Raw genomic sequence first — 69930 nt, 5'->3', positions numbered from 1 at the left:
TTGGCATATAACAGGGAATTTCAAGCAGTAATACCTCATTGCATACTCCAAAGCTTAGTCCTACAGGTGATGGGAGAAGGACAGACAGTCTTATTTTCTGGAGGCTGGTATTCCTCCTGCCTTCTCCTGGGGAGGCTTTCCTGAACCTGGTGTCACAGGGTCTCCCATCAGCAGCCTCTGCAATGATGCTGGTGACAGCTTCCTCTCTCATCTCCATTCCCACCTGGAAGGAGGCAAAGCAGGATGGGGTTCCCACAGGAGGACTTTGTGGTGTGAACGATCTACTGTGAAAACTGAAAACCTAAACTTTTAAATGCAAAGCTAAAAGGAGCTTGGTGCTTTCTCCACAAGGTGAGGAAGAAAAGCTTCCAAATTGTCATTGCATGTTTTCGCTCTGCCTTGTGTGAATAGAGTAGTCATATTGGTCTTGCTCAAAGGCTCCCAAGAGAGACCAAACTAAGTTACAACCAATTTTTACATTTCAGGAAGTCTGGTCTTTCAAGGAAAATAATAAACAGCACTGCTATTCACATCTTGAGCTGCTACTAGAGCAACATGGCAATGTCTTTTCATAAACCAGCCTCTCTACTTACTAAGGAGACCAGTGCAATCACAGGAAATAAGACAGCTTGTGCATTGGGTTCTGTGAAGCTTGCACAACTACCCCATCTTGTCACCTGCCAAAAGCACTCCACTGAATACGGTCATGGTTCCTCTGCACAGGGTCCTTTACTTTCTGCCAGTTCATGAAGCTTTTCATGCTATGCAGACAGAGATTTGAGGCAAAATCCCATATCACATTTTAGAAATTATTTGTTTGCCACTCCAGGGCCAGATGTCTGCTGCTACCTGAGCATTTTGAGTTACAAAATGTGGTGGATGTGGCTTAGAGGTCTTGTGTTCTTAAATAATTAGCAAAAATACTATTATGGTATTGAATTTTTTTTTCAATGCTTTCTGCTTTCCACTTGATTCTCATATGACCTGTCTCAGAAGGGTACAGAGCAATCTTCTAATCATGAGGTAAAATTCTAATAGTATGGTCAAATCTTCTAGTCCAAGCTCTGTCATAGTGGTGTACAATCAATTATAGCTATCAATCTGGATATCTGAGATAAGCCTTAGCATCTATTTGGGCATAATTTCTGAGAGGAAGAGGGAAGGGTCTGGGGAAATCCATCTCTGTGAATCCTCATTACTCCTAAATTTTCTGTTCTTCTTGTAAAACAGTATTGTGACCCAGACTTGACTACAATTTTCATTTTCAAATTTCCATTCCTAGTAGAATCCTTGGCTAGCAGCTTACTTCTCAGGAGTGGCTTGAAGCATTTAAAGCTGCTCCTGATGAAGGAACAGTGCTTGGCACCCATGTCAGCGGGCAGAACTGGCTGGGGGGTGCCAGCAGGGGTGCAGAGGAGGGACACAGGCCAGCCCCACTGCTCAGGTGCGCTGCTGAGCGCACTCGCACCAAGGCAGGAGAGGGCAGCAACAGACCCATGCTAGGAGTGTGCTGGCACACTGTCTTCCTGCCCAGCTGCTGGAAAGGTGAATGTGATGAAGCAAACTGTCCTGCCCATTAGACCCACTGGTACAACAATTGCAGAGTGAAGGTCAGCCTGAGCCACAAAGGTGGGACACTTGGATGTCATGGATTTGTTTACCTCGTCACGGGAGTGGAGCACAGTGTTAAAATTTGAAGTGTACTGGTCTCTGCAAACATTATGGTTCTTAGCTTGTGATTTCCATTAAAAATATCTTTCATCCTCCTATTGTTGGCTAATTGATTTGGGTGTTTTTAACAGATGGGAACACTTGTATACTGGCATTGGAAAGGACAGGGAATTATCCCGTAGCAAGAGCCAATAATGAATGAATTGATCAATTTTTCTTTTGGAGAGGAGGGAACAGAGGGTAGGGAGACACGGGAGGAAGCGCTATATGTTCAATTAATCAAATGAACTAGCATTCAACTTTGGGGAGTGTTTTATATTATATATTACCATTCAATTAAATGGCAGTAAGATGTGTTTCAGATTACATCAAATTCAATTTGATTTCCTGTAAGCAGTCGTGATGAAAATGAAGGCAAAAGCTGATTCTATTGATCTCTCTTGCTCTAACCTACTGGACAGCCCTTCAGTGGACAAATGACAGTTTTCCTTCGGATAGCTATATATGAACATCATCTAATCTTAAACACTGTGAGGTAATGACTTGCTCTGTAAATGGCTTCACTGCCTCCCTTTGGGACATGTTTAGGCTGAATTTTTGTTACTCTTTATTTTTGTTCTGATTTTCTTTCAGTATTGCCAAAATCCATGACGATCACTGATATTTTTCCAAATGCAGAAGTGAGTCACTTTTTAAAGTGGTTGAAAACTAAAGATGGGGTGGGGGTGTATGTGGGGGTGGGGGTGGGAGAAATTAGCACTGCAGCCTTAAACAGGTTCATTTTGCCACTTTGTATCAGTCTTCAGTCACTTACGCACCCTTCATCTAAGGACTGAATCTTACAATCACATTCCCCTAAAGCATAAACAATTAATATGATTGTGTGAATGAGGGGGCTTGAACGAACATAGGAATGCATTGCAAAGTAGGGATGTACCTAAGTATATTCTAAAATGCTCACAGATTTAATGAAATTCTTGATTTTTGGCCAGTTACGACAGCAATGAAGTATTATTATTTCATATTCCTCTCATTATAAGAAACTCAAGTGGGTTCACTTGCCTTAAATTACACAAAGTGAATAATTCTTCAGCTCTTGTAGTATCTGCAGTTTCTGCAGTGCACCACCCCTGTCAGTCTGGAAAGGAGCATAACCTGGAGAAGGGAAGGAGTGCAGCAAGTCAGGGCAGAGCTGAGAAGAGCTAGGACAAAAACTACTCGAGATACACGGAGAACGCATTAGCTCCTACTTGCTGACATTAATTTGTAATTTTCATGAGCACTATGATCAAATAAATTTACAAAAACATAATCCAGATTGCTGGGGCAGAGGAACACTGAACACAAGGCTGTTCAAACATCCTGTGTATTATTGGCCCGGAGCCATTGCCAGCTGCAACATTTTTCTGTTAGAGAGATGAAATTGCTGCTCCTGAATGCACACAAATATTTAAACAACCAACACAATATAAAGCAATGGATATAAAGATGTAAAGGTAAAACAGCCTTTTGGCAATATATCTTGACAGGAGAGCAACAACCTAGTAAATCCCATGTAACTTTTGGCAGAGCCTTAGTCCTAATGCTGGCCTCTGAAAATACATTTGTGTATAGATTTGATAGCAATCCTAACTTCTTGGGTCTTGGTTTTCCTTTCACCAAATTATTACTAACACAGCCCATTTGACATTACTGTTCCACTTCATCTGAGACCTGCAAAATAAATATTCTCTTTCATTTACATTGAATAATGCCTAGAAATAATTTGAATTTACAGCACCTTCTCTTGAAAACTGAAAGCACTTCATAAGTAGGAGGATCAGAGCCCTTTAATATTTCTGAGAGGCAGCGTATTATTTTCCCTATTCAAAACTACAGAAGCTATTGCAGAGAAAGTGTCACATTTGGTGTTACGCCTGAAAGAGAAAGGCAGATCCTTGAGGAGACGTTAAACCCCTTGAGTGCTTTTGCCACAAAACCACCCAGCAGTAGATGAGAAAACTGCACACACCATAAAAAGCATAGTCACTCTGAATGAAGACAGTAGCAGTACCTCTGAAATACTAAGCCATTTTAGAGCCAAAGGATTTTTATGAAACCTGTTCATTTGAAGTACTTCTCATGAGGCATTTTGAGTCAGATTCAGCCCACTAAATAGAGGGGAAAAGTGATAACTCACATTAAGGGAAAGGTCAAAACTGCACAGAGTAGCAAATGTGGGAAATAACCAGGCTCTCTACAGCTCAACCCAAGGAATGTTGATAACTGGAGACAGCAGTCCTCCCACCCCGAGCGCCTCAGCAGACTCCTGCTGACTTGATGCTCCTCACAGCGGCAAAGATCTTCTCTCACAAAGGCACTTTATGACCCCAAAGTGTTCACAAGGCTCCCTCTTCTGCCCCGTGAGGGTGGAGGGAGCTGGGCTGATACGAAGCTGGGTTTGTGCCGTCTCTGTGTCTTGTGACGGGAACCACAGCAATACGTTGCCTAGTAATGATCTTTCCAGGGACTCAAAAGGCTTTATAAATTTTTAATGCTCCAAATTTGTTTTCTGATAGCCTTAATACAGGTTTATGATTCCAGTCTGTGAAACAATAGCTGGTGCATGTTCCCAGTTATTAAGGTCCTACTTTTTTTGTTGTTGTTTAATTTTTCAGTAGTATCTCTATTTTGTGTGAATTTGCTTTTTGAGCAAGAGACTTGGCAAGTTTTGTCAATCTCAGCTCACTGTTCTGTGCTGGCCATAACACAGAGTGATTCAGGTCTCGTGCAAATGAATTTTAGAGTGGGTTTAACTTCTGAGCTCACTGTGGAGTGGCTCCTCCTTTACACCATGGTAAGTGCAGGATAAGGATCAGGCCATTGATATTTACAATTTATATTCCCTGGAACCGCGCACCAGAGTCTGCCTCTGTAGTGAACATATCCATTCTGCTCCGCTCATTCATTTCCTGTAATATCATTTTTGAGGTAGTTCAGTGAAAAGAGATTTTTTAATTTTCTTTTTGATCTCTCCTAAAGCCCTATTACTACTTTTAGTTACTGTTGTTTAATTTTTAAGGACAGAAGGCAGACTGGTTGAGCTGCTTAAGTCTCTTATTAATCACTCCAAGTTAGCACAGCTTGCGTCAGCTGAGAGCCTAACGCAGAAGAGGGCAGCAGAGGCAGGCACCAGGCATCTACCCACTTGTCTTCTTGTGGCATGCTTGTACCTGCTCTTCCCAGGATTTTTGTCATTTTAGCCCTGCTCCAATTGCATCATGGACTCACTGGCACCATAACATCTGCAAAATCAAGAGTCTTTGCCTCTGCCTGTGGCATGTCAAGTCTCCAGGCCCCCACCATGGCCAACATGGGTCAAGTGAGCAAAGTTAGATACAGTGCCAGAGAACAGAGTACACAGGAGCAACAGAGCACACGGGTGGGGAAAAAGGGCTTGTCTTCACCTGCCTGGCTGCAGCAAGCTGTGAAGTGGGTGAGAACACTGGGAGAATGTTGGTGCTGCAAGTCTGCAGCACAGCAGATTTGCTCCTGCCTCCTACATGAATCACGAATCACGTGTGGTGACAGTTTTCCCTCTGTCACAAACAGCCTCTGGTCATAATAGATGAAAACTCCTTCTATTCCCCAAGGAGGAGCAGTTTGGATACTCTGCCACGGGCAATAAAATGTTCATGGAGATTGTTGGTCTTCTCCTGTATGAAGGGCATACATTGAGGTGCCCTCTGCAGCTTTCCCTTTCCTTTACACTTCTTTCTTTACATCTTTTCCATTCTCCTCATAAGAACACAGAGGAAAATGTATGTGTTAGGCAACTGCTAATTTCCATTAGTGCTTTTGGAAGAGCTTGTGATTCCTTGTTATTTATCTGGTTTGTGCAAGTTAGAATGTGGCACTAGTGTTTGAATGGAGAGAACAAAATAAGTAATGGTATGATGTGTTAGGCAGTTTTTACTCTTGAAGACATAAAAAGGCTGTTTACTGCTGGGTCATTGTTTCTTCCTGCAAGCTCTGTTGTAAAACCTCTTGCTGCCACCATCAGGACATCAGAATATAAAATACTTCTTTTTTAATACATTTACAGCATCAAATAAGTCAGTAGAACCAATAAAAATGTCACTGAAATATAAATCTTTAAATGTACACAACAACATGTACTGGATTGTTGTCTCTCTGGGGAGACATCCATAAGGAAAAGTGTATGTGTCTCAGGGGTATGTCTATAATTTGTGCAATAGTTATCTGGTAAATATAAATATAATAAAATAACTTGCATTGCACATATTTATGAATATTAATTAAAGGGATATTTAATTACAACAGCGTAAAAATATTAAGAATATTTTTGCCTGTACTTCAGTACATCATTTATGACCCATTGAATACTGTCTTCTTTCCATGTTGATGCCTACAGCATTCATAAATTATCAGAGAGCTTTTGTCTATAACTCAGAAACCTAAATTCCTAAAACATTCTTTCTGCCACTTTGCAAATTCAGTCACCATTTCCTATGAAATATTCGACTATCTGACACCAAATATAGAAAGGAAGTACCATGTCTACATGGTATCACATGTCTATCATCAGGAAGCGTTGCTGAAGGCTGGACTGGGCAGGGTGTCAGGAGATGGAAATGGTCTTCTTCTAACATGATGCATTTAGCAGAGAATGTGGTATTCTCTGGATAGGCTTGCATAGTAGCTTTGTGTAGTCCACACAAAGAACCACTAATACAACAATAAATAGTAAAGGAATTTCTGAGAACATTGCAATGCAACACACCGGACAGCTTTTGCAGCCAAGCACGTGGAACAGCATGTGCTCTACTGCCCCATCTGCATTAAATTTTTGTTTACTCCTATTCACTAATAAATTATATCCCAATCCACGTGAATATGGTTTGGATGTTTTCAATTAAAATTATTATCAGCAGTAAATCAAACTGTCTTCCCTGAAGAAGTTAAGCTACCGTCCTTCAATGTCAGTAGCTTTCTACCTACCATGCAGTTGCTCCAGTCCACTGCTGTGCTCTTGCTGCTGTGGCTAAGGACTCCAGAACCCCCACGGGTGTAGAAGCAAAGCAAATACATAAAGAATTTATAGGCACACTAAAGGTAAGTAGATATTTACTGTCAGCAATTATGTGCATATCTGCATCCTTACTGTCTGATGACATCACAGATGTTCTAAGGAAAGCCCTCGTGACTTTACTGCTTTAATGCTTTAAGCAAGCATTGAAAAATTTGTAGGAGGAACCTTTGCTTTCCTGAATGAAGAGAGCCTAGTCTTAGATAGCAAGTTGTTTTGGGACAAGTTTGTTCTTTGATGGCTGTCTCAAAAAGAACTTTCTGTAATTCTCAGTAAATCCTTTAAAAGGAGAGGTGCATTAAAGCAGAAAGCAATGGGAGTGGAAGAGCCAGGAGAGTGAAGAGCCACTGGCAGAGGTCTTCCAGTCTAAGGAATGGAGCAGGAAGGTTCCCAGGTGGGGGACTCTTACAGCAGAATTCTAACTTTGGAAGAACATTATACCAAAGGAGCACAAAGCACAACAGCAACTTCCCATCCTGCTTAGGACAGCTGATTCAAACATGGAATCAAGGCATGATATCAGCTAGGTATGTGTTACTGCACACCAGCAAGGACCATCAGGCTGCTGGGAGGGTGGTGTTGCACAGCTGCAGTCATGCTGAAATTTACTCGTGTTCTGGATGAACATTTACAGACTTTCAGGAAAAATACTTCCAATTATCTGAGTTTCCATGGAGGTCTGTGGAGGAAGATGTGGTCCTTCAAGACCAGCCTCTAAACCATTTACCATCCATCCACTTTTATACAGTGTTAACAGCTCAGATTATATCCAGATGGGGACATGGTATGGTTTGCCATTCCTTCAGCCAGTTCTTCCCACTGTGGAAACATGTTCTGCTCATGCTCTGCTGCTGGAACAGGTGACTGGCTTTGCTGGATTGTCACTTACACTTGCACCAGACATGGTCTGTTCAGTAACTAAATGCAGGATGAGTAGTTTTGTGTGAGGTGGAACTGTGAAGGTCTGGTACTGTCTCATGTTTGAATTTTCTGGAATCTAAGGAGACATGAACTCTAGCAAATCATTTTCCTCTACTTGAGAAGAAACAGTTCATAATGTTTCTCCTCCATGATGCCTAAAGAGGCCAAATGTCACAGCCTTGCCCTCAATAGAGGCACTTACAGGATCTTTATTCCCTCCCCAGTTACTTATTTTCATTTAATTATGCTGAGCATCATTTTTTCAACTCACAGTAGCTGGGCTAGCTACTGTGGTTGTTGTTGGTTGTTACTCCCCTGCTTGTGAGTAGTCTCAGACACACTGAGAGTGGTTTCATCTTGTAGGCGCTCACCTCCAAAACAAGCAAATGAATCTGTCTGCCTGCACCAGCATAGCATCTGCTAGCCTTCCAGCAAAGAGAGAGCAGAAGTCAAAATTAGAAGAAAGCTGCATTCCTGATATAGCTGAGTAACAAGAGCTGGAAGCAGGTGCTTGTGACCCTCTAAGGTTGCTCTTTGCAGGAGAGATACCCAAGTAATCAGAGTACTGGGGGTCCTGCTCTCAGCTCTGGAGAATATGTTGAGGGCATACTGAGAGTAAGGCTGTGGAAAGCTGCTATTCTCTGCAGCAAGAGCAATACAGGACAGTCTGAAACAAAATTTTAGTGGGAACAACCACTCTTGTTTTGTACTTTCCAGAACCAGAGGCAAAAATGCCTCTTTCTTTTATTAATGCACTGGGTATGTGGACAGTTCCCTTTGCTCTATTTCCACACTTCAGGTATGTTTGCAGTTTGTATTACAATTACATGAAAATGGATTTGATAGGGACAGATTCCAGACCTGAATTTTTAAATAGTCAGACTGGATTGATGTAAATCTTTGTGCAAAGATGAGATTCTCTTTTTTTTTTTTTTTTTTTTTCATGCAAAGGCACAGAAGGGCAGAAGGGGAAAGCAAAGGGGAATGCGGGAAAGGCATGAAAAATGAGGAAAAAGGCACCTGGAAAGGGCAAAGGGAAATGGAAAATGCTCCACACACAAGCCTTCTTTGGCTCATGAATTTAACATGTGTGTAATGTTTCTTATGAGGAGTCATGTGAGCAATTTAAACTAGCCCCTAGGCAAGCCTAATCTGAACAAGCTGCTCTGAGCCAAGCTACAAATTGCAGGATTTAATAAAAAGGGTTAGCAGAACAGAGGATAACACAGGAAGGGAAAGGCTAGTATAATATCAGGACTAGAAATGAAGTCTCTATGAGCAGATCTTAAAAATGCATTACATTGAGGTAGCCAAGGGTGAAAAGGAGATATTGCATCAAAATTCTACACAGTTGGAGGCGTAAATTGCATAAAGTATCCTGTCATTGACTTCCTGTCCATGAAGAGTGACACAGTTCTTTTATCTCATTTTCATCCCTGCTGTGTCCTTGTCTTACAATGTGTCACTACCATTAGGGGTCACCACTCCACAGCAGCAGATTTCTGAGGTGGTAAACCAGAAACTCTCATGTAACATGACAGATGCAGTCTTTCTTTCTTAAGGGTTCCTCTACTCCTACAAAAGGATTTTCCTGGCTAACGAGCAAAATTACTGCAGCAGACAGCAAGAGTGGCACTGGATGAGACTGAGCAGATCCTGGAAGTCCCTGGCATTGTTGGAACAGTTTGGTTTCAGGCTCCTAATATTGAGGTTCACCTTCTGTGTAGGTTCAGCCTCAACACTGCAAAGCAAGGCTCCCACCTGGCCTTCACAATGCCTCACGTGCCTTGCTCGGGACTGGTTTGGCTGGAATGAGCTGGGTCTGAGCCTTTGCCACTGCACCTGCATGTGGTGCACCCGGGCTTCACATCGTCCGTGCTTGTCCTGCAGGCCAAGAGTCTGTCTGTGGGTTCACAGCAGCCAAAGTGGCAATGGGGCTAAAGTGGCTAATTGTGTTTCATGAGGAAAACAGAGCTGGAAATGTGTTCTTTCCTCTCTGTCTCATGTATCATAATGCCCTACACCTTGCCCATGAGAAAAGATTGTACAAAAGGGGATTGAACAGTGGTACAACACTACTTCTGGGACATACAAGTGTATTCTGTTTGGCAAAACAGATTTTGGAAATGCCAAAATTATTTGTTAACTGGTCACAATTACAGGGATAGCCAGTAAACCTCACTGAAGTTTTCATGGTGTTAACTCCTTAAGCAGAAGTTTTCATAATAAACTGTTAATAGTGGCTGAAATGTCTAGTTCAACCAGCTTAGGTATGTGCAAGCTTGGCTTCCAAGAAAATCCTCAAGCAAAGACAGTAAGTTTTTGGCTCCTAGAGCTGCTGCCTGAGCCCACTCCCTGAAGAGTGGGAAGACTCCAGACCCCCAAGCACAGTGGCCACGGTAGGGCATGAATTGCCAGACTGCAACCAGCAACATCTTGCCAATTAATTCAATACCTTCAAAAAACCAAGAATTGTTTTGGAAATTGAAGGTTCAATTTTTCTCCTGTAACTGATACTTACTTAGCAACATAAACAAGTGACTGAATGAGAGAACATGAGTCGCAACGTGAAATTAATACTGTTTGTAATTTTTGCTGACAGGTGAGTGCTCTGTTACACTTACTGCCACTGCCAAGTTTATTTTGGCTGGAGACTGTGCAGCCTCTTTTCTTGGATGTGACAACCTCTTCTGCTCTATTGGGAGAGTAACACCAACTGAGCCAGGTGTGAGGGCCCCATGGTAACAATCTTCTCTTCCTACCTTTCATCCTTCTCCCATAAGGGGAGAAAGGTAGAGGGGTTTCTTTCCTTTCCATGTTCTCTTGCTCCTTTATTAAGTTGCCTCCAAAGAGGTTACAGGGACTCCATGATGATAGGCCCTGCAACCATAAGCCTTCCCCAAAAAAGCTTGGTAGTCAAAATCAAGTGAGATCAAGGGCAAACTACTATCAAAACTTTTGAAATGAGTCACACAAAGAGCCTGTGGCAGAGTCCAGATGAGCATGATATGATGTTCTCTGAAATCCCAGTTGCGGGAGATGCCCTTGGCCCGCAGTAGGGAGCTTCCCTGGGCAGGTGCTGTCAGGGTGCCTGCTGCACCGAGAGCGTCTCCCCTTCGGTCTGCGGCGACAACTCCTCCAGCCCACCAGACGCCCGAGCCCGGATGTAGTAATAAAAAGGTCCATGAGAGGGATGATGAGAGGACTCTTCGCTTAGTAAATCCAACTGGGTTTATTGAAGGAAAGGCTAGGGATCCAGGAGGAGGGAGGGAACGCAGGAGCACCACAGCTGAAAGGGAACCAGAGGGAGGGAACCACAGCTGAAAGGGAACCAGAGACAAAGAGCAACCATTATGGGAGAGTCCAGGGTATATAACTGGGGAGGAGAAGGGGGGGGCCAGGGTACAAACAGGCCAATCGGGTGAGGGTCCAGGGGAGGAGTAAAAGTGGGGTGATGCAGGGGGAGCCAACCAGAGGGAGGGGAGGGAGTTGAATTTCAGGGTAAACCAATGGGGGAACGAAGAACACAGAACTTTCTGGAAATGGGGAGTACACTACAGGTGATGGGCAGAAATCATTTACATGGCGGTGGAGGGAATCCTGGGAGCTTGCTTCCCTTGATCACTCTGACTGACATAGCAGTGCTTTCCCAGGGCATCCCAGGCCCATCTCCCCCATTATCATCTCCCACACCCAGTCAGTGTCTGTGACAAAATCCATGCTGAGCAGTCAGACACTAGACTCCTGAATAGGCTTGCCAGGGACAAAAATCATATATCTAATTTGGAATACAATTGATTAAGAAAGTCCAGAAGCAGGCTGAACCAAGGGCTCACCCGACTCAGTGCCTTCATCTTGTTTAAGGAGAACAGCATAAGAGGCATGGAGCGATTTTTACCCCTGCTACAATCTTCCAGGTCATGGAAACCTGCATTTTATAGATTTCAGGAGTTGGAAGCTGCATCCACTCAGAAGTGTTTTAAAACACTGCTAGATCTAGACTTCACAACTGTTTAACTCTTTTGAATCTGTTCATAGTTCTAGTGCCCACAACATCCTGTGACAATGAGTTTCATAGTTTAAATGGCTGCATTTAAATGAACCACAGGGAAAATCTGAAAAACTGCTTTTTTTTTTACCTTACCTGCTTGCCAAAAATTTCATTGTATGCCTTCTATTTCTCCTTTTATGAGGAATAATAAATAACCATTCCCAGTTCATCTTCCCCAGACCACTTGTGATTTTATAGACATCTATTTTAAAAATGTTTAAAAATACATTCCCTGAGCTTTCATCAGTGTCTTCACAGAAATATAAAACCTGTTTCATATTACTTGGGTTGAAGCTTGCTGTGGCTATTGTCCAGCTACATATTTTAGCAACAAAAGTAAATATGTTCAGCTCAGGCTCTTGCATAATTTTGTGTATTTATCTGGCAATACTGCTTCCTCCCTTTTAGGGTTTGGTGGGAAGCATTATTTAAAAGCAAGACTGGATGAATACTTCCTTCAATGAACTCAGACACTCAAGGGTACTCCAAAGATCAGCTGAAGGAAAATCAGGGGGACGGGGGGAATTCCACAGCAGAAGGGCAAGCAGAACAAGAGCAAGCACTGCACTTCCCATGAGCTGGACTGATGGCTGAAAAATATTACCTGTCAGTGGGCACCCAGAGGGTGACTTACCTTCCAGCATCTCTTTGTGTGCATGGGGAGTCATCCCATGGTTTGAGGTTTGCTGTCAGCTGGGAATATGAATGTGGTGCAGTTATGAAATAAATGCCCGCAGAAGTCAAAAGCGAGTGTAGCTGCTTACTACTAATAAATTTTGGGAGAGAGGCTGGGGAGTGTGAAAGGTCATACACAGGATTTCCTTTCCTTTCCTTTCCTTTCCTTTCCTTTCCTTTCCTTTCCTTTCCTTTCCTTTCCTTTCCTTTCCTTTCCTTTCAGCATGTTACTGCCCTAGTGGAAAAAGACACTGCCCAGCACATCTGTCCTCACTTGTTTGTTCATTTCTTTGAGGTGCTTCACACACTTTTAGCCTCCTACTGGCAGCCCATACACTGGTGTAAAATTTACTCTGCCAGGAGATGCTGGTAAGTTAATGAGGGCAATCAGACAGGAAATAAAAGTTTAAAAAATAAAGAAATGCCCCATAACTGAAAAGAGAAATCTATTGATTCCTATTAGAAATGGTGCATCATATTCTGTGAGTGGGATGATGTTGAGAAGGCTTTATGCTGAGTTTTGTGAAAAGCAGGAGAGAAGGGATGTTGGGAAGATTTAAGCTGCTATACCTGCAGCAGACCACATGTGGTTTGTCTGCACTGCTTCTGAGAATCATGTTGGTGAGGATGGCCAAGACTCAGTGGGTCCATGGGCTCCTTGGAAAGTAGCTGGGTTATCCCATCAACCTTGCACAGGGCTGGGCTCCTTACAGCCCAGCCCTGGCTAATGGGGGGCAAGAGGGTGAAGGATGTCAGTCTGGGAAACTGGGATGCTGTGTTCCTCACAACATCACAAATCCTTCATCCCTGAGCGTTGGCTCTCCTGGCTCACAGAGGGCATGGCTGAAGGAAGGTCTTGCCACTGATCTTGGCAAATGCCTATTCCTAGAACTACAAAGGGGATGCAGCCCCCTTGGCCACCACCAAGTGCCTGAAAAGAGATCCCAGACAGCTAAATGTGCTCCCTGGGACTTCAGCCCGAAACCTGCAGAGGTCAGGCTCTTGCAAAATAAATGTATTTGAACATGTCTTCTGCCAAAGCCTTTCAGACTTATTATTTCCCCTTAATGAGATTGAGCCAAAATTACTTCAGTTTCTGCCAAAGAGAGCTACCTATGCTATTTCTTCAGTCCAGGCTGCACGGTGTTTGCCCAAGCACCCTGGCGTGTGTGTTCAGGATGAGAGGATCCCACCCCTCTGAGGAATCCTAATAGTTACAGGAAGTATATGCCTAAGGGACTGCCTGTATCTCAGTGCAACACTTGTTCAGGCAGACTTTTCAGCTCTTGGGCTCTCTTGAACCTTTGTTTCTGCTGAAGATGGCCTTGGACAACTCAGCAAAGACTTTCCTTGAGATCATGTGATGAGTAAAGTGGGAAAATCCACCCCTGGTTTTCTGAGCTCCTTAAGCTGGGGATATCCCCCACCTATTTCAGCAGGAAGGGGGAGAAGTGGAAAGGTCTGCAGTTCATGGCTGGAATGAAACCTGCACAGGACCTTTCCTCTTGGTCTGAGGCCTTTCCCACGAAGGTCCTGCTTCCCAGGTCTGGAGCTCTCTGTGCACAGAAAGGGCTGCAGGCATGGTGCTGTAGCAATGTCACATGGCTGAGGTTATGCACAGTGCACCAAAAAGAGTAGATCAATGCCTCCACTGAGAGCACCACGTGTGTGGAAACGTGGATCTATGGGATGCTTCACAAGTTTTTAGGGGAGCAACTTCCACCTGAATAGCGCATTTAATCAGTTCACGTATTATGTTCCATTTTATGCAATAAATTGTGGAAGAAGTAAGAAGACACTTCTGCCTTGTGAAATAACCATGGCAAAAAATAGCTATGCAAGAAGTATGGAAATTACTTCCTCTGTTGTGAACAGCTGGCTGTGCCTGTGGTAAGGGTCTCCAGTTGTTCTCAGACTTGGGGCATCCACATACAGACAAAGGGGGAAGTCTACTCGTACATCTATTTAGGGACACTTCACTTTATGGCCAGAACACTGGGGGCTTTGTGGGTGTTTCTGCAAAGGAGCTGAGATATCCGGAGCAAGGAAAAAGCAGAGACAACTAATGAAGAGCGTTGCAGGGAGCAGCTCATGCAGAGCAAACAGTGGTACTTATTGACCAGCAAATGAAATGAGGATAAGGAAAGGCTTGCCTGGGTTTGAGAAATGGAAGACAACAAACTGTGAACAAGCAGCTGCTGTTCACACCTTTACAGCACTTCACTGAGGAGTCATAAAGATTCCCATTAGCATTCAGTGATTTTGGAGAATGCATTTATCTTTGATTCTTTTGATAATTCTTTTGCTTCATTTCTCTCTTTTTTTTTCTTCTTTCTTCTCCTCTATAATATTGTTGATCAAACTTTTTCTACTGCTTATTGTGAAAAAACAGAGTTTGCTAAGTACTGGCATAGAATAACTTGATTTTTTCAGCTTTAACTCTACAAATTGAGGCCAGTGCTGCTGCCAGGCAAAACCTAACAGAAAAGTCACAGAGGGAAATTCAGGCTTAAAATTATTAAATTCTTATGTATCTGACACAGAGCTTTTGAAATTTGAAGAAACTGACAACATCACATAAGGCTGCATGGTAATGTAACTTGCTCTAATGAGTAGTCTTCAGCTCACACTCCAAGTCTATGCATAAGAAGAGGCAGAAATATAATATTAAATGGTTTGCAAAAATTTCCATTGGTTGGTGCTGGAGCAACAGCAGAATGCTGCAGATGGTGTGACTGTAGTAAACCACGAAGAAGAAATAAGCAATGCTTCTGCAACCTCAAAAGTTACAGAGATATTATTACTATATTAAGAGGAAAGACTGAACTTTTCTCACAAAATTGTAATAGAAGCTTTTGTTATTTAGTACATATTTCTTCTCTGCTCCTACTCTTGAATAAGGACATCTCTAATTGAGATGTGTAAGACTTCTGCTTTTTGATTAGGTCTTTGAGTAATGAAGTATTTTTCTGCACAATTCTTTTGTTTCTACTTGTGTTTTTGCTCTGGTTTGCATTCCTCCTCTGAATATGGATATGAGGGACAAATATCCAAATAATTACTTGCACTGTTTCCCTGAATAATCAAAAGAAGGTTCCAAGAAGTCAATCTAAAGGCAAAAAAATATCAAAGGTAGTTAAGAGAAGTCCAAGATACTGATCTACAGAAGTAGGCCTGACAATGAGCTCAAGAGCAGCCCAATTGCTGCATGTTACAGTGACCAGATAGCATGGCCTGGTGCAGAAGCAGGAGGTGATGGATGCCTTTCTGTGCATTTGCTGGTGAAAGTCAGCACCAGATCGAGGTGCAATTCCATAGCACTCGTTAAAAGAGAAGCCACTGCCTGAGCACTCTCACACCTTCCCAGGAGCTGCACACACCATCTGAGATTGTAACTCCTGGGACTGGAGTCCCATGACAGCGAGCAGTTCCATGGGCAATGGGTGTCCCTTTCAACTCGTTGGTCACACATCCCCCCACTCTCAGATGCACTTCCTCCTCCTTTGGGCTGGACCCTAGATTTCTCATGGAAGAGTCTCAGCCATCAGAATGTATAAAAATAAACAATTTCATAGAGTGGTATAGCAGCAGATCAGCTTGAGCTGGATGCCTTTAGAAAACCCCCCCTGCCCCCCCCATGCTCATCACATGCCTTTCTTGGTCCAATTGTAATTTTTGGTCTGGGGTCTTCTAACACTTTACTGGATTCTTTCTCTGTGCCCATGCAGGCAAGCCATTCACTGCTCTGATATTGTCAAGTTGTGGCTTCTGCTGAGAGGTGTAGCCTCCTTATCTTGTGGTTTACACTTGCGGGGCATCTGCTCACTACCAGAGCATGAGAAACAAAAAAGCCCTACACTTAGGATACACATTACTTAGCAACAACCAAAATATCAGTGTGTTATCAATATTCTTCTCATACTAAAGACAAAACACAGCACAGTACCAGCTACTAGCAAAATAACTAAAAAAATATGAACAATTAGTATCTTTCAATGCTCCCAACTCTAAAACAATGTCCCAGATTTATCCAGAGGCCAGTTTGTATTCATCTCCAGAGTAAAGGTCTCTCAAAGCTGAATCCTCAGTAAAGAAGCATAAAATCTCCTCTTGGAAAGCTTTAGATATTAAACAACAGAAAAAAAAACATCCTTTTTGTGATCGTTGAGTTTATTCTGCATGAAGATGAGCATCTGCAAACTACTCAAGGGAGTATGCTTTGTGTGAAACCTATATGCCATCTCTTTTGTTTCAGTGCTAGATCTTGGATGCTTAAAAGTTAGTATGAGCTTGTTTGTTTGGTACCTCATGGAACAGAAAGGACCCAGTCATCCAGAAGCAGAAGTTTTTAAAATTGATGACTGAGAAGATTGTGAAGATTGTAACAGCTGTAGAATAACATGTATGATTTATTCATATACCACAATTCTGTCTGTATAAAAACTTTTGTATGCACTAGAGTTTTCAGATAGAGAAGGATATTGTAACCCACTGCTGCTACATGCAAGTAACATGACCAGAAAGGGGAAGTGTTGGCATTCATGGTATTTCAAAATATTTAACAAAGGAAAAATATGCGACAAAGCAAAATCCTGACTAGGCAAAATAATGTAATAGACATTTAGCATCAACTTAGCAGAAGACTTAACTGTTCATCATCTAGATTTTTGGGTTTGGGGCAGGAATTGTCCTTTCCTGAGCCAGTCATGATGACATCCTGAGGCTGCCAGATCTCCATGCACAGTTAAATAACATCCTCTGGAGAAGAAAACACACTGCACATCCTGAAGTGGTAAAAAGGAATTGTGCCATAGCTGTGTAGAAATATAAATATAGTCAGTTCATGTAGCAATTTTTAAGTTAGTTACTTAATAGTGTATTTCAAAGTTGTAGGTTAATGTTATCAAATGAGTATTGATATTTGGATGCTTTCCTTTTGAAATAATATGGGTTAATCTGAACATCAGATCTCTCCAATAGTTTAAACATATCCTAAAAAAACATAGCCTAATAGCAGAGGCTAATTTTTCTGGTGATATAATCTGTGTGCATGTCTAGCAACATGGAAATTGTGTTTAACAGACCATCTGACAGGTAGAGATAGAACTGTATGGAGTGTTCCTTCACTTCTACAAAGAAGACAGCACTGAGGAACTGTCTTGCTCAGGAAAAATAAAAGAAATACAATCGACATTCTCAAGCAGTGTAAAAAAATAAATAAATGGAGAATAAACTACTACTAAGATATTGCTTTAAAATATTTTCCATCTATATGTCCCAGGAAACTGGATCCATAAATGGTCATTCATGTACAAAATGGAACAGCTCCTTGTGCATCATTATGCTCAAGTGTTAAGTGCTCAAGATGTTAAGAGCTACTGGAGAAAAAGTGGACATCTAATTTATCCTTCTTGTAAGCAAATGAAAAAATAGAAAAATGCCAGGGTAGCCTGGAGGAGCCATAAAACCCCAATGCATTGGGGTCAAATGCCTGATGGCAGCCTGGGTATACTTTAGTTGACAGGTAGGTCAGCATCCCATCCAGTTTATATTGCCATTGTTCCAGTGACCCAAGTGGAGCTGCAGGAACATGTAGCACCTGAATGCCAGACCTGTGAGCAGATGTTGGAAATTCTCAATGAGAGGACTGAACTGCCAGCTCCTTGGTGGCATTCTGTGTTCAGAGCCCCACATGCTGCTCTGTGATTGTTTGTGTGCCAGGGAGCTGCAGGAGTGGGCTGCTCCTTGGGGGCACTGGGGCAGGGCTGCCACCAGCAAGGGCACAGACCACAGCACCTGCACATGGTGAGGGGGGCAGGGATGGCAGCAGAGACTGGGGACAGCCATGGCCCAGCTGTCATCCTCACGCTGCTCTTTTCCCTGGAGCTGATCCAAGGCTGGCACCATCACAGAGCTGGCCAGGGCCGCTGGCAGCCAGACTCCTCAGGGGAGAGAGAAGACTGCAGAGCAAATTGGGGTTCTTGGGGCCAACGCTTTGTGGATACTAATGATGACAAGCCAAAACTTCTCCAATGAAGATCAAATTCTTTTACATTGCTTATCTTATTTATATGACCCCCTGGTTCACCCTGTGCAGGGATCAGAAGCAAACAGCAGCTACTGTTGCAAAGTGTTTCAGCACCTTCTGATGGGCCAAGTCCCCTCTTCTCCTAGCAGCCAAAAGGTTTAGCACTGGGAGTCTCTGTAGAAGAACCAAGGCAGAGTAAAGGGCTTATATCCTCCTAAATGGCCAGTTCATCATGTTTGCATTGGATGTCCTGACCTGCAAGAAAGCTTCCAAACAATTTGTCATTGTCTGTTCCTGCTATTACCCCTTGATAAGCATTTATAGTGACATTTTCTAATCTGTTCTTCCTTATCTCCCTATTTACCAATTAGTTTACTTCCAAGTGATATGCAATTAACATAAGTTATTAAGTTAAAGGGTCCTGTCTTCTTTTCCTTGTCCTTGGAGTAATCACCAAATTAAAACTTCCAAGATACTCAGTTCTGCTAAGTTTTTGTTTCATCATTACTAATGACATAAAGTGGTCTTTTAACATTTGCAAGCAATATTTTGCTTTTCAAAAATCACCCTGAAAAAGGTTAATTATTTGGCAGAGTTAAGGGTACATAAAATGGACTTAGTTAAATCCACCTATGAATAAAACCCTCAGAGGACAAAATGCTAGAAATTACACAGTCCCCAGGCCTTGAACACACTTAAAACAGATGCTTTAGCAAGGTGCCATTAACATGCTTATGCTGACACTCCAGCCCACACCTCCCCACAGTGTTGCTTTGCTACCAGCCTATGAATTCAGCAAGACTGGAACTGGTAATTAGCTCTCCAACTTGCTGTTCTGCTGCTGATTTGGCCACTGACCAGCCATAATACTGGCTCTCCACGAGCTTTAGATAAATTGAGGGTTTAAATCACACACACATGATGGCAAGGTAAGTGTGAGGATTAGAAGCATCAAAAGAGATGAAGGTTAAAGCTGTGTGTGGATAATTAAAGAGGCATTGGGAAAAGAATTCTACTATCAATACTGAATTGTTTGCTCCTCCAGATTTCATTAGTGCTCATTCAAAGTGTGCTTCTGCAAACAACTGCAGCAGTCCTCCAGCCAAGCGATCCCTCACCTTGCGCCTCCTGTGGACATAGCCCCTGAGGAAGCCATCCTGAAGTGCACTAGCATTCTCAGGAAGGTCTGAAACCTGTGGGGAGCTGTGTCTGGGCTTGCTGGCATTTCAGCTGTCCTGGCTCCACACTGCCAGCTGGGGAACAACAGCACTGTGGGGTGCGTGGGATTTGGTAGTGCAGGAGAAGGGAAAGAGGCTGAGCTGACCTGGATGACTTAGGTGAGAACAAAGTACCCTGCAGGTGGAGATAGGCTGACCTTGTAAAACCCTCTTCTGTGCCCGAGCTCCTTGTTCCTTTTCCTTTCACCTTTGCCCATGCACCAATGAGAATGCCTTTCTGGGACTTTAGAAGCTGGGGGTTTACAGCAAAACTTTGCCTCTTGGGTAGTGGCTTGAGCACTGTGAAAGCTAAATCTGGAAACAAGAACCACGACTAAGCAGGTATGAAATTGCTTACAAGACTATTTTTTTTATGACTACTGTCATAAAACACTGTCAGCAGAGTTCTGCTTTGAATTAATTGCTTTTCTTATCCTTATTGTTTTATGACAGCTGAAATTGCCTGACTGGATGCCAACACACATGAACAACTAAATGGTTCTTGCATATTATTTTAGTTTATGGTCTGACCTCTGTTTTTTGCCTACTAAACAAATAAAGTTCCCTTGATTTTCTGATGACATATATTTGTGGATTTTGAGAACGAGAAGTGAGCGTGGCAGGAAGTTCAGAAATCACGAAAGGGAAAATGTTATGGTTATTTTTTCTCCCTTCTATAATACAGACCTACTGAAACTCCTTCCTAGTCCTGCCCTAGTTTGTCTGGGCATGTGGCTGTAGTCTAGGAGCTTATACAAAGCTCCGAGGTATCGCTGAGGATGGTGCTCACATTTCCTCTTCTTCCTGTACTTCTCACATTGCCATCTCAGATTCACATCCAGGTGGGACAGCTGGGCTGGTGGGATGCTCTTGAGGGGCCTATGGGCTTTGCCATCAGCTATGAGCACACAGAAACCATCTCTTGGTCTTGCACAGTACATCAAGCCTCACGTTCCTGCTGTGCCCTCAGCTCCCCGCAGCTCTTGGTGTGCTGCTCCCATGGCTGTGCACACTTGGGCTGAAGGCGTGGAAACCAATTTCTGAGGGTGACTGGGTTAGATTCTGCATCTGACATTACATGTCCATGGTTTGCAGCAATGCTGTGTTAAGAGTAATTGCCCTTTGTTGCCGAACTTTTCTGTCAAGTTGCCTCTTAGCTCTTATTACACAGAGAAAATTTCTCTTGTGTATATTCTCACTTCAGTGCTTGCTGCTGGTTGGGTGGCTGAGGCAAGGTTGCTTATGACACAGAACTATCTCCTTTCAGTGTGCAGTTCAGGGCATCAAATTCGTTTTACTGAAACTGTCCGAGTGCACAAAGCCTGGGCCAGAGCAGGGCTCACCAGCCTCCTCCTCTGAACACCAGACACATGCATCCTCACAGCTGGGTGTCTTGGCCTTTTGCCTTAGGTCCTAATTCCTTACTCTTTTTATGTGCAATTGGCCATGGAGCTATTTCCTGACTTGGAAAAAAAGAAATTTGGGCGATCATATTTACTGCTCAGCATCTGCTGACCTCCCACAGAAAGGAGGAGATCTCTCCTAGTACCTTTGTGCTGAACTGTGTAATAAATAGACAGATAAACAAATTTCTTGCAAACGGATTAAAAAAGAGGGAGTGCCTAACAAAGCATTTTCAGTGATACTAAGTAAAGGAAAAGAGTATGCTGGAGTCTCACAGCTGTTTTGCAAACTACTCTTAGCTGGTGCACATAGCTGAGTGTGCTCCAGGCAGGATCCAGCGAAGCCTCAGGGCTTTCAGATCGCTGAAGCTCTCACTTTGAGGACAAAAATGCCAGGCTGTGTTACTGCGAGCCAGGACATGGCCCCTGGCCTTCCACCTTCCCTCTTCTCCTGTGCCTCTTTGCCCTGTCCCCCTTCCCATAGTTTCTGACTCAGATGAGGAGGCTGAGTTAGGTTTTTTCCATCTCAGTTAAAGAAAAAGGATGAATGTTTTTGAAAGGTTTACCCCTTTTGTTCAGCTGTTTGAGCCATTAAAAGACGAAAATACTTTCCCTGTGCCTGCTCTCAGTTCTGCAGCTGATCTTGGGAGTCCCTACCACTACCTCAGCCCTGGAGCAGGTAGGCAGCCGGATAGGTTTTACTCTGTTCTCCCTGTTTCAGAGTCGGAACGCTGTTACTACGGCTGTCTGGGAACAGCTTTGATTTCCCAAAAAAAAAAAAAAAAAAAATTTACCTTTATAGCGGAGGGAACTAGAAAAAGTTGCGTACCTCCCCGTCGGGGAATCGAACCCCGGTCTCCCGCGTGACAGGCGGGGATACTTACCACTATACTAACGAGGAACTGTACATTCAGTACTTCTCCAGTAGGGCTCATATTATCTTTGGTCACTTGCACGTTGGTGAAGGCCAACCACGTTTCTCGGCTCACCCGCTTCTCTCCTCTCGCAATGCATCGCGGGTTTTGTAGTTCTCGTGCCGTTTCCCCGCCCTCTCCGCGCGGAGGGCGGCACTACACCTCCCAGGGGCCTCCCCTCCCTCTCCGCGGCGGGCTCTGTGCTGCACGGGGTGGCACGGTCCGGCAGGGCGGGCAGACGGCGCGCGAGCCATGGCGGACCCGAGCTCGTTCGCGTCTCCCGCGTGCTGCCTCACGCGGCACCTCCACCTGCGCTGCCGCGCGGACTTCGGCGCGCGGGTGCTGCGGGGCACGGCCGCCCTCACGGCGCGCGCGGAGCGCGAGGCGCTGCGCTGCCTGGTAACGGCGGGGGCGGGCGGGGGGGCGCGAGGGGATCCCGCGGAGCATGAGGGGCGAGCCCGGAGCCCGCGCCGCTGCCGCCTTCCCTCTCTCCCGTCCTTCCCTCGGCCGTCGTCCCGGTCCTTCCTTCCTTCCTTCCCTGCCGCCGCTTGGCCCTCCCCGGACCCGCCGCCCTGACTGCTGCTCGGCTGGAGCCTGACAGCGCCTCGCAGCCCCCGGTTCCCGCTTAGCCCCCCCAGAGCCGGCGCGGTGCTCAAAGGAAGGGCAAGGCTGTCTCTTCCCTTTAAAGCGGCGAAGAGCGTGCTGTCGAAAAGATGGGAATAAATCACTGGAAATCTGGATGTAGGGCTTTTTCGCCTGTGTGTTTCGTTATGCCAGCTGCTTTCTCTGTTATCTCTGCAAATAAGCATGTGAACCTCTTAAACTTCGCGTTAAATTCGAAGTTCGGGGGTTCTGGGCTTTTCTCATGCTGACTCCATAAAATTCTTTTGCGGTTGGCGCTTATTTTTTTAGGGAAAAAGCCCAGTTCTATTAGTAATAAAGAGTAACGCCTCGTTTGTGCTAAAAATGGGTGCTGCACTATTTAATTCATCTTCCATTGCATGAAGGTCTGGATTTGCAGTGGTGCGTTCCAGGACAGAAGCCTTAGGAGGGGCTTTTAAACCATAGCAGTACTGCTGAGTTGTTACCTTTGTAGTTTTTGTTAATATACTCACTTCTATGGTCAGAAGTTGGTTTTCTTCCTCTTTTCCCTCCAGCTTTCCCAGTTCAGTGCTGCTCTCTTAAAATGCTGGTTCTAGGTAGTCAACACAGTTAGTCAGCTTTTCTGGTTTTACTTAGAAAATACTTTTTCCTTCAGAGAGACTTGTGTTTAAGCTTTCACAGTGCTGCATTTATTATTTTACACTATTTAACTGGTATGCAATATGTTCTTTATCACAGGTCCTGGATACAAAAGACGTACAGGTATTCAAAGTGACTGTAAATGGACAGGAAGCACAATTTGCTTTTGGAGAAAAGCACAGTTTCAAGGGGACCCCTCTAGAAATCACATTTCCAAATGAACTAAGAAGGTACACACTTTTGCCTGCTCCTTTAGGTGGTTTTGAAAATACACTGTGTAAGCTGCTTGCCTGCCTGTAGGGTTGTTGAGTAAAGCTTGCAAAGGGACTTATAAATTAGAATCAGGGTATTGCATTCGTTTGGTATGATCTTGTAGATTAATGTCATACTTGGTTTTCATTAGTCAAAACTTTGGGAGTGTTTGTACCTGTCCCCAGACCTTGTGTCACGTACAAAATTACTTCCTATAGTGAGTAGCAAAATGATGTGAAATGTATCACAATTTTTCCAGTGCTTCTCATCAGTAATGTTGTTTCTGCTTTAACTACCTGGTTCAGAATTGTTACTCTGTGGAGTACATGGAGCAACAGCCCCTGTTGGATCTTCTTTTATACAAGGGCTGGTTCTGCATTTCTGTAGAACTTCAGGTTACCACTATGATTAGATAGGAGCATGTTTTCAAATAACCCAAGTTTTATTTTGTTGGCTATGCTAAGTCCAAGTCCCTAAAAGCTGGAACTTGAGTTTTGGCAGCATGATGGAGAGTGAACTAACCATGGTCTACCTCTTAAGGTGCATGAATTAAAAAGCTGTTGCCAAATTACAATATGTTTTTTGGCAGTTTGCTTTGTATGTTGTAACTCAGTGGTATCTCAGTCTCCATGGTGCCAAAGCTGAAAGCTGTGATTGTATAAGGAAGTTCCCTTGTTTGAATACACTTGAATATCAAGTTGCTTCTTACTTCTTATTGTTTGGTTTTTAGAACTCATTGCTACCTCTAAAAACTCTTTCAGTTTAGTCTGGTTTCCAAGCAAGTTTTTTTCTTTTTAATGTTGTACACTGAAGTAGTGCAGTTAAGAAACATAAATAATGAGGAAGAGAAAGGAATGTCATAAAATAGTTGTCCCTTCTGGAGAAACACTTCTGGTCTCTTATGAAATTGAACAAATTAAGTACTTGAGCAAACAGGCCACATCAGAAATATAGGTCTGTTTCTTTTATTTGACTTTCAGCTGCCTTTTTTTTTAAGTGCTAAATTTCCTGGTAAGAAAAAAAAGAGGGAGGTGTGAGTTGTGATCATAAGAATTCATCATCCACTGTGAGACATAGTCCCCCATGTAACTATCCATAAAACAGCAATAGGAAAGGGTGGGAGTTACAACTGGAAGTCTGATTGTTCAGAAAGCAATGTGCCTTATGGTAATACCAATTATTTTCTCTTTTCTTGTCTAATATGTACTTTGGAATACTGGTTATAAACCAGATATGTTCACCTGGTCAGCTTATCTAGTGTCCAACTCCTCTGATTAGCTGAAATTTGTTCTGATTTATGGCTGAATTGTTTATTCCAAGAGTTGCTTGTATAATATGGAACCTTCTGAGAACAGAAGCAAGTACTTCCATGTGCTTTGGGCGTCAGTGATGGTTAAGATGTGTTTTTAATAAATAAGGGTATGAATGTGTCAGGTTGGTGTGTGTTCTCTCATTAGCACACTGATACCTGTCTTACACAGAACTGTTAGTTTTTACTTGGCACCAGTTCTGAAACCCTGAATAAAATCTGAACATTATTTCTTTTTCTTGCTAACTGCTACTGTTACTAGGAATTAATTCTGTAATCACTGATAATTTTTAGGGTGTTTTTTTCTTCTTAAGGATAATATTTGCAGAACATTAATGTGAGACACAAAATCTAATTTTTTTTTTTACAGAATACTTATTCTATGTTATTCAGTCATGTATCTTCTTATGCAGGGTTTTGCACTTTTTTCTTTGTGTGTTGCAGAGGGTTTTTTTACACTTCCATGTACAAGGTTACTTAGTTGTGACACTAAGTAACTATACACATGTGGCTGGCCCAAATAGTTTAAAGAAAAGGCTAGTGCTCTCCTTGAAGAGAGAAGAGGAAAATTTTCTGGTTAGTAAAAACAGTAATAAAAGTGCCTTGAGATGCAAAAAATGAAACCTGCTAGCCATTTTTAATACCATAATTGAAAGGAAAGTATTGCTTTTAATATGATACTTGTTTTCATTTTTAATGCTTTTGGGACAGTGCTGCAGACCTGTTTTTCAGACATCTTTGCAGAGGAATTTCAGTGTGATCAGGATTTGTGTGAAAACAGTCTGACTGTGTTCTTTATTATACAGGGGACAAGAAGCAATTGTTGAAATCTCTTTTGAAAGCTCTCCACAGTCTTCAGCTCTCCAGTGGTTTACTCCAGAGCAAACTTCTGGAAAGAAACACCCATTTCTCTTCAGCCAGTGCCAGGTTGAATTAATTTTTTCCAAACTTCTTGACATACCACTGTAATTTCCCTTGGTTTCTAAAGAACTGGAGAGAAAGGCTAGAAAGGGGAGGAGCAGGAGCCTGTAACTTCTAGCTGTGTGTGTCAAAGGTCCCAAATGAAAACACTTAATGTCAGGATGTTGCGGAGGTTTTATTATATGTTTACAGTTTGGTAATTCTGGAACTGCTTTACCCACTCCAGTATCCTTGTTGAAGAACATATGGTCCTTTGCAACCAATACTTGTGTCTATTGATCTGCCTTACCTAGTATTATTCCTTTTACAAAGGCTGGCAAGCTCTAAGTGATAGAAGTACTGGATTATACATAATGAATTCTCTGGATGAGCTGTATAGTCTTGCACTATAGTGTATTAATTGATTTGTTTCTAGTCCTCTGCGTTAGAAAGACAGTTTTGTTTTACCTTCTTTTCCTTTCTCCCTCTCTAGGCTATCCACTGCAGAGCCATTTTTCCATGCCAAGACACACCTGCTGTGAAACTAACCTACTATGCAGAGGTAGATGAACCTAAGTCATGTGTCTTAACTGAAGACAACTGCTACAGTGGGTGAATTTACATTGGTCAGCATTTTTTGGTAGCTGCCAGCATGTGGCCTAATATAAAACCAGAATATTAACTTTCAGCTTAATGTGAGAGGAAAGAGCTGATCTACCCTGTGGCACTTCTCTAACTTTACCATTTCCTTTTTGTATATGTCAACTCTTTTTTTCATTGTTATGTATCTATTTGCAAAGGGAAGTAAAAATGCAGTAGTAAGAAAGAAAGATGCTCTAAAATCAGGAAAAGCTGACAGTAAGACAGCAAAGAGTGCTGCAAAAAACACTTGAAAAGGCTCTCATGTATGCCTTAAGTAATATATTCTGGTATACAGCTAGGGAATATTTGCAGTTCTGGTGTAAACAGTTTTAAGGAAGCAAAAAGCAAGATAGATGTTCACTGTGACATTACAATTCAATTGTCTGAAGAAAGTGAGCCTTTTAACTTCTGTTGGAGGTACTCCTCTGATTAATTCAATATTGCCTGTCTTCATGACAACATTTTCCATATGCCTGATGTTCTATTGACAGAGATGCCCTAACAACAGAACAAATCTGGGCTACTCTTTGTTATCAGCTGCTTGTAGCTTGGAGTGTAATGCTGAGTGCCAGCTGCGTTGCTTATGGCTGGGTGTCCTTTCAGATTTCCGTGCCGAAGGAGCTGGTGGCTCTGATGAGCGCTAATCGCGACGGAGAGGCGCCCGACCCAGAGGACAGCGCTCACAAGGTTTACCGCTTCAGCCAGAACGTAAGTGCTCCGGGCTGGGAAATGGCTGCACAAGGTCTTCTTCCTGACCTGTGCAGCTCACAAGTGCCTCAGGTATGGTTTTGATGTCCTGGATAAATCATGTGACTCACGTGGGTCTTTGCCGCTCCAGAAATGTGAGGCATTATGGAACTCCAGCTCTGAGAAGACAACCAGTAACTGCTGGTGCTGGCATCCTGGTGGTGTTTGCTGGTCTTTTTTGGCATTCCCAGAAAAGCCAAATTTGTGTTCTGAAAATGTTTCAATACTCAAAACTAGTCCTATCACAACCCTTTCAGTCTACACGGATTTTTAGAAAATAGTGCAGATGCAAATAGTATGGGAGGAAGTTTTGGAAAACAGACCCTGCAAATTTTAAGCTCACCAAGATCTAAGCAGTGAAACTCAGCGTCAGAACCAATTTTTAGCTTGAAGTTAGTCAAATTCTGACAATAAATTTTTAAAATTTTTTTTGGAATGTGAAAACTTTGGTTTCTATGGAAAGAAAGTATCTCCAGCCAATCAAAGATTACTGTTCTCTGGAAGTTTTAGTAAGTAGTGCAGCTAGTCTAACCATTCCACTGCTCTTAAAGCAACAGTCCTGATTTACTCTTCTGGCATTTTTTTGTTCTCACAGTTTTTTGGGTTACAGTTCTGGTGTTTATGAGCTCTTCTGGTGAGCCCAGTTCACTTTGCTGAACAAGCAGATAAAATTAACATAAGATCTGGGCTGTTGACACTGAATAACTGCAAGGAGGAATGGTATGATGTGACTGGGGGGGGTCAGAGGGCTCTGAACTGCAGCAGCTGTCGGGTTTGATTTGGCTGCTGCATGAAACCTGAGAGAGGGGAAAAAAAGAGTTCCCTTATCTGTGAGCTCCTCAGTAGCAGTGCTCTGCCCTCTGTGTGGAGCCAGAACATTCGCCACTCTTAATCTAGTACAGAAGACTTCTATGTTGTCTATGTAATCCAGAGATGAATGTTATCTAGGAATACACTGGTGATAAGCATGATGGACATATACAAGAAATAACATTTAGTGTAATTGAAATTATACTATGCTTTCTGATACAGAAAACCATGACTTTTTTTTTAAAAAAACATGCTTTTCTTAAAAAAAAACACATTAAGAACAAAATACATAAATAAAAAAGGACACACACATCACCTGATGCTGACACTAATTTGTTAGAAGAGGTGTCTGTTTCCTCAGATGAAAAAGGCAAATGCATCAAGCTCTTGCTGTGTGTGCTGAGGCTAAACTACTACTACTACTACTACTACCTAAAACTACTTTTTGTGCTCCTGCATAGCCAGGCTGGAAAGAAGGATAGTGGAGAGCAACCTCTGTTAAAACGAGTTTACGACCCAACATTAATTGACATTTGAATTTCAAAATGTCAAATTAGCAAATTAGACATCAAAATGTGGAGGTGTATTGATAGTTTTTTCTTAACTCATCTATGACATAAGTCAAGGGACTTTGTTCTTTTCAATAATATGTTCTCTGTGTTAATAGGTAAAATTAAAACACAGATGATGATATGGGTATTTTAATAAACAATATTTAAATGGTTTGTGGATAACAGTGGAATAAAATTTTCTGAAATTGTGTCTCCAAATAATTATGATTTAACGTCTTACTTATTTAACATTGTTTAAATTCAGATGAAGTGGAACTTTTACAGGGATGGCTGTATTATCCTCTTTTCTTTCCGGAGCACTTGGAGAAAGCAGTTCTCTATAAAAATACTTCAGTTAGGAGTTTTTTTCATTTAAATAAAAAATATAGAGAGTTTTTTTAATTCCAAATGGAAATCAAATACATACATTTTGATTTTTCATGAATCTTTTGTCTTTAATGTATTTATATCCATAAATATTCTTGTTTACTTCATTAAAGCTCTTCCTGCATCCTTCTGTGTGATAAAACTGCCCTTTGTCTGAGCAGTATCTCTTAACTTCTCCTTCCATAAAATTTAGTGGAACTGAAATGAATATGGAAAACTGACTTTCTTTTGAAGAGAAACCAAACCAGCAGGAATTTTGTATGCAGATTTTTTCAAACAGAGATGATACTTACAGTTTTGTGGGTTTTGCCTGAAATATCTGTGAAGCAAGTACATCCTGTAGATAAAGGATTATCATCTGGGGAGAAAGAACAATGTTTTTGTAAAAACAGTGCCTGCCTTTAAGGCAGGAAACTCTGGAGGATAACTTCTTTATTTATTTACTTTTGTTCTTCTCAGAGTCAGTAGTCTGATGACTGACATTACAAATAAGATTTCTTTATTTTTCTTATGTTCTCCACTAGGTTCCCATACCTTGCTACTTGTTTGCTTTAGTGGTTGGAGCTTTAGAAAGTAGGTGAGTGAATCTGTACGATGTATAAATAGTAATAACCACAATAAATCTTTTGAGCTTTTTTTAAAAAATGTTTCTTGGTCTTATGTCTAAATTTAAAGGGTCTTAGAAATTCAGTTAACCTGTTTATTTGTATCAAACTGCATGTATGTTGATTTGCTCTTGAATAATTTTTTTACTTGTGCTGTAAATTAGAGAAACAGCAAAAAGAGTTTAGACCTGAAAAAGCCCTTAGTGGTGAAAATTTAGCACAGGAAATAAATCTTCTGTCCTAGTTAAGAGATAAGTCTTGTCTGTTAACAGGTAAGCCTTTTCGGTCAAAGGCAGAAAAGTATTGCTTCAGCTTCGTTTCTCATTGGCACAAGGTTGTGTTAATCTAGGCCACAATAATGCTTTTATATTAGGCCTTGATAGTGTTAAAAATCTGTAAGTGGTTTTCCTGTTCCTTTGTGCTGAATAATGCATGCATGTTGTTTGTTTTGTTTTCTAAGGCTTTGCTTCAGCAATGGAGAGGAAAAGCAGACAGAGACTCTCTAATAAGTTTCCTCTGCAATGTGGGTTACTCAGGAGCACAGTTACACATAAGCTGTCTGTAATAGTTTCCCATAGAAGTACTTCTGGTTTGTACTGTCTTATAGGCATTTATTTTTACTTTCAACAGAAAGATTGGCCCAAGGACACTGGTGTGGGCTGAAAAGGAACTAGTGGATAAATCAGCCTATGAATTTTCTGAGGTGAGTAATTGACTACTACGAAAAACAGTGTTGTAAGATAACTATTTCACATAGAATTGGAAAAGAAACAGACTACAGTTCACTGTTTTGGTCGTCTTTAGTTCTCCTTTCTCTACCTCCCATCCCACAAAATGCTACTATTCTATTGCAGTACAAACTTAGTACTGAAAATACATATTGACACAGTCCCATACTTGTTTTACATGTGGGACTTGCCGAGGTGAAAGGGAATGAAAAATGGGATCAATAGCTTATTATTTGTTCAGTGTTTGTAGTCAGAAATCATCTTAGAAACCATTGTGAACTCTTTTTTTTCAGGCTGAAGCTATGCTGAAAACAGCAGAAGATTTGGCAGGACCTTATGTGTGGGGACAGTATGATTTGTTAGTCTTACCACCTTCTTTTCCTTATGGTGGTATGGAGAATCCTTGTCTTACTTTTGTAACTCCAACACTACTGGTAAGTACAGCAGTGATAAAAGTCAGCTTTTCCTTAGGGCTTGCATATCAATTAGGTGATGGATATTAATGCACAAATTGGATTAGTCTTCTTCCTAGAAGGACCTGTAAATGTTCCTGCCTCCTTTGGAGTTAGGGATCATACAAGTGATCTATTTTGAGGCCTACTTGAACCTAACAACTAACTTGTCTTTCTCTTTTCTTTTTAGGCAGGTGATCGATCTTTATCAAACGTAAGTCAAAAATAGGTTTATCTCTTTCAGTAGAACACAACTTGAAGATGTATCTGAATTCCTTTATAATAAATACCTGAAAACTTGGTCTTTTTTCGTTGGGGAAATTAAAAGTTACGGCAGTAAGTCAAGAACTCTTACAAAAGTGAGTTTTAATTTTAAGTAAACTCTGTAAAGTATCTATTTTGTATAACCAACAGATGGAAATAACATGGGTGCCTGTATACACAGGGGGCTGACTGAGGTTAGCTGCTCCATAACTCTTTTCCTGTCCTGTTAAACTACAATGTCTGTGTACAGATATGTTTAAAAATCTCAACTGAATTGGCCTCATCAAAATTGTTAGGAGATAACTTCTTCCTCTCTGTGTCTTTTTTTTTTGCAAAGTTGAATACTCTGAATGCAATTTGATTGCCTATGTCTTTTTACTAGACCGGTGTACTGTTAAACTTAAAAAAAAAAATTGTCTTAAACAAATACTGAAATATTTGACATGGATACTTTTTAATGTATCATGCATCATTAGCTTTCCCACTGCAGAAGTTGCTTAGGTGAGAAAGCAGTACTAGTCCATCCCTTGGTATTCTATATTCTGAAACGTGATTTCATAAACAAGTTACGATACCAAGCTGTTGATCAGTATGGCTCCATGGCTTGCAGGCTGGATGTTGAAAATTGTTTCTGTCAGCTAGGGTAGTGTTAGTCCTCTGCCTAAAATTTATATGGATAGATCTACAGAACTGTGAATGCTAACTGACTTTGTGAACATGACATATCAAATAAGATCCCATCAACCTTTTATTCTTTTTGATGGGATCTGATGCTTTTTTTCCAGAGGAGTCTAAATGGTGGATCTGTTTTTGTGTTTTAGGTTATTGCACATGAAATCTCTCATAGCTGGACAGGAAACTTGGTAACCAACAAAACATGGGAGCATTTTTGGTGGGTATGATGTTCAATGCAGCGCAAATCATATTTTAAATTTCATCTGTAAAGAGACTAGCTAAATTCATTTTACCATCCTACCAGTGCTGACTGCATCAATGTCTTTCCAGGCTGAACGAGGGTCATACTGTGTACCTGGAGCGCAGGATCGGCGGTCGGTTGTTTGGTGAGCAGTTCAGGCACTTTCAGGCCCTAGGAGGTTGGCGAGAACTGCAGAACACGGTAAATAGTTTTAAATTCATCATCCGTGTTTCCCACAAATAAAATTTGTCTTGTCAGCTTTCCTAATGCTTTCTTATTAGAGGATGAACAACTTTGATTCCAAGGTATTTGATTGCTACCCAAGGTAATAGCTTCATATACTCAGATTAGATAAAGCTTTTTGAATTGTTTTAAACTTTTCTGTAAGGATGAATGTCTCTACAGCCTCTTCTGGTTGTTCTGGGTATGACTAAATTGCAGTATTATCTGTTAGCATACTAATAAGCAGATGAAAGTTAATCAAGATTATCTGCAGCCATGACCATCAGAATTTCCAGTGCCTCATGCAAACAACTGATTTCTTACTATCTAAGAGGGCTGTTTAGTTTTGGTAGCATAATCAAACTTTTGGTTTCAGATTTCTAGTCTGTGATATCTTACTAGTTCCCTGAGCAGCTTGAAATCTGTTCTGCCCATATCCAGAGCTGAATTTTTGGTGGCACTTCTTCTGTCAACAGAGGTTTTAAATTCAAAGGCCTAATGATGTAGTTCAAATAGTTTGTTAATAAGGGGATAAATATAGCCAGACTAATAGGTGCTCATGGTTATGACAGACATGATAGTAATTAACTGCTTTGAGACAGCTGGAGCACAGGGTTGTTGATTCTAAATGTTAGTAATTTAAGGTGTGTGAAGATTCAGAACTTTGGGAAAAAGAAGAGGAATGCTTTGAAATGAAGCTGTCTCAGTTTTAGATGGTTTATACCTTTATAAATAGAATTAGTATAGATCTGCAGGAGTGCCAGCTTTCCTAGACTGATATGTGTTTTTGTGTCTTTGACACAGGTAAATACTCTTGGAAATAAAAATCCTGTGACTAATCTTGTCATTAATCTGGATGAAGTAGATCCTGACGTTGCCTATTCATCTGTGCCATATGAGAAAGGCTTTGCTTTGCTTTTTTACCTTGAACAGCTCCTTGGAGGACCAGGTAAGCATTAATCAGATTTTATATGTTTTTGTTTTCCATCTTAATTTCAAACACTAAAATGTTTTCTTTTTTTGTTAGATGTCTTCATTGGCTTCTTGAAGGCTTATGTTCAGAAGTTTGCTTATAAGAGCATCGTAACGGAGGACTGGAAGAAGTTCTTGTACTCCTACTTCAAGGATAAGGTTGGGTAATATTTAAAACTGATGGCTTGAAACCTTTTTATTATGTGAAATTCTGACTTAGGTCAGAACTTATTTAAAGACCAGTTCTTTACATTTCTTTTCTTTATTTCAAGAACTTAATATGATGTAATCTGGGTTCTTGTGAAGATGGGTTTGCATTAAGATGCATTTTATTTTTTTTTCTTTTTGTAGAGGGGAATGCTTTGTTTTGAAGTAATCTGTGTAGGATTCTTCAGGGTAATTGGAGGAGGGTTATCAAAACAAATAAAAAGATTGAAACTAGATTTCATTTTCTCAAAAAACATCCTAAAATCAGATTTAAAATCTAATAAGGTTTTGTGTTGCTTTGTAGGTAGATATTCTTGATAAAGTTGACTGGAACTCGTGGTTTCATGCTCCAGGAATGCCACCAGTGAAGCCTACGTAAGCTGCACTCTTCTGTAGTTCATCTTTTCCTTTTCCAGATTGCATGTGATTTTCCTAAAAGTCATGAAACCGTTTGTTAACAGGGTGAAAGTGTTATAAATGATTTATTGGAAAATGCCCTAGTGCTATGGAGGTGTATATAGCAGTAAGAATAGTCACTGTTAATGTTTTCAGTCTTTTATTCTGTGGTTATTTCATTATGTGAACCTTTGTTTATAATATTTGACAGGTATGATACGACACTATCAAATGCCTGCATTGCCTTGAGCCAAAGATGGATCCAAGTGAGTGGCTAAAGAATGCTGAAGTGTCTCTATTTTGAAAAGCTAATATTTTTTGTTATACAAAGTGAGCCATTCTCTTCTAAAATCTCTCATTTGTTGAGAGTTTGTGTATTTATAGTCACAGTATGGCTGCCAGGGATTTTGCATTTCCTAGACTAGACGTTCATTGTAAAGTCAGGGGATTAGCTGTGACTTCACTCTGTGAAGTGCAGTCCATATTTTAACAAGGCACAGAGCCAACTTCTTGTTATAACATATGTAATAACCAAACAGAAAATACTCTTTTTGAAACCCTGATATTATGGCTTGATTTAAAAACAAATGCCAGGGTCCTGTACATTACTGATTATATTGTATTAGCAGTAGTTCCTCTATGGTATATTTGAGTTAGTATGTATTTCCCATCAAAAACTGGTACATACAGTATATTAATTAATACCACACAATTTTCTCCTTGTTTGAAGCCTAAAAGTCATACAACTAATAGAGAATTCAGCATACCCTCCTTTTTATTACCTCTGTAGCTTTTCACTGTACTTGCATCCTATCTTTTAACTTTCTTTTTCTGAATGTTACTTTTTATAAAAAAGATTTTTCACTTAACTAACAGAAAGACAGTGAGGATAAAAAGATCAGTGGAGAGAAAATAAGTGCAGAATACAAACATCGGATAGCAGCTTAAGTCCCTCCCTTCCCCTCATTGCACAGATACAAATCAGTATCTTTAAGTGAAATGGGTCAACAGTGTGGATATCAAAACAGAAAATTACACCTGATTGTATTTTGAAATACCTATTAAAAATTAAGTAACTGCTCTCTTTTAGGCAAAAGAAAGTGATTTGGGCTCATTCAGCTCAGCAGACCTGAAGGAAATGTCATCTCATCAGTTAATTGAGTTCCTGGCACTTTTGCTTCTGGAGGTAAATGCACACCTGGGATGACTTGATTCTGGTATCACAAAATCAGACATAGAAACTCTAACATGCATTGAAATTAAGTTACTCTTTTTCTTTCAATTTTTGCTAAATTAATCTGTTCTCACCATGCATAGTTATTGAAAACTTCAGCCTTGCCTCCCTTATTATGTTTGGCTCTTCAGCTAATGAGCAACATAAAAGTGTTTTGAATTGAAAGCTGAAAACAAAACCATGAGGTGTTTGAATCAGTCTGTATCAGATGTTATAACAAATAAGCTACAAATAAAATTGAACAAAAATACTTTGTCTTGAATGTTTCAATAGTACAGAATGTGGGAATTAGGTAATATGTATTCCTTGCCCCTTTCCATACATTGAAAAGATAAAAGGAACAAATAAAATATTTGTCATGGTAGGACTTCAGTGTCTTTGTAGCACCAATCATCTTGAATTACTCTGTTTATTACTGAAATGTCTGGCTTGAAGTCTTCCTCTGGCTTATTAACTGTGCAATTTCTTTTTCAGGCACCTCTTCCATTGTCACATGTCCAACGCATGCAGGAAGTATATGACTTCAATGCTATAAACAACTCTGAAATAAGATTCAGGTTTGTTCTAGTATGAGCACTTTTAAAATATTAAATGTTTTCATAAAACAAGTTGTCCTGCTTCACCTGAGACATCCTGTTTTACAGAACTGGGGCAGGGTTTGGGTTTGGGGTTTTTGTTGTTGTGGTTTTGTAAAGGCATGTGCTGTCATCTTGCTTGCTAGAATGATATCCTGTTATTCATGAGTTGGGCAAATACAGTCTAGTAGAACTCAGTGGACAGCAGATAAGCTGTTTTTTATTTTAATCTGGCATGCTAGCAAAGGAACCTGATGACCTGGTAACAAAGTATTTTAAACATATTGTGTGGTTTCTACTTCTTGTAACAAGATCCATTTCTTTTTAAAACAAAATAATAGCTGGTGACATTTCATTTGGTTGGTTGGTTGTTTTATCCATTGGTCAAATGGGACAAGTGCTGTATAATTCAGTTCTGAGTGATGCAACTGGACACTATTGTAATATAAAAAATACATAGCTGCAGAAAATAATCCTCCATTTTGGAGGAACTTGGCTGCAATCTTTTCCCGTTGTACAAAAAAGCTGACGTATGTAATGTGCTAGTCAAACACTAAATATTTGATGTTGAGCTAGAATCTCATTCCCATGATGGCACAGCAGTGCTCAAAGCATTTATGGGAACAGAATTGTTAGATAACCAACCACCACGCTACCACAAATGAAATTATAAGTGCAACCTTTTTCTTTCACCTCCAGATGGCTGCGCCTCTGTATCAGGTCCAAGTGGGAAGAAGCTATTCCTCTGGCTTTAAAAATGGCTACAGATCAGGGCAGGATGAAGTTTACTCGACCATTGTTCAGGTAAAAGCAATCTCCAAATCGCAGGAGCTCATGCTGTTGACATTTCTAGTGTAATGGAATGAATAATGCTTGAAATGCATTTATTGCACATGTTGAAGTGGCATAATACAGAATTCTCTGTATGCTGTGAACAAGCTTATCTTCAGAGGCGCTTTCCACTTGCTGACATTTTTTTGCATAGAAAAAAGCTTAGTCCCAGGATGCACATTAAGGCAAGGCTTTTGAGGAAAAAGTAAAACCTTAGGAAAATCCCTGTTGTATTATTTTCCTGGATTTTTGTAATGGTGCCTCCCCCCACTCCTTCTTTTACAGGGACCTTTACAGCTTTGACAAGAGTCGCGATCTGGCTGTCAAGACGTTTCTGGAGCACAGGGCCTCTATGCACCCCGTCACTTCAATGCTTGTGGGCAAAGACTTGAAGCAGGACCAGTGACAAATGTACTTATTTCTTTGAGATTTTTGTGTTGCTGAAAGAAGTGACTGATTGCCCAAACCATTGATATGCGTGCTTGATTATACTGTAAAATGCTCTGCTGCTTTGGTACTTACATAACTCAAAATTAATTTTCCAAATCAAGTTCAGTACTGTTGCAGTAGATAGCACTGCCAGCAGACTCCAGCTACTCCCAGACTCTGACTGCAGGCTTCCCTTGCAGACTCTGACTCCAGCAAGCTCCATCAGCAGCCCCTCACAGCAGGACCAGCAAAAAAAAAAAACCAAAAAACACTCTTCCTTTTCTGTCTCTCCCCCTTGACCAGCTAACCTGCTCTTTTACAACACCGTCCTCGTTGGACACGGCCATGTCCCATTAAGGGCGAGGCAGTTCCTCCTCTGTAATAATTAGCACAGCTGTAATTCATCAGGGGCAAGGTTGCTTGCAGTCCATTCTCCCATACTTTCTATTCTGCATTTCTGACTAAAGCAACAAAATTGCTACATCTCTGGAATTGAGAGAATGTTTTGATTACAAGCAATTTTTAGAACACAAAAACTCCTCTGAGATGTGGTCATTTGTCAGTGATAGAATTGAAGAACTTGGAAAATTAATTGGTGGATGGTATGGCTCTTTGTGCACAGCATTCTTTTCCATAGCACAGTGGTTGAAACTTCAAGTACCTAAAGAATAAAAAATAAATCTTTTCATTCCCTACTTGTCTGTCTTGTCTGTGTACTGATCTGTACAAAAAGTTTTGATTTCATAGTTTTGTTTTATTTATTCTTCTTTGGTGTGGGAGAAATTTTTATTATGAGTCCCAGAGGACAATGAAGACTAAAATGGTTTTTCAACCCACTATTTATTTTCAAAACTTATTATTGTAGAGGGGGCTAAAGCCCAAGTCTTTCTTTACCCAGTTTGAGTCTTAATATTTGTATTTTTTAACTGGTTCTGGGCACTACCCCTCGTGCTCATATACTATCTGGAGATAAGTTCAAAAACAATGTGAGAGCTGTTTTTCCTGTATTTGTTACAGCAGTTCCAGCCAATGGTTTAGATGATGCTGTGGCAAATGCTGCCATCTCTAGGCTGAGTCTTGCAGCAAGTTTGATAAGAACAGTTTGCATAAATTAAATCTGTTGGCACAGGGATAATCCATACCAAGGAGTGAGAAACAAAACCAAAAAGTGCTGGTTTAGGGGAGGAGAGTGGCAGTATAATCATGGCAAAAGGCTTGGTTTAAGTCTAGCACTTAAAATGAGAGGGGAGCCTGTCAGCTGATTTACTTCTGAGTTTTGATCCGTATAAGCTTTCAGCTGATGGTTTAAACCCAGGCAGTGACTAATCCCCACGCAGCTGCTCGCTCTCTCCCCCATGGGATGGGATGGGGGAGCGAATTGGAAGAGTAAAAGTGAGGAAACTCATGGGCTGAGATAAAGAAAGACAGTTTAACAGATAAAGCAAAAGCTGCACACACAAGCAAAGCCAAACAAGGAATTAATGCAGTGCTTCCCATGGGCAGGCAGGTGTTCAGCTATCTCCAGGAGAGCAGGGTTACTCGGCGAGACAAATGCCATCACCCCAAACATCCCGCTGCCTCCTCCTTCTTCCCCAAGCTCTGTATGTGAGCATGAGCTCTGGTCAGAGGAGGGGATACCTGATGTTAACAGGCTCTGGTTTGAGTTATCAGATTGCCATGAAAACTGTCCTTTGCTTATAAATGCCTTATGTCACTAGTTTTGGGGTAACTTACATTTTGTTGTAAAAGCCCATGTATCATATACAGTACTTTGGCAGTTAGAGTTCCTGCTGCCAGGTAATTCTGGTTTCTTGCTGTCAGAGTCAGAAAAAAGAAAATTGTGTCAGGCATGGCTTTCTCTAGCATGGTGCTAGGTAGCTCTGCTGGGACAGTGTCTCCAACCGATGATAACATTCCCTACAATAGATAGGGAATAACAAGATTACATTCCCTACAATAATTAATTAGTGCCTTTGTTTAGGAACACTAGTGTGGGAAGCATGGACTGTGAGTGTTATTACCCTTTTGCTTTTAAAACCAGAGGTATTTTCGAATTCTGTGTGCACATGATTATTGCTAAATTTTGTCACCATCTCAACAGCTATCTCCATATCTTTTCCTCTTTGCATCTTCTGCCTGCAAAAGAAGCATGACACAGCAGCACCAGGTTTGACAGTGAGCAGCTGTGGCCTAGTATTTGTTGATACCTGTTCTAGTAACATCTCCCAGAGCATAAGGGAAAAGGTTGTAGAAATTAATCTTTTTTTTTTACCTACAATAAAAAAATATGTTTTCAGCTTGAGCATGGGACCGATTAAAGCAGGCTTGCTGCCTCTACTACATGCTTTTATCCTGCTCTGGATAGAGCTGTAAAAGTATAATACAATCTTCTTTCAGTCCTAGCAGCCATGAGCAACCCATATTCCCAAGGTGCCTCTCTTGCAGCCCTGTCCCTCGGTTTTTGTTAGTGTGATTTGCTGCTAGGGAATGGCTGTTAACTCTTGTTAAGCCCTTACATTTTTAGAACAGTTGCACTGCATCTTAGTCAAATTTATTCATTCCTGGTACATAAGCTTAAGCTCCTGGTTTTTCATTTCTATATTCCTAATGTGATCTTTGGAATAAAACTCCTGTGGCAATAGCTAGGGGGGTGTGCCATTTCTGTGAAAAGGGTGTGTTCCCTGGGTTTGGTTTGATTGGACAAAGTCAGCCAAACACATTGATCTCGTTTATTTACAAAGGTGAGGATTTTGAGGGTGGGTTTTTGCCTCTATCCGATTGCAACACTGGGCTCTAGATAGGCACAGCTCTTCAGGCCATCATCACATGGTAAATGTGAGGCTGCTGCACGCTGCAGCCCTTCTTGGTCAAGGAGCAATTCTTGGAGAGAAAGCATGCCGAGGTACACAGTGCACGTCCGAGGAGAATGGCTGGCAGTGCCATGCCTAAGCTCCACAAACACCATTGAGTGGCTGGGAAAGGAAGCTGTGAGACGGTACATGAAAAACAAACCTGACAATGGGGGATTTGCCTCAGTGGAAGAAGTAAAGTTTTACATTCGAAGGTGCAAGGGACTTGGCTTGCTGGATCTTGATGATACGGTGGAGGATGCTCTAGAAGACAATGAATTTGTTGAAGTTGGTAAGCAAAGCCTTAAGCATTGCATTTTAGAGTGACTGTGTTGTCATCTGAGCCAGCAAAATGGGGCTTTAACTAGATTCATCTAAAATTGCACCTGAGAGATTGTCTACACTTTTTATGGAATAATGCCCAATAATTAAGGAATGTTTAATTTTTAGGAACAGAACTACATAAAAGTTAAAAGGTACAGGATTCAATATATATCTTCTGTATCTGCTGACATATATAGTGTAAGCTTGTTCTGCCTCAGCCTTTGGAATACCTTAAATAAATATGTAGTTCCTTGTTATTTTCCCAGAAGCATGCAAGTATGTTCAGGGCTGATAACTGGAAATTAGAATTTTTATTGCTGTGAATTGTAATAAATAACAAATTAATTTATGTGAATAATGCAATTTAATCCTGTATGTGTTTGTTCTGCATATTTCTTCTAGTTATAGAAGGAGATATAATGTCTCCAGATTTCATACCATCTCAGCCAGAAGGAGTTCATTTGTATCCTTTTTGAGTGCTTTGTGAAGTTTATACAGTTACAGATTTATAATTTGCTAGATTGCCTGCATTTTTTAGAGTTCCTTCATTCTTAAAACACATTGCCAGCTGTAATTGAGCAGTCACTGCCTGTGAAATCCTGTCTGCCCTTTTTCCTTTACAAAACTTTCAGATACAGCAAATACCGAGAACCAGAACAAGTAAGAATCACCAATGATTTTACAACTCATGTTTGTTGTAAAATTTACCCCAACAGTAACAAATCCTGCTACTCACCAGAAAATGCTGGGAGTTCAGCCAGTGCAGCATTCACAAAAGCAGGGGCTATTAGATTGGCTGGGTCTAGGAAACTAAACTACAATGTGTTTATTATGTTTTTGTTACCCGGGTTCCTGTCTTATGAATAAGTATGAAGAAGCTTCCTGTCATTGCTGAGTTGTGACTGTATTTTTTGTTTATAGTAATTATTAAGCAACTTTGTATGTATCCATATCACAAACTAAAAGGTGGTTCTTTGGTGTAGTATATTTCTTTAGATGGCAACAGCTTAACAACGGAGGACTTGGTCAATTTAGGAAAGGGACTCTACAAGATAAAGGTAAAAATTCTGAACAAATACAGCTAAAAATTACATGTTTATTTTTCTGCAGCTAAATAATGACAAATAAACTAATAGTTAAACTACTTATGTCTTAGCTCACACCTGAAGCTGAAATTAAAGTCAAAAAATCACGAGAAGTGATTGAACGGATCGTAAAGGAACAGACGGGTAAATGTTTTTGCTTTTAACTATTAATTGTTTAGAAGACATCATCAGGTTCCCTCCTTAACCAGCAGTGTACATTTCTTGCAGTTGTTTATGGAATCACCACGGGTTTTGGAAAGTTTGCCAGGACTGTCATCCCAAACAGTAATCTGAGGTATGTTCTGTGTGCAGCCTTCTCCGTCCTTTCTTTTCAGGAAAGGAAGAAGAGGGAGCAGTTTGACCCTGTAGCTGGGGTTAAATGAGAGAGCTGCTTCAGAAATTCCATCTGTTTTGTCCAAAATAAAAACTGATGAGACTTTTTTTTGAGGTTTAACATATTTTCTTTCTTTCTGTAGAGAGCTTCAAGTGAACTTGGTTCGTTCACATTCTGCAGGTAATGAGAGATTGCTTGGTGTTTCCCTTTTCTGCACTTGTTGGTAGTGAGTGAGTAACCGAGAGGGCTCTGTTATTGTTTCAGGTGTGGGGAAACCTTTGACCCCAGAGAGAACTCGCATGCTGTTGGCACTGAGAATCAATGTCCTAGCCAAAGGATACAGTGGAATATCCCTAGAAACCCTCGAGCAAGTTATTGAAGTATTTAATGGTAAAAAGATGTTTAAAGAAAATCTTCCTTTCCCTTTTTTTCCCTTTTAACTATTTTGTTAAAGGGTGTAGCTCACTGGGTCGAGATGCAGATGCTGGTCTTTCAACTTGGTAGTTGTGAGATCAGGACTAAAGCTGCAACAAGAGTAGTCCTGTTGGTGCCATTGTCCATGATTGTAGTCTGTTACTGTGGCCACACTTATGAGCTGGCTTCTCTGTTTTCCAAGGAGTTTATCCTTGGGAATAAAGGGAAGGCTCTAAAAGGAGTGATTTTTGTTTTCTTCCTAGCATCCTGCCTTCCTTATATCCCAGAGAAAGGGACAGTTGGAGCCAGCGGAGACTTGGCCCCTCTCTCTCATCTTGCTCTGGGATTAATTGGAGAGGGAAAGATGTGGTCCCCGAAGAGTGGCTGGGCTGATGCTAAATATGTAAGATTTGTGCACCTGATAGTTTATTTCTTTTAGCTTGCTGACTCATTTTTCAAATTGCATGTAGCTTTGTGAGAAAGAGAGCTTTTGCTCAGATCAGTAACATGTACAAGTCTCTGGATTTTCTCCACCAGTTTGAATTGGGACTAGGTTGCCTTTAGCTACTCTCCTCTAATTTGAGGAAGGTGGATCCATGGAGCATGCAAGAACTGACCCACATGTCACTGGAGCAGACATAAATAAGCAGCAGGATATTAGCAGCAGGATAGAGCCCTAAAGAAATATCATGCCACAGCACTGCTATACAAGATACCACAGTGGCATCATTTATGAACTGGAGAAATGGAGAGGATATGATACCAACTATGAAAGAACTATTACTGTATCTTCAGTTCCAGGAGCATCAATACTTTTCTAAAAAATCCAACATCACCTCTCAAATGTTGAGAGTACCTGGAGATTTACTGGAGGCAAGATCTTTGCAGTAAAATTTCTACTGATTTTATAATGTCTTTAAGTAAATACACAGGTTTGGATATTTCATTTTTGATAAATGAATTAGGGTTACAAGGAGCCTTTATATCATTCTCTTTCACAAGATGGAAATGTTACAATGAAATTAGTTTTTAATCCATTGTTATTTTGCCACCAACACACCAGCAGATTGATCTTGTGTTAACTATCTCCAAGTCCAGCCCCTCCAAAGTCTTTCATGGTAGTTTGTTCTGCTAAACCTGTAACTCCTATCCATGAATATTTGAATACCAGACTCATTGATGGATTGATAGATGTACATCATGATAGACTGGAGAAAGATTGAGGACTACACAGGGAGAGGAGTAAGGAGGAAGCAGACCAGTGTGTCCTGGACCTTCAAGACCAGAAGTTATAGCTGTACACTTCTGAGATGCATTACCTCTTCAATTGGACAGGGTGAGAGGATTAAATGAGAAATAGGTTATGCTGTTTCTCCATTTCCTGCAAGAGCAATTGCCCTATAGAATAGACATGTACAGAATAAACTGAATAGGACTGCTCCTGGCACTAGAGATTTTCTATAGAAAGGATTAGGGATCTTTTAAAAAGGAATAATTTATGCCAAGCCAAAATGCTATGAGGCAGGGTGTAGGCAGAACTACCTTCCCAAGAGGTTTCCAGCCTTCTTTCCTATTGCCCTTTCCCATCATCTAGAACATGGTAGATGTTAATGGGCTGTGACAGTGACATATATCTTGCTTCAGTGCTCCTGCTACCTTCTTGTATTGGCACTAGGAAGTGAGGTGCTAGTTTGGAAGCCCTTTATTTAGCCCAGCAGAAAAAAATACGTGATATGTTTGTGATATAAAGCTCTTTTTTCTTCCATCACTTAAGAAATTTGTTAATATTTCTGTTCATTGAAACATTTAAGTTTTAGTGACTTAATTCTGTGACTTTAGTGACTGAAAAGTATTTTTCATTAACTGCCTTGGCATTTAACTCCTTCACAGGTCCTGGAAGCCCATGGACTGAAACCAATTACCTTGAAACCAAAAGAGGTAATAATGATGTCAGATGATGAAAAAGAGCATAGTGAATCACTACTTGCTTTATACATAGAATAAAAGCATTACATGAATTAATAATAATTTTAAATCAAACTTTAGAAAGATAATGATGAAGTGTTACCAGGAGTGGGATTTACCACTCTAAGTGGTCAAGTGGTCAAGTAGTGTCACCCTACTTGGCTTGAAATGTCAGACCCAAGCTTGGTGTTCAGAGTGGTTCTGTGGTCAGTGGAAACAGACAGGTCTCTTTAAAAAGCACTTTATACCATCCTGAAACAGCTGTCTAATAAACACCTTCAAGGTACCTATCTGCCCTTTGGCCAGAACAGGAGGTCAGGTGACTGAATTGAAGCAGGTATCTGACTTGCATGGAACTACTGGTGCTCCAAGGGTGTCTGCAGAGACTTAATGGGGTCATTTACACTTTATTAACAAAGATGCTCAGTCAAGCTGTGCATTTTATGATTTCAGGATGGTCCAAAAATCTAGGCAAAGATCTTTAACTCCTTCACATGAGAAGGAGAATTGTCACAGACATGGGGAATTGTCACAGCATGTGGAATAGCTGCAGTGAATTCACTTAACATCTGCTGTCCCTTTGAAGGGTCTAGCTCTCATCAACGGGACACAAATGATCACCTCACTGGGATGTGAGGCGGTGGAAAGAGCTGGAGCTATAGCGAGGCAAGCTGACATCATCGCTGCCCTTACACTGGAAGTCCTGAAGGGTACAACAAGGGCCTTTGACACTGGTGGGTACTGGGCCCTTCTTGTCTGTTTGCTAAACAGCTCCTGACAAGAGAGGCGCAGGCTGACAGTCTGACTTGTCTTACTAGATATCCATGCAGTGCGCCCGCATCGAGGGCAGGCTGAAGTGGCCTTTCGATTCAGGTCCCTTCTAGATTCTGACCATCATCCATCAGAAATAGCAGGTGAACAGTCTTTACCTTCACCCTCTCAGGTTACCAGGACAGGCTGGGTCCTTCAACAGGACACAATGTTTTTGTGTAAGCAATATCTGTGTTTTGCCCTCCTTGTGTCTTCTAGAGAGCCATCGATTCTGTGACCGAGTTCAGGATGCGTACACAATGCGCTGCTGCCCTCAGGTAAAGACTGACTTTTAGATCCTTCCGCAACAATAGATAAATGATGGTGAAATTTCCACCTCAGAAATACAGTCAGTTAGGTGCTGTCTGACACTGTTAGAGGAAGTGGCTTTATTTTGCTTCTTCTTCACTTCACAGTAGTGTTAATGGAGACGTGCAATTTGATGATCACATGTGTGTACACATCAGGCAGCATCTAACAAAGCTGTGTCCAGATCTGGAAGAGGCCAGACGTCAGAAGCAGAGGGAAAGTGCTGGTTTCCATGCTTGCAGATTTTGTAGGGATTTTCTTCTGCATTGGTGTTAATAACATGAACTGTGTGCTTCCAGAAGCCAGCAGAATGTAGTATCTCAGATATACTGGAAGGGCTCAACCCTATGCATTTTAACAGGAGCAAAGCTATTAAATCAGTGGAATTAATGAAAGTTAATTAACTAATGAGAGGTTCTGTTTTCTGTCAGTCTTTGTAAGGCTACTTCTTCGCCACTGAATAAATACCTTCCATTTAGGTAAAGCAACCCAAATAAGTAAAGAATGTCATATTCAGATTACTCTTTTGGCAAAACTGCCATAATAATAGTAAATACCATCTTTGAAGTGCCTAGGATTGGCAGTGATGCTCCTGATGTTAAAAGCAAATCCAAGACTGTCTTCCATGTGTGAAAATTGAGTGAGATAGTGGGAAAGAGGGTCCCTGCAGCTCAGTTAGCATCCTGAAGGTGAACTAAGTGCAGATACTAAGCTCGGGCACTAATGTCTTTTGTTCTAGGTCCATGGAATTGTAAATGATACAATTGCTTTTGTGAAGGACATAATAACGACGGAAATCAACAGTGCCACGGACAACCCTGTATCTTTTTGATTACTTTATTACTATATAAAATTCTGCTTGGCCTTTTTTATTCTTTTCTTCTGTATAGTTACTCACACTGGAGGCAAAAAAGTCATAGCTCGCTTTGGTCAATAACTGCCATTGTTTGCAACAGCAACCTCTCTTCCTTTCCCTATGACTGCATTGAAGAATTTCTGTCAGCACTGTAATGATGCTGTACATAGCAGATAAGCATTATTGCTTCCAATCTTCTAAACATCTCTTTACCTTTAATTAGAATCTCATCCAATTCTTCTAATTTGAAGTAGTCCAATTCTAATTTGGAAAAAATAAGTGCCAAAATTGTAACTGTCATGGAGACAATCTATCAAGAAACTGAAAATCTATGCTAGGATATGAACAGCTGGGGTTTTTTGCACCCTTGATCAAAGATTTCCCTTTATGAAGTTTATTTTTAAAAAATACATGTCAAAATTGTACCTACAAATTTGAAGAACTGAGATTGTGTCTTCATTTCCTGAAAAGTGGAAGTGTGGATGCAATATAATGTGCTTGCAAATAAAAGCCCATTGGCACAAACACTCCTTCAGTTAAGATATTCTGATTACCAGCAGATATCACTCATGTAAACTGTACTTCACTCATGTGGGCCTTAACTTCTCCTTAAAGATGGTGTTTGCTGAAAGAGAAGAGACCATTTCTGGAGGAAATTTTCATGGTGAATATCCTGCAAAGGTAATTCAGCATTTGAAGAAAGGAAAAAAAACTTTTTCTGGTTCATTTTTTTCATGGGTTTAAGAAGATGTTTTTTTGTAGGCTCTGGACTATTTAGCAATTGGTGTGCATGAACTCGCTGCAATTAGTGAAAGAAGAATTGAGAGGCTCTGCAACCCCTCACTCAGTGAACTGCCTGCATTTTTAGTCACTGAAGGAGGTCTGAACTCTGGCTTCATGATTGCACACTGCACAGCAGCTGCCCTGGGTGAGTGCTTCAGCAATACCATAGAGAGAGCAAGCTAGAAAAACTGATTTTTTTCAAGACAGATGCAATCTAATAGTAGATACAAAGGTATCTGGCTCCCGTTTTCTGTCTCCTCTCCATGTGCTCTGTGCTGTCTTGTAAAGTGTGAGCATTGGGTGTAGCTGCAATTATTTCAGTTCAGGCTTCCTCACTCTGCACCAACCCTCGGGCATGTTCAGTGCTCTGAGCATGCAAACTCTGAGTGGACTTTGGTGGGAAGGCTTGTCTCAAAGGCAGCCTGCTGCCCTCAGTACTGGCTGTCTCCATTTGGCACATGAGTATCAGATCCCACAGTCCTCAGAACACCGGAGTTTGCAGGGCTGGCTATTGGGAGAGCACACTGAACTTAAACATCACTTCAGTATTTCCTCTAGTACTCATGGCTAAGGCAACAAGAAGCCTGTTGGCTGCTGGCATGCTGCAGTTCATAGGTTCAGGGAAGCATGAGCCAATATAAAGATAAACATAGTATAAGAAGAGAGTAAATTTTAAAAGTTACAAACAAACACAGGAACAGAGGATATCAATTAAATGTGTAGATAAACGTTCTGAAGAAAAACAAAATAATTGACTAAATCAGTGGGCTAAACCCTGCCTAGAGGCTGGTTTGGGAAGTGGGTCTGGAAGAGGAGCCTGAATGCTCATCCCCTTGTTTAAGGGCTGGAAGCTTTACCCTTGGCTGGGGGGAATTTAGGATGGCTCCAGGTTTCTGCTGGTTGCATGGCTTCACTGCACACTTCTGCAATCTGGAGTGACAGATTCTGGGGTGTTTGTGATTTCTCCTGTGGGAAATGAAATTACAGCCCTGCCTCTGCTGACACTAGAAGTCCGTGGGTCAAAATCATCTCATCCTGACCAAAACAACCAGGATTTTATCTGAATTTTTTTCTGAAGTTTGAGTTCCTTTTATTTTTTTAACTTCTTTTTAAATTACCAATATTTTTCAAATAACTCTGCCAGTTTCTGGGTTGTTTGTGTACCAGCTAATGTTTTTCCCTCCCAGGGTTAAGAGATAAATCTGAAAAAAAATTGCAGATATTTTGCAACACCACTGGATGTGTCTGTCTGCCCCTGCTCCAGCAGTTCTGTGCGTGCCAGGCTGAGCTGTTTGCAGTGTTCACATGCAGCCTCTCTGGCATCTGCCATCACCTGCCTGAATGTGCCAGCTGGGCTCTGGTCCTAGACTGTCATTCCAGCCTATTTGCTATTGGTGTCACCACCTCTCTGTTGCTCCTGCTGCTTGTTTGAAGCCGCTAATTTGGCGAGAGCGTTACACAGCATCCCGCTGGGCTTCAGAAAGAAAAGGCTGAGTGCAGCCAGAGTGCTGTGAATGCAAACTTCATTTCTTCTCTTTTAAAGAGCAGTTCTCAACCTCAAATTGTCATTGAATGGTGCCTAAGGCCTCTCCTGCAACCATTTGCCTGTTGCTTTTGGATACAGCATGGGAATTTACTCCAGACCTTGTAGCTGGCTTTCAAAGCTGGAGTGTGTCACCCTCAGGGACAGGGGCAGCCTTGTAGTGAGGTGAGGGAAGGAGAGGGTTTGTATTGCATTCCCCTATCTTTCTAGAGGAAGTTCTGAAAGTGCCTCAGCTGCAATGAGCAGACCAGATGCTGATCTCTAGCTGTATTCTTGAAAGCAGGGGAAGGGTGATCTTCACGACCAAAACCAGTGGGAGTCAATGCTCTTTACAGAGAGTTGCCCTAGAGTAACAGGCAGAACCAGGCTTGTGTTTCAGTTATGCTGTCTGCTCTTCTGCTTCAGTTTCCTCCAGGCCTTGGAGCCACAGCAAGTCAAACTGGAGATAAGGGAGTGAAGAGTGAGCCGTCATTCCGTATTTGGTTAATATTTGCCTCTAAAGACTGCTGTTGGTTAGTGTTTTCAGAGGCAATGGTAGTTTTTCAAGGTGGTTATTACAAATTACTCAGTCCAGATAAAATACTGATGCATCCTCAAAAGAGGAGCAGTAGTTGGACCCAAGGTGTTGGGCAGGCTCTTATCTCCATGTTGTCCCTTGCTTCTGCTGTCTCATGTCTATTCTGTCCTTCATTCATTGTGCTGGGTTTTTGCAGTGTCTGAGAACAAAGCCTTGTGCCACCCCTCTTCTGTGGATTCTCTCTCAACCAGTGCTGCTACAGAGGATCACGTGTCCATGGGAGGATGGGCTGCAAGAAAAGCTTTGAGAGTTATTGAACATGTGGAACAAGGTAAAATTAAAATTCTGATTTCAAGACAGACCTTGAATCATGAAAATGAGGAGCTAAGACCAATAATGATCAGGTGTGAGATAGGCAGAGACAATGCGAACTTTTCCAGACAGAGGACTCTTCCAAAATGCTGTCATTTTCCTGGTGTTTTCATGTGGGCTCTGGCAAGCTTCAGAGGGATAACTTTCATTTTTAGCTCAGGCTCCTCTTTTCTCAGTGCTAAAGGAGATTTGTGATTTATGATGAACATTAATTTGAGTATTCAAGTTACCCTGGAAGAGATTCCTAGGGATTTAAGACTCTGGTGACCAGGAGTTCCTGGTACACTTGAAAGGTCTGTACAACAGCACCCAGAATCTGCTTGCTGGGGCTGGCTACTGCCCCCAGCATCATCCATGAAATGATCCTGCCACTGGGCTAGCTCTCTGGGGGGTGTGGATCCACTGGTTTTTCACATTGCCTGAACCATATCATATGAGTGAGAACAAAGGCCAGGGATAGCTTTAGACAGGAAACCTCACCTTGAGCTGTACCTGCCAAACATCCCTTTGGCTGCTCTGGTTTCCTAGTTCTGGCCATCGAGCTGCTCGCCGCCTGCCAGGGCATTGAATTCCTCCGCCCTCTGAGAACGACAACCCCATTGGAGAAGGTCTACGACCTTGTGCGCTCCGTGGTGAGGTAAGAGCAGACAAACACTTTCCCCAGAGGTTGCCTGCCTGGAGAGCAGCTGCTGGCAGTGGGGGTTAATGTTTGCCCAATGTCTCGTTACAGGCCCTGGATAAAGGATCGCTTCATGGCCCCAGACATTGAAGCAGCTCACAAGCTGCTCGTGGAACAGAAGGCAAGTGCTGGCTTTTGGCTTCTCTGTAGGATTGTCTAGAGCCCTTTTTCTTTGTCCATGCCATCTGCTGTTTTTGCTGCCCAATCCTTTTCATGGCCAAGTACTTTTGTACCAAGTGGCAGTGACTCTCTCCCAACTATTGCACACAGTGCATTAGCCTGGTAATAAAGCAAGACAAAGTATTTTTGCCTTGAATCCTTTCACCTTGTCCCATTGGAGCTGTATCCTTTCCCATCCCTTGTCAACTCCCTCCACATGTTCTTCCCTAAACCTTGCTCTATGTGCCTCTCTGGTTTTGCTCCTCCCATACAGCATATCCCACCCAATAACTTGTCTTCAGGGTTTCCTGAACTCATGCATTGATGTCTTAGCTGACCTTTTCTTCTGACTCTGCTGTTTCACATTCTTGTTCCGCAGGTGTGGGAAGTGGCTAAACCTTATATTGAAAAGTACAGGAGGGAACACATCCCTGAATCAAGACCCATTTCACCTACAGCTTTCTCCCTGGGATCTCTGAGAATGAGTGCAGATGATAGTCATGACCACAGGCATCAGAATGAGCTCTAAGAGTTGTGATCCTCTGGAAGAGAGCAGATCCTTTCCATAACCTTACCTGAGCATGGCCGTTCTACTCACACTCAATGTGGTTTCTCCAGGCGACCTAGAGGACCTCACTGTCTAGCTCAGAAGCACAAATAGATAGTAAAGAAAAGTCTCGCTGCTTTCCTCATGTGTAAAAGACACCTTTGTCGTGATAGTGTGGTGTTGACTGAATTTCATGAACTTCTGAATACAAATCATTCAGACTCCTGATGAAACCAGTATTTGTTTTGTCAACATTTCGTTTGTTTTCTCTCCATCTGTGCCAATGATACCAAACAGCCTATGATTGATATTCTTAACTTTTTTCCCTCCCCCTTTGGGTAACTGCTATGATCCCTTTCCTTTTACCAGAAGCAAGATTATCTTTACTCTTAGTTATTCTCTTCTGCAGGACATATGTGAGGTATAGGCTCTTGTATAACAGGAGCATTTTTATAGCAGGTGCTTCACAAATCAGGAAAGCTGTGTGCATAGGAATGTGCTGTGGAGATCACTGCTCCAGAACAAATATGTTAGATTCTGGTGATGGACTACATTTAATACAGCTTTCCAAGAGCTATGGCCTCACACCCACAATCAATAAACTGAGGCTTCACATATGGTTGTAGCAATCAATTTTCTTGTCATGTGTGTGATGATGAAAATGTAAAGCAAAAAACTTAATTTGGAAGTAAGTAGGACAGGTGACACAGGGGCCAGAAAGGGGGGAAGAGGAGGTGTAGGACTAGTGCATGTGAACCAGTGCTGAGGCAACAGCACCAAGACTCTCACTCCCATGGCTCCCCAGGTCTCTGCCTGTCTGCCAGGGGCCCTGTCCCCACAGATGGGATCACGAGTGAGTGTGCTCTGTGTCACAACACCGACCTCTGGCACAGACTTTATTTTGCAAGGGAAGAGTCAGGGCATGGATTTCACCTCATGGTGCAGTGGTGACATGGCAGTACTGATCTGGCTGAGGGGCATTCAGCACAAGCTGAAAGCCTCCCCAGGCTGTTGGCTATGCTGCAAGGGACAGCCAAAGCACCAGTGTGGGACTGCCTTTGAGCGTCTGACACCTGCCACGTTAAATTTGCCCTGAGGAGAGGGCTCATGCCTGCTGGCAACCTAGCAGGTGGCCAAATGCCCAAGGCAATGCCTTGGGCGTTCAGAGAAGAGATTCTGGGCCCTGCTTCCCGCTCACCTCTGCTTTTGGCTGCCTGGGACCAAGGGATCCCCAGCATACACTGCAGCACAGTGGACTCAGGTTTTGCACCATGCCTGTGCAGAGCTGAGAGTCACCATTCTGCCTGCACCCTGCATTTAAGGAATGCCTGTGCTCCTTCCCAGACAGCCTTCCCAAATCCCTGTATAAACATTATTTATGAAGGTTGTCTTGGGCAGAATGGACTGTGCAATCACATACTTGGGATGTTCTTTCAAACTTCATAAAAACAAAGTTCCACACCCACATCTGGTACAACATCTGCTTGCAGGAAAACACGTCAGGTGGCAGGAATGCTATTACATTGTTTTAAAAACTGATTTGGTTGGCTAGCCTGGATCAAATAAAGCATGAAGAAAGATACTACAGGGGATGGCTTGCAGATTTTGGGTGTTAACAGATGTGCCTAAGACTCGGGGAGATCAGGTCATTATAATGTTCATACATGTTCATGATGGCTTTCAAATATCTGTTAACCAGAATGAGACCATTGTCCTTCCTCAAGGGTCTGGTTCACTAAAGCACTCTGCTCTGTATCACAGGTTACGTCACTTGATTATATCAAATAATTATTTTTGATGTGAAGTTCTTCATGCTTGTCAGGTGCAATTTTATGACTTCACCTCCAGAAAGTAAATCCCTTTTGCTTCTGCAGCCACCAGCCATTTGAAAATTTGAAGAAAATACTTAGTCCATGGCTATTCAGAGACCCTCCTACCCCAGACCCTCTGCCTAAATACTGCAAAAGCTTAAATTCTCCAGAGCTGTATCATCCTTTTTTCTACATACTGCATTCCTAGATGATGTTACAAGCTGGGGTGGAAGAAAAGCAGTATTTGAAAGACAAATGAAAGAGCACTTTTAAAAAGTTAGGAGCCTAAGTTTCAACACGGCTTTGAGTAAAAGTTATCATACTTAATTTACCAAAATCACATTCAAACTTCCACAAATATATCTCATGTTATTTCAGATTCAACCTGAAATTAGGTCTTTTCTGGAACATTTGTATGGCACTGCATGTGATCTTCTCCCTACACAGCCAAGGGCCATCCCAAATGTGCATGCCTGAGCCCCTGGCCCTCTGTCACAGCTTACTCAACATCACACTCCCCAGTAAATCTTACCTGGATACAAACTCTGTTTATTCACTGCCAGGTTGTGTTATTTTCAAATATTATAATATTATAGATTAATTGTATAGGAAAACATATTTGGAAACTGTCTTATTTAAGATGGATACAATTAGAAATTATTTTATTGTGCTGGAGAGAAGGACAATGGACATGGAGATGCACCAAATGGGTAATGCTTGGTAAGATTTATTTGAATAAGGTGAACAGGCAAACAGCTTACCAGTAAATACAAATCTGCTTTGTCTGTTGCTTTGAAATACTCCATCCTATTTTGATTTTAGTAGCTCACTAAACTACTGCCTTCTCTCAGTAACTGCTCATTGTCTCACACCTCTCATTTTCATAGATGACTTTTCCTTTAACTATAACATAGTTGATCAATGATTCATGTCCACCAAACTGGTAAATCAAGTGCTCCCACCTAAAAAGACAAGATGTTTAAGAATATATAAACTTGCATAAGAGCAGGTCACATGCCCAGCATACCTGGCAATTTTATAAGATTTGCTTGACAATGGGAAAACACTATTCCATGTCTACATGCTGTCTCTTGCTGCATGAATACAGTGAGTCTATCAGTAGAGAATTTATTCCATAAAATAAACACATATTATCTCTAGGCAATTTGTAGTTAGGCATGAATTACTTGTACTAACAGCCCCAAAAGTCTAAGGCTTTATTTTACACTGAAGTAATTAAGGAAAATAAAAGTGGGTCTGAAATGCTAGCAGTGTCCTTTTATTCAGTGAAGATAACTAAGGTTAAAGCATATTTCAAATACCAATGGAAGAACAAACCTTGATGAATTTATGATAAGAAGATCCCCCTGCTTGCCGACCTCCAAAGAGCCATGTGTGTCTGATTTGCCCAGAGCATAAGCTGCATTAATGGTGGCAGCTGCCAGTGCTTCATTCATTGACATCTTCATGTTTACACAGGCCAGGTGCATCACCATAGGCTAGTAGGCAAGGAAGGGGACAATGGGAGTTACCAGGAACACAAAGCTCTTTATGCTTCAAACCCCTAAGCACTCCCCTTCCTCCTTGCACAACAGAAGGAGTTGTTTTGTACAACATAAATTTTGCCAAATCCAAAACGAGAACTCTAAAATCAGTTGCTTCAAGAGCATTTTGAATAGGCCTCTCAGTGCATATGAAGGATGGAACCCATTCTGGTTTCAAGAATTTCTGGCAAAAACGACCACACAAACAAACACAGACAGCTGTCTGCATGGGGCAGGCAGCTCTCCTTGTGCACATGAAGCCACGAAGTGTGCAAGACCCATACACAAGTTGTACTGGTAAGAAATTTCATAATTCTATGGTTTCAGTATTAGGATTATCTTACCATTGAAAAACAGTATGCATTAGGATTAAAGTCACTGCCAAGAGCAACTATAACACCTTCTTCCAACATTTTTCTAGCTGGAGGTTGCTTCAGTCTAGAGGGAAAAATAAACATATCAGTACAATTTGCTTAGTTATCATACAGTGATTTACAAGGGAAAAACTCATCTCCCAGTTTGGCTACATTCATGCATTCAGTTACACTGACCCTTATGGAGATAAAAGCCCAAACTCTCCTCTTGCATCCCTACCTATCATCCTATAGACAACATAAATGGCAAGTGTGAGACACCACTTTTGCAGCAACTGCATGTGGCACCAGCCAGTGTCAACCATCAGGCCCCAGACCACTGAGGTTCTGGTAGGTATCCAGATCTCAGCCACTTAAGAATTTACAAGATGAAAATCTTCATTTCTGAAAAAAAAATTTAATTTTCTAGTTCTTACAGCTTCAAAGACAGGCTCCAAAATATGAGCAGTGGCACATGCAATGCAACAGCCCCTTCCCGATTTTTGAGTCTCTGAGTTTAGTCTGCGTACATTAGAGATCTTTTCACTTAGCAATTATAATGCAAAAGATGTTTCCAACAACTGCAACATCTGCAATAGCTATTTCAAAATTGTTCAGCCCTTGGATTAATCTGGGTAGCTGTTTGCAGGGGGGGCTCTTGGAAATGCACTCTAGGAAGTTTTTAGCTATAGTTGCCGTAAAGCCACTCCGAATCTACTGTGAGATTTCTCAGCAATCTCACAGATTTTTGAGGATTTCCAGCAGAAATAAGACATAAGGAGGGAGGCTCATTCAGTTCTCAGTACATGTGATTGCCTTCACTGACCCAGACTGATCCTTAAGGCATAGGTACACATTTATGCTTTTAGATTAAAAGCCCCTCAAACCACACACATGGATTGGCAGTTTCAGAAATTTCCCTTTAATCTAGTGGCCTTACCTTAGCATGTAGGCTGTTGTTGGCAGAAGAACAGCAGCACACTTAGCTTTTGCCATCGCCACAATACCTTCATCACTAACTTCTTCCAGGTGGCTGATGGCCCAGGCTCCTAGCTCAGCTCCAAGCTAAGGAAATTTCCAAGCAAATGACTCACTATTCTCAATTAATTCAGTTTAAAAAGTTTTTTCTAAACAACTGGAAGAGACAATTTACTATTACTGCAAAATATACCAGAAGAGAAATAGTAAAGAATGCTTGAAAGAACAATCAGAATACAGAGGCAAAATAGTTGTTAATTTACTGCAGGAAAAGTTGATCACTTTAATCCACCCACGGAGCAGAAGCACACCTTCAGTGGGGTTTTTAACAGCCTAACACACAAATTATGGGACAGCCATGGATGAAAGCATTATCAACTCTTGTTCATGAAGAATCCATCAGAAAATAGTTCACAAAACTGAAGGCTGCTTTCAATGGGGAAGTCAAGTAGGCTTTTATGATCAACGAAGTTTTTGGTTTGGTTTTGTTGTTTGTTTTTTTTATATACAGCTTGGGCAGACCCCACAGGAAGGAAGCAATATTTAAATGATGGTGAAACATGATGTCAAAGGGACTTTCTTTATCTTTTTCTAGGTTTGGGAACCTAGTCTTGACTAAACCACCTCTCTGAGTGTGCTCAGATGAACTGATATCAGAGTAATGAGACCGCTGAGTGTGCTCACTGCAATTTGGCTTGTTGCTTCTAACAGGACATTTAACAAAAAAAATATTTTTCAAGTTGCATAGAAACCATGTTTTTGTCATTCTTGGGTGCATGGATATCCACCTTCCCGATCTGTATCCCATGTGGACGATAAGCAAAGTCAATGTTTGGTTAGCCAGTGCCCGTTAGTTCCAGAGATCAAGGCTTCCTCCCATGTCCTTACCTCCAAAGCTGCACCTGGGCTACTCTGCCTGGCATCTGTTTCTATCAGATGGTCTATTTCATAAAATCTTAGAAAACACGACCTCCATTTTGAAAACTGCAATTTCTTCACAGATTGGGCTCTCACAGGTGTAAAAATGAGTGTTAAGAAAGACGTACCTCAGCAGATTTCATCGGATGCAGTTCATCGCCATGGAAGTTAATCTGTAACCCTATATCTTTTCCAGCTTGAAGTATTCTCCTTGTAGACTCCAGATCAAACACTCCCTTCTCACAGAACACATCTATATTGTTAACATGTATTTCACCACTTAGTTTGAGTTCTTTCAGTTTAGGAAGGTGGTTATTGATAATGTCATCTGTGGCTTCAGTAGCAGTTTTCCCTCTAACAAAAAGAAAGTGTTACAGAGCCCTGTGAGTAACATCCTTGAAGTCTGGCACACACTCAAGCCATACATGCAATTACTGAATTACTTAGGAAATTATGTAAATATGAATCCCTCAAAAAAATTAAAATCAAAAAATTAAGCTCCATTGTAATTCGTGTATTCTCCAACATGAGTTACTTTCCATTCAAAGAATATTAGATTGTATTACTGAGTGTTTTTAATAAGGTTGGATGCTAACAAAGATACGGGATACTTTAAAACAAATTTTTCTGCTTTCCTATTTATATATTCTGACCTTTTTATACCGTATCCTAAAATAAAACTATTTAAAATATGTAAGTGAGCATTTAAATATGTCAAATGGTATTCATACAATGTTTTTATGTAAGTATCAAAGCTCAAAGGGGATATGCAGTATAAGTCATTATTTTTAATTTACCTCTCCTCCTTTTATATCACTCAGAGTGATGGACAGATAATTGCTTCTAATCAGAGGGGCTTCCCAAGGTTTGATTTGCCAAGTCAGAATCATTTATAAATCCTCTGTTACATAAAAATAACCCAGGAGAGATCACTAAATGCCTCAGAAAGAGCAAATAATCCCAAAACATGTGGATGAGTTAGCAATTTCCAATTTTAATGTCTAAGGACAGGGGATGTACAGCAGCTAAATGTCTGAGAATCTGGATGCTCATTTCAGGCACTGTAAGGCACGCAGACACTGGCACTAAGAGTGCCCCATGAGGCTGAGCTGGAAGCCATGCAATGGAATCAATTCAAGAAGCCAAATTCTGCCTGAATTTATAAGCAAGGCTGTAAAGCAGAGCCCCTCTTCCATTCCCTTCTCACTGAAACAGCCATCAGGGTTACTGAGCCTCTGACCATGCCAAGGCTTCTCCCTCTTCTCTTTCTACTCAGCAGCCTTTGGAGGAATTTGGGCTGAAAGATTAGGACCAGAGCCAAGACAAAACAGAGGGAAACACTAAGAAATGGTTTCGCTTTTTGAGGGATATAATGCCCCAAAATGCAAAGCAATACCGCTGTTGTCTTAATGCAGAAGATTTCTGCTCAGGAAAACACTCTGAAAATTTCTTGATAAGGAAAAATGGCCCAATAATCACTTACTAATAAAAAATAATGATTTTTAAAAATCAGACATTCCCCAAATAATGAGTTTGATTCAAAATGATGACTGGAGGGACCAAGGAAGAACTGCAGATTTCCTCCTGGTCAAAATGACAACCCAAACCAGAGTCTAAGTTTGAGGGGTACCATAAAATTCAAACAAAATGGTCTAGACACAAACATTTGATTGAAAAGAGAAGAGATTATTTTAAAAGACCCAAACTGAAAAATACGGATAACTCAGTATTTCCTTCAAGAAATTTCCTCAAATCCCCAACTACCTTTTCTCCTCTCTTAAAATGCAATATCCTTACTACTACTACATTTTGTCACACTTGATGTGCATCAGTGGGGACAGAAGTGTGCAGAGAATGAGAAAGCATACCTGTCTTCCTAACATATGAGCGTTAGTATGTTTGTAAAAACACTGGAAACAATTTCATTGGTTTACAGAAATGCTCAAAGCATTTTGGTGGGAAAGACTATTTATCAGGATTTTGACTGAGATCCTGCCAAGGTTTTTTAGGGGAAAGAGAAAGGAAGGGTTAAGAAATATATATATATGCATATATATATATGTGTGTGTATGTGTATATATATATAGTTTGGTGCAAAAGATCAATTATATTTTACCATTAAGTCCTCTAAATTATAGTAGAACTTCCTGAAAGAAGTGGTTGCTGCCTTCAGCTGATTTTAGTTACTTTATTCTTTACCATCTTCCAGTTACTGAAGATGATACAGGATCCATTTTCCATAGTTAGATTGACAAAAGATAATTTACCATCCTACTCCAAAGACACAAAAATTAGATTGCAAAAAATATTTTCTGGGTCATGTTTTTTTGAATGTTAGAAAAGGTTGGGGATTTTTTTATTTTGAGTATGCTTTTTTTTTCTTTTAACAAACATCTCTTGAATATTGCCACATAATAAGCCTGCCTCCATTTCACATTCCTTGTCTTGCAGCAGCCTACCACTTAGTATGTCAAAATATCCAGCTAAAACTCCTCATTAGTTCCTTCTTACACTGAAATCAGGTAACATTAAGATGTTAATTTTATCATAGCAAAATAAAAATCAGAACTGAGAAAGGATTTTTAGGATATATGTACTTGAGCCATCAGAATAATTGATTAAAAACAGTTTAATCTTCATCTCATAGCTATAAGATGTATGCAAGTCTTCACTGCATGGAAGCATAATTAAACTTTGTTTACGGAGCTATATAAGGATTAAATACGGTATTTTTTGTTGTTATTTGGCCAAAATAAAATCTCATGGCAGAGACCAAGCTTGAAGGCTAGCAGCAAATGCAAGCAGAAGAACTTTCTGTGTTATGTTCAGTGTGAGCATCAGCTGGAGACAGGGGCTCTGAGCTAAGCCTATGCTGGCATTTAGGAGTCACTAAATAATGTTGCCCTGAGATTTAGGAGAGCTTCCTATAAATACTGGCTGTTGTTCTTCAAGCATGTTGTATTTTAGGAGTGAGGCAGAAGAAACCAATTTTCAACGGAAAGCAGCAGTACTTAACAAGAGAAAGAAAAGTCAATTACTTGGGCACGGCGTGAGCTCCGCAGTAGGTGGAGGAAATGCCGATATCCGTGGATTTCCGCGCACGTTCGATCACCCTGAGCATTTTGAGCTCGGTTTCCAAGTTCAAGCCGTAGCCACTCTTGCACTCCACCAGGGTGGATCCTGCTCTCAGCATGCGGCCGAGGCGCTGCTGGAGGCCGGTGAACAGCTCGTCCTCCGTGGCCTTCCGAGTGTGCTCCACGGTAAAGTGGATTCCTCCCCCAGCCTGGTGGATCTCCATATAGGATGCACCTGCCAGCTTGGGTTAAAGGAAAGAAAACAAAAACCACCCACCCAAACAATTAGCTCTGAACAAGTGTGTTTTCCATCCAAGAGATACTGGAAAGTGCTTTGAGGTCTCTTTGCAGTGAGAGAGACAAAGAGAAGTGAAAAAAAATCCCCAATAATTTTTCCTCCCTCCCCCCTTTCTTCTCTCTCCCTTCCACTTAAGTGAAGAAATGTTATAAGAAGCGACATAAAGAGAATTACTCTGAAGATCTGCTTTCCCCTGAGTCCAAGGGGAAAATCGATCTCTAGCTCAAAATTCATTTATTTGGAAAAGAAAAGGAAGGAAAAAAATCAAGACTTAGACAGTAATAGAAGGTGGCACTGCTGCATTGCTTCAATTAATGCAAAAATATATAAAGGGTAGCTGCAAAGGATGCAGGTACACTCCTCTCTCAGCCTATCAGTATTCAAAAATCATCCCTCCTCCCTCAGGTAGATTATCTGACAGAAATTATGTATTTTTCTATAAAAGAAAGATGAGAGTCACTAGGAAGTAGAAACAGTTACACATTAAAAAAAAAAAAAAAAAAAAGGAGGAAGAAAAATCCATCTGTGTAATTTTATGCTGTTACCTTCATTGCAAACTCATGAACCCTATCACCAGCCCACACTGGATGTGTATGTGCATCTACCAGGCCTAAAGAAAACAAAGTAAATGTACACTTGAGTTACTTCACTGTGTCAGAGAAAATATTATGAACATGCAAGCAAATTAAATAGACAGCAGAAGCTCCCCTAAAAAGTCTCTATTGGTTAGAGAAAAAAATATCCAACCAGCCAAATATCAAGGATTTTCTTCAGAGGCTATTAATTTTCTTTCCATTTTTTTAGGTCTGACGCCTTACGCAAAATGTCTCCAGGTAAATGCATCAGTTGCTGAGTGTGTCGTGTTATTTTTGATAAAGTTTTCAAACTGTGGAAGAAAGGATAAACAACAAACTTTGAATAAATTCATTAGACTTTAAGCCTGTACTCTTTAAGAAAAGGCGAACTGCTTAGGCTGGGCTTAGCACACTAGACTTCCTCTGGCAACACTTATTACAGCGGGAGCCTTTTCTACAACTCTGAAACTGACACTGCTGAATGGCAAGGCCACTGTTAGAGAAACACGGGTCTGACAGCTCATGTACTAGCAACCCTCTGGAGAGTTTAACATGCAGTAGTCTTGCCCAGCTTTTGGGGATTTTTTTTATCAGGCAAAGTTGCAGAATTCGTAACTTAAAATCCCTTTTGCCTCCAAACAGCTGCGGGCAGGATGGACAGACTGAGCTCAATGGCCGAGTGGCTGATGGGCTGAGAGAGGACAGAAAAGAGCAGTGAATCTGAAGAGTCACTCTGTGGGTCAGCTACGTTCCTGTTGTTATCCACGATACACAGGAACAGATCTACAGACAAAACAAGAAGAGACAGAGCTCCACCATGAAGCCCAGAAGAACCCTTAAATATCTCCAGTGAGGAAGACTCCACTACCTCTCTGGGCAGCCTGTTCCAGAGTTCAGTCACCTGCACAGTAAAGAAGTTTTTCCTCATGTTTAGGTGGTGCATCAGTTCTGCCCATTGCTTCTTGTCCTATTGCTTGGCACCACTGAGCAGAGCCTGGAAACCTCCTCTGGGTATCCCCCACTTCAGATACTTACAGATTTTGATGAAGTCCCCCTTCAGTTGTCTCTTCTTTAGGTTCAACAGACCAAACTCTCTCAGTCTCTCCACACGAGAGAGATGCTTCAAATCCTTCAAAACCTTTGTAGCCCTCCACTGGACTCACTCCAGCAGCTCCATGTCTGTCTTGTACTGTGGAGCCCAGAAGTGGACGCAGCACTCCAGATGTGTCTCACTGGGGCTGATTAGAGTACCAGGATCATGTCCCTTGACCTGCTGGCAGTGCTGTTCCTTTGTATCACAAAAATACACCTACCTGGCAACACGCACTTCCCGGAGCAGTCAATTATCCTTTCAAACACTGCTTCTGAAAACTCATTGCGAATGACATCTGCCTGGCCCACAGCTTTGATACAACCATCCCTGCAAAACACAGACAAGGAACAAAGAACGTGTGAGTCTGTTTAAAAGTCAAGTGCTCGATGACAAAGCTCCTGGAACAATAGGGGCAGGCCCTTCAGGAGGACCGAAGATGCACACGTGGAGGTGGCTCGCTCGTATTACTGATACACAGCAAACACTGGGGTAATGCCATGCGTTTCAAGCTGTTTGCCATAACGCTTGTCCTCAGCTTAGATCCCTCTGGATGACACCTTGGTACTGTTCCGCTCTAATTCCTGCTAGATAACACCGTTTTCCTCCTGCGGATCAGCGAGCGCACAGCATCCATCCGCAGGGCACTCGACCCCTCGCTCAAATCAAAGTGCCATCGCCTGGATCTGGATCACGCCCCGGGAAGCCACATGCCCTGGGAAGCCGCAGCCCTTTGGGTCTGTTCTCCCAGCGGAGCTCGAGGACGGTAGCGGGAAGCCTGGACTGCGCTTGGGGGATGCCCTCCACCCTGCCCCCGATCCCAGCCGTGCCGAGGCAGAGCCCCGGGCCGCGCCGCCGGCCCCGCACTCACAGCCCCACCACCAGGCTGGCGGCCCGCAGCACGGCCAGCCCGGCAGCGCCGTCCCGCCGCAGGCAGGGCTCTCGCCGGCCGCAGACCAGCACCAGCTGCTCGGCGTTCTCCAGCAGCAGCCGGTGCCGCTGCCGGCCCGCCATGCCCGCGGCCACCCGCTGCCGGGGCCGCCGGGCTCAAAGTCCCCCGGGGCGGCGCGGCCGAGCGCCCCTCCCGCCCCCGGCCTGCCCCGCCTCGCCCGGCACCGGCACCGGCAGCAGCCCGGCTCCGGACCCGGCCCTGCCCGGCCTGGGCTGCCCTCGCTTTGCCGCAGCCCGCTCCGGGCGCGGGATGCTCTGCTGGATTCGGATGCACAACATCCGTGCATCGCGCCGGTTCGTGACCAGCTCCCAGGCACCGGGTTTTCCAGTTGGGGCTTCCCGGAGCTCTCAGTCCTCACAGCACCACCGGGAGATTTCCCTTTGCCAAGAAAATAGGAACCTCTGATTTGGGAGCGTTTGTTTGCCCACGTGCCCCCTCCCCGGCGTCCGTCACCTCCCCAGCATCCATCATTTTGCCCGCATCCCAGCACCAACCCCCGAGGAACCATAACACCTCCCACCGTGCCAGATGTTCAGGCAGACATTCATTTATCCAGGCAGATATTAATTCATCCGATTCCAATAACGAAATGTTCGTGCGATTCTGCTGCCCCCTGCAGAGCGAGGGATGGGAGAATCAGGGAGCAAATACTTGCTTCCAACACGGACTTTTTGGTTTTCTCTCTTCGCATATTGCCAGTGTCTTAAGGAATCCAGTATTCCCCAGCTGGAAAATAGAGTGTCGTTATAAACAAGTGGTCTCTCAAACACTTTTCCTGGGGTGGCAATCTTCTTTAGACACCTTCTTTTCTTCTAGAATTAATTAAAAATGCGGGTAACCCATCTATGTGCACATCCTGTTCAGCAGAAACAGTTGGTTATGTTGGCTCTTTGAATGCACCTTTCTGGTGAAGTCTTGTTTGCAAAAGAGGCAAGATTTGCATCTGAAGCCCAGTAATTTGTATTTAATATCAAAGCTGAAAAGTGAGTAAAACTACAATAAAATTGTGTGTTACCTTGTGATTCTTCTCCACTGGCGTAATGCTGCACCACAACATGACATAACCTTTGCCTTCCTCCTGAACTCCCACTTAGGCACGCAGAAGATTGGCAGGAGAGCTGGTAGAGGGTGCTTTACCACTCGCAGGAGTTCCTGCTGCTGACTTTGGCACTGCCCAGCAGTACCACAATATGTTTGAAAGCAGAAATCAAAGAGGAACCTGGCAACAGCATCATAACAAGCACAGAAGGACATCCCATTGTGAGGAATGCCTAAGCAGTGGTGGTGGGCTGAGAGTTGTTGTGTCAGGAATGAAACACAGCAGGGGGGAGGGGGAAAGAAGGAAATATCAACACACCAGTGAGCTGTGTTGTTACACTTTAAAGGAAAAAATCAGTTTTGTCCTCTAGGCTTCTCTGAAATTCAAGGTCAGATCCTGATTTAAAACCTGAGAATTGGTGAAGATTTTATGCTTAACAAGCTAGGGGTGTATTTTGTTCTAAGACTAAAATTCTGTTTGCAGAAAATTTTCAGATGTGCTTGCGTATTTCTATATGCCCTGGTTCTTTTCTGGTGAGGAATTTTCTCTGTAATAGATCAGCATATGAAAAAAGGTCAATCCACTGCAGTCAGGTTTCTGACATGCTATGCCTCATCTATTTTTAATAATACTGCCCAGAAAGGTAAGTGCAGGAATGGTTTTTAGGTTGCATCCTCAGGAAATTCTAGAGTCTGATTCAAACAGTACAGATTCTAAATACTCGGCTGTATTTTTAAAAAGGTGTTGGCAGAATTCACTGGACGTAAACAGAGGACTCCAGGGTGCTAAAGGAACCCTGCCAAAATTTCTTAAATTTAGACCTTTTTAATCACCTTAAAGTTCCAATGAACGTTCTTTTTGAAAATATTTTTTTAAATGTGGCATTTTTAATGAGAGAAAAAATTCCAGGAAAAGTAGAGATAAAAAAGCTGAGTATCAGGTTATTGATTTAAGGGATTTCATCTCTTCTTGCTGGTGCTTTACATAAGAATATGAGATGCTTATTCCTCAAGGACACATTTTCAAATACACTGTCAGAGCTACATTAGAATGTCTGTTCTTGTAAACAACTTGTAATTAAAAATGAAAAGCCTGAAGTTAGAGATGAGTCTCAAATCAAATAATTGGCAAATAATTAAATTTGTAGATTACTTTTTTTCATCCGCTAACCAGACCTTTCCAATAATACACATAGCATGATGAAGCATCCTGAAAGGGGACACTATGCATGCCTTAACACAAGTTAATTACTAGAGAAATTTACTGAATGCTATTTCCCTGTTTCCAAAAGCAGCAGAGGTCAGTAAACCCTCAGGATCAAACACAGAAAATGCATCACTTGGATGAAAGAGACTTGCAAATGTGGGACAGATCCAAACTAAATTGCAAATCTGTTACATACCTTTGACTTCCCTCATGTCAGATTGAGCTAAGATCACATTTACAAATACTTCTGCATAGTTTTACAAAAGTGTAAGTGAATTCTGCATTTTACTTTTTGCTGTGTAGAAGAACCTTGCATCTCTCAAACCATGGAAACATTGCATTTGCTCAGATGCGCTTTCTGAATCTTCTGTTCCCAGATCTGTCTTTGGCAAACTCCATAATGGCCCAGGGAGGGTGAGACCTTTTGGGGGGACACCACAATTCGCCTCAGGGGACAAAGTTTGGTTCTCCCTGAGCACAGTGCAACCTTGCCAACCTATATGCCTTGGTTTCCTTTTCACACAACCTGCAGCTATGGAAAAGGAGAGCCTGTGTGCACCTGCGTGGGATGCGGGTACCTGGTACAATTCCAGCATCTGGGCTTATGGCCAAAGCTTGTCCTTCTTCTCAGTCAGTGAGCTGCACAATACAGACCTGGAGATTGCAGCATTTCCTCTCTTAGCAATGATAAGGATTTAGTCTTCTCGGGTAGGCTGCGTGCTCTTTCTTTAGGTACACCTAGGAATGGGAAGGTTTCCAAGTAAAAAATAAACAGCAAACAACCTAATACCCAAATGAGAAACACAAAAATAAGCTTGAAACTACATGTGGTATGCGTCATGCCTCACTATTTCTAGGTTCTTTTTGACCACCTTTTCACCATATTTAATAGGTGATTTTGCAGGGTGTAGTCTTTTCCTGAGTGTCCTGCTACTTTATCTTCTTTTATCCTATAAACAATTGGGACAAGTTAATCACATGAAAGCAATTTTTCTTTTTAGTTACTTTATGTACCTTGTATTTAACATGTAAAATCACAAGCCCTTTTATTTTTGTCTTTAATACACACCTAAGTGAATGTTTCCAGTTCTTTTGCCTTTTGGACTTGCTCCAGAGATGAAAAAAATCTGTATTCATGGGGCTTACTCCATACAAACTAAGAACCAGCTCAAATTACTCAGATATATTCAGAGCACCTTATCTTCACCTGTACTGCAACTCTTTCTACATCATTTCGGACAAGGATCTAAGTTAAGCACAAGTTTAAGTTGTTGTCTGACTTTATCTGCATGGGTTCTTCCACTGAAATGAATGGAACAGTTGATGGTAGCAGAGAGAACACACGCCTCCATTTTTGCAGCATAACTAAATTAAGATTAGTTATCAAGTTACGCACCAAGGCATTATTTAGTTAAAGTCTTTGATGCCTGGTGCTCTGCAAAAGTAAAATGGTCTGAATTTGAAGTATAAGGAATGTAACTGTCAGAAAAAAAAGGTATAACATCTTAAAAGAATATGAAGCTATGTGAAAGGATCACTTTTGTTGAGGATGAAAACTCAACACTATAAAGCAGCTTAATTGTCTGAAAGAGGGAGATAAATTACATGAGGAAAACATCTTTTTCTTAGTTCTGAGTTCTTGCTTTTCCAAAATGTAAGTCGACTTGTCTTCTTGTCTTTCCTATTATTCATCTTATTGGAGGTTTTAATTTTGGGGTTTTTTTGGGTTTTGTTTTTTGTGTTTTTTTTTACTTTTTTCTAGATATCGGTTTCATCCAGATGTTCACCAGCTGTGTCTATCTATTTTGATTCATTTCTCAGCAGCTCCCAGCAAAACCAGATGTGGCTGCTTTCCTGATGATGAGTACAGGCTGTCTGTCCTGGAATACAAGCAGCCCATTTTTAAGTTAGGAAGTATCTGCCACATTAAGGCCATTATGCACAAATTTCTACCTTGCTTCTTTTATGCTTTGGCTTGTTGTTTTTTTGTTTTGTTTTGTTTTGTTTTCTTAAAAAGGTTTCTAGTCATTTGAAACTGCTACAGTACTTTCCTTGTGTGAGGATTCTTCCTAGCACAAAAGTCAGCATTTCACCAACAACCACTGGTGTCCTACATTGAAGAATTCTCAACCTGTAGAAAGGGAATCAGAGGAAGTGCTATGAATTACAGCAGGCAGCTCTCTCTGCAAGGCCAAAACATTTTCTTTACCTTCAGGAAAGGAATTAAGCACACCGGCTGTAGAGCACAACTCCAGACATCCTTCTATAGATATACCTGTTTAGTTAAGGAACAGTCACACCATCTCTGCACACAGAAGGGGCTCAGCATAATCTTGGTCTTCCCAGTTACTCTGAAAAGCTGAAGCTTTGTAAGCTGCCACAGTGATGGCCCTATCTGCTGATCCAGTGCTCAGATAATACAAGACAGTATCTAGTGCCACTTCTTCCTCATGAAGAGCAGCTTTGAGATCAGTGCCAGTCCATTGCAGACAAGGAATTGATTTAGATACTAAGGTGACAGCCACAGCTGCTCCTCCTCCAACACTGACAGCACTGACTATCAGTGGCAGCACAGGAAGGGCACTATTCTGCATCCTGCAGTCCTTAAAAGGATGTGCAGCATCACAAACCAGGTGAGATGCTTCTTTGCCTTTCATCCCTGCCACCATTCAGAACACATCTAGTTGTTCTGAGGTTTCCGAGGGTCATTGCCAGTTTCAAAGTACTCATTTATCTTTGTGATAATATTGATTTCAGCTTAAGCTGTTTTCCCCTTCCCAATGAGACTGCAGGGAACTTCAGCAGAGCTGTGAAGCCTCCACACTGCCAAAAAGGGTCTGGTTTAAGCAATGAAACACCTGCACAAGTACATCCAAAATGATTTTTCACTCTTTATGGAAACTTACATATGTCAATATTGAAAGAACACATGGATAGCTCCAGGGATGACTTCCAACACGAAACAGAGAGGTATTTCTCTGCAGGATCTATCCTGTCAGGCTGGTGTCCTTCCCACAGTCCACATAACCAGCGTTCTACCCCAACACAGCCCCAAGCACCCAGCAGTGCCCACTCCAGTTGTCTCTGACATGATGTGTGATCCCAGGCAGCAGGGCTGGAGAGCTGCACTCCACAGGCACCTACTGCAGCCACAACCTGTGCAGCTTTTAGACAGAACACCTTCTCTTCACAACACACTAAGGAGGACCGCAGTACCCTTTCCATTCTCCAGCAGAGACTCACAAAGCACACTCCCATTCTGCAGTCTTTTGTCTCAAATCTACTAAAGACACTCAAGTCTGTGGAGCTCTGCAGCTGCTTTTGTCTGTGTGGCTGCTAAGCTGATACAAGTCTGTCCTTCCTCAATGACCATGCAGCCACACTTCAAGCTTCCTGACTCAAAGCAGGAGAATATTTCTGAGAGAAACTGGGGTACGACAGATCTCCACACCTCACTTGCAGTGAAATCTTCCCAGCTAATTCCAAATGTTTTATAAACAGTTTTAAAGATGAAATGTATTTAAATAGTCATGACATACATACTGTAAAATATAGATACTGCCAAGTCTTCCTGTATTTCAGATGGGAAGATAACTGGTATTTTTTTAAATACTTGCTTTTCATTGCAACATTTTCAACTTTAAATTGAAACAATTACCTGTTGTTCCTCCAGCATTAGTTTTTTGGACACCAATAAAATATTAAAGCCTCTTTAAAAGGTTCATTTTCCCCATACTAAAACACAATGGAAATAAACATCTTACTACAAAAGTATGAAAAACAGAAAAGGAAAAAAAAAGTTTATTTCCAGAAATACAAAACCCCTATTCTCTCATTTCTCCATCTTCTTCCTCCTCTTCCACACCTCTGATGTACAAAACATTATTGCACCTGTAAATAGAACCAAGAGTTCCCTTAGCTATAAACATTATCATTTTCCCCACCTAAAACATGCTTTAAACGTTTTTCTGCTAGAATGTAGCCTGGTAACAGCCAAATTCTACAGAGCAAAATGCTGCTCTTAACCTTGTGCACCTTTTCCAAATAGTACATTAAATTGTGCAACTTCATAAAGTAATAGCTGTTTGACAATGCTGTACAAGAAAATTTTTAGAGTGAACAGTTACAGTCAAATTTAACTTCCAAGCACGCAAAAAGTTTCCAGTTGCATTGCACTAATTTAAAATGCCAAAGGACTCCCAGTATACAATAATGTGGAAAATAAAATTATTTAGTCACCACAAAAGGGATAGTAAATATTTCTTTAAATATATTCAAAAATTCTTTTTTCCTCCTCTCAGAAGGAACTTTGATATCAAAGACACATTCATAACCTTCTTGTAAGAACAACACTTGGCACCTTAGTTAGGCAAGAAACACAACATCCCCCAGTATAAGCCTTCATGCAAGTGATGAGGCGATTCAGAGCCTTCCTAAACCATAAATAAATACCCCAATTACCTTATCAAAACTTCACCCAGGTGTCCGGACAACGCACCGTCTATGTACTCCTCTGTGTTTGCAAGCTTGGAAGGAGAATGAGAAAGAAGTCAGAATGGCAGCAATAAAAGCGGCTCCACAAAGCACATCGCGGTCCTGCCGCGGCCCCGCTCCTGCTCTGCACCGCATCTGCACCGCATCCCCAGCGGCAGCGGGCGGGAAAGGTCCTTCCCCAGGCATCATCATCTCACTGCGAGCCCCGCCACGGGCACAGACGCCTCCCACTGCACCAGGCCGCTCACAGCCCCGTCCAGCCTGGCCCCAGGCGCTCCCAGCGATGGGGCATCCACAGTTTCTTCATCCGCAACGCCGGGGGCCGGCCCCTCACCTGCATGTTCATGTAGCCGTCCACGGAGACCAGGTAGCCCTTGTACTCCATGCCCCACTTCAGCTTCACCATCACCGGCTTCCCCGTCAGCCCGTTCAGGAACGGCTTGGGGTTGAGGGGCAGGCTCTGGCGGGGGAAGCACACGGTCAGCGCCGCCCGTCCCCCGCTCCACCCCGCCCCGCCCGGCCGCCGGGGGCCGGTAACGGAGCGACTCCCGCCCCTCCCGCCTCCCGGGCCTCCCGGCTCCCGGGCCCGGTAGCGGCCCGGCTCCGGCCCTTCGCGGCTCCCGCCGCTCGCGGCTCCCGCTCACCATGGCGGGACAAGCGCAGGCCCGCGCGGGAACCCCTCGTGCGCGCCGCGGGACAACGGGAGGCGCTGGGACCCGGCTCCGCTTCCCGTTCCGGGGGCGCCGCTCTCCCACCTCCGACCTCTCACCCGCGCCGCGCTCCCATTGGCTGCCGGGCCCCGGCGCGCCGAGCCACAGGCGCGGCTGCCCATTGGCTCTCCGCTGCCGCGGGCCTCTCTCATTGGCCGGTCAGTTTTCCCCACCCCCGTCGCAACCAATCGCTGTTGCCGCGAGGCGCGCCGTGGCTGCGCGGCCGTGGGCGGTGCGGGGGTGTGAGCGCGTGCACGGTGCGCGTACCCGCGCGCTGTGCCCGTGCTCGTGCCCGTGTCCATGACGGTGCCCGTGTCCCTGTCCCTATCCGTGCCCGTGTCCATGCCCGTGTTCATGCCCGTGCCCGTGTCCTTGTCCTTTCCCGTGCCCATGCCCGTGCCCATGCCCCTGTCCGTGCCCGTGCCCGTGCCCATGGGGCAGCGCTGCGGCCGTGCCCGCCCTCGCACGGCGTGCGGCCCTCGCTGCGCTGCCCGGGCAGGTCCCCGCGAGGTGGCAGCGCCTGGCCGGCGGCGCGGCCTGGCAGCGGCGGGAGGGCTCTGACTGCCTCTCCCGGTGGTGCCGGCGAGCCCCGCGGGCGGCCAAAGCCCGGCGGCGTCCGTCCGTCTGCGGAAAGAAACCCGCGGAGCAGCACCTTTCCGTGATTCCACACGCCAGGACAGAAATCTCAGAGTTTCTAGGGCA

The 69930-nt window shown here is 42.2% G+C and overlaps 4 protein-coding genes and 1 non-coding gene across 5 annotated transcripts; 2 read left to right on the top strand and 3 right to left on the bottom strand.

The window, feature by feature from the left end:
* Positions 1 to 21884: 21884 nt before the first annotated feature.
* TRNAD-GUC lies at positions 21885 to 21956 on the bottom strand. Its single transcript has one exon. It is a non-coding gene; the product is annotated as a tRNA-Asp (tRNA).
* A 164-nt stretch (positions 21957 to 22120) lies between these two features.
* LTA4H (leukotriene A4 hydrolase) lies at positions 22121 to 37335 on the top strand. The gene is made up of 19 exons (XM_038155127.1): positions 22121 to 22368; positions 23311 to 23441; positions 25579 to 25699; positions 26166 to 26234; positions 26918 to 27022; positions 29334 to 29386; positions 30045 to 30117; positions 30436 to 30576; positions 30785 to 30808; positions 31680 to 31750; positions 31864 to 31975; positions 32801 to 32945; positions 33024 to 33127; positions 33480 to 33550; positions 33783 to 33837; positions 34662 to 34757; positions 35280 to 35362; positions 36080 to 36184; positions 36497 to 37335. Exons 1-19 carry the CDS (start codon positions 22222 to 22224, stop codon positions 36615 to 36617), a joined length of 1827 nt encoding a protein of 608 aa, XP_038011055.1. The 5' UTR covers positions 22121 to 22221; the 3' UTR covers positions 36618 to 37335.
* Positions 37336 to 39405: 2070 nt separating this feature from the next.
* HAL (histidine ammonia-lyase) lies at positions 39406 to 50819 on the top strand. Its single transcript, XM_038155030.1, has 20 exons — positions 39406 to 39781; positions 40216 to 40276; positions 40446 to 40473; positions 40797 to 40871; positions 40970 to 41042; positions 41127 to 41193; positions 41375 to 41412; positions 41497 to 41622; positions 41910 to 42049; positions 43537 to 43584; positions 44198 to 44345; positions 44430 to 44525; positions 44641 to 44699; positions 45470 to 45550; positions 46202 to 46267; positions 46349 to 46514; positions 48626 to 48760; positions 49330 to 49438; positions 49532 to 49601; positions 50019 to 50819. The coding sequence occupies exons 1-20, from the start codon at positions 39535 to 39537 to the stop codon at positions 50166 to 50168; spliced, it is 1983 nt and encodes a 660-aa protein (XP_038010958.1). The 5' UTR covers positions 39406 to 39534; the 3' UTR covers positions 50169 to 50819.
* Positions 50820 to 52631: 1812 nt separating this feature from the next.
* Positions 52632 to 61890, bottom strand: AMDHD1 (amidohydrolase domain containing 1). Its single transcript, XM_038155031.1, has 9 exons — positions 61699 to 61890; positions 61051 to 61157; positions 59708 to 59772; positions 58829 to 59106; positions 55919 to 56144; positions 54835 to 54959; positions 53886 to 53979; positions 53336 to 53496; positions 52632 to 52959 (listed from the first exon to the last, which is right to left on the bottom strand). The coding sequence occupies exons 1-9, from the start codon at positions 61839 to 61841 to the stop codon at positions 52845 to 52847; spliced, it is 1314 nt and encodes a 437-aa protein (XP_038010959.1). The 5' UTR covers positions 61842 to 61890; the 3' UTR covers positions 52632 to 52844.
* Positions 61891 to 66895: 5005 nt separating this feature from the next.
* SNRPF (small nuclear ribonucleoprotein polypeptide F) lies at positions 66896 to 69321 on the bottom strand. The gene is made up of 4 exons (XM_038155692.1): positions 69163 to 69321; positions 68853 to 68978; positions 68486 to 68550; positions 66896 to 67915 (listed from the first exon to the last, which is right to left on the bottom strand). Exons 1-4 carry the CDS (start codon positions 69163 to 69165, stop codon positions 67849 to 67851), a joined length of 261 nt encoding a protein of 86 aa, XP_038011620.1. The 5' UTR covers positions 69166 to 69321; the 3' UTR covers positions 66896 to 67848.
* Positions 69322 to 69930: the final 609 nt, after the last annotated feature.

The sequence above is a fragment of the Motacilla alba genome, chromosome 1A, assembly GCF_015832195.1.
Source record: "Motacilla alba alba isolate MOTALB_02 chromosome 1A, Motacilla_alba_V1.0_pri, whole genome shotgun sequence".
Taxonomy (NCBI): domain Eukaryota; kingdom Metazoa; phylum Chordata; class Aves; order Passeriformes; family Motacillidae; genus Motacilla; species Motacilla alba.
The sequence above is the reverse complement of the archived record's forward strand: the minus strand, read 5'-3'. Positions and strand labels throughout refer to the sequence as shown.

Excerpts from the sequence above, each read along its gene's own strand:
- HAL (XM_038155030.1), top strand. The coding sequence starts at position 39,535 with ATGCCGAGGTACACAGTGCACGTCCGAGGAGAATGGCTGGCAGTGCCA. Across the intron at positions 42,050-43,536 it reads GCTGGGCTGATGCTAAATAT|GTCCTGGAAGCCCATGGACT; the intron begins GTAAGATTTGTG and ends ACTCCTTCACAG. Across the intron at positions 44,700-45,469 it reads CAATGCGCTGCTGCCCTCAG|GTCCATGGAATTGTAAATGA; the intron begins GTAAAGACTGAC and ends CTTTTGTTCTAG.
- AMDHD1 (XM_038155031.1), bottom strand. The coding sequence starts at position 61,841 with ATGGCGGGCCGGCAGCGGCACCGGCTGCTGCTGGAGAACGCCGAGCAG. Across the intron at positions 56,145-58,828 it reads GGAGCTCACGCCGTGCCCAA|AGGGAAAACTGCTACTGAAG; the intron begins GTAATTGACTTT and ends TCTTTTTGTTAG. Across the intron at positions 53,980-54,834 it reads ACAACAGCCTACATGCTAAG|ACTGAAGCAACCTCCAGCTA; the intron begins GTAAGGCCACTA and ends TTTTCCCTCTAG.
- SNRPF (XM_038155692.1), bottom strand. Across the intron at positions 68,551-68,852 it reads ACGGCTACATGAACATGCAG|CTTGCAAACACAGAGGAGTA; the intron begins GTGAGGGGCCGG and ends TCTCCTTCCAAG. Across the intron at positions 67,916-68,485 it reads CTGGGTGAAGTTTTGATAAG|GTGCAATAATGTTTTGTACA; the intron begins GTAATTGGGGTA and ends TTCTATTTACAG.
- LTA4H (XM_038155127.1), top strand. The coding sequence starts at position 22,222 with ATGGCGGACCCGAGCTCGTTCGCGTCTCCCGCGTGCTGCCTCACGCGG. Across the intron at positions 23,442-25,578 it reads TTTCCAAATGAACTAAGAAG|GGGACAAGAAGCAATTGTTG; the intron begins GTACACACTTTT and ends TTTATTATACAG. Across the intron at positions 30,577-30,784 it reads TTGTAACTCCAACACTACTG|GCAGGTGATCGATCTTTATC; the intron begins GTAAGTACAGCA and ends TTTTCTTTTTAG.